The 72,089-nt window shown below is 40.3% G+C and overlaps 2 protein-coding genes across 2 annotated transcripts in view; both read right to left on the minus strand.

Annotated features, from left to right (window-relative positions):
* Positions 1–10,695: 10,695 nt before the first annotated feature.
* On the minus strand, positions 10,696–25,739 carry GORASP2 (golgi reassembly stacking protein 2). Its single transcript, XM_062498348.1, has 10 exons — positions 25,677–25,739; positions 17,496–17,576; positions 16,559–16,762; positions 16,079–16,165; positions 15,497–15,627; positions 15,063–15,195; positions 14,814–14,937; positions 14,367–14,453; positions 12,336–12,431; positions 10,696–11,648 (listed from the first exon to the last, which is right to left on the minus strand). Exons 1-10 carry the CDS (start codon positions 25,737–25,739, stop codon positions 11,329–11,331), a joined length of 1,326 nt encoding a protein of 441 aa, XP_062354332.1. The 3' UTR covers positions 10,696–11,328.
* A 21,514-nt stretch (positions 25,740–47,253) lies between these two features.
* GAD1 (glutamate decarboxylase 1) overlaps positions 47,254–72,089 on the minus strand; it is a 27,511-nt gene continuing 2,675 nt past the window's right edge. The window contains exons 3-16 of the mRNA XM_062498090.1: positions 67,607–67,765; positions 66,660–66,902; positions 63,788–63,878; positions 59,221–59,333; positions 57,714–57,829; positions 57,532–57,611; positions 57,273–57,327; positions 56,077–56,193; positions 55,854–55,918; positions 52,557–52,635; positions 50,913–51,062; positions 49,755–49,862; positions 49,001–49,090; positions 47,254–47,427 (exon numbers count right to left, since the gene is read on the minus strand). Coding sequence (XP_062354074.1) covers positions 47,254–47,427; positions 49,001–49,090; positions 49,755–49,862; positions 50,913–51,062; positions 52,557–52,635; positions 55,854–55,918; positions 56,077–56,193; positions 57,273–57,327; positions 57,532–57,611; positions 57,714–57,829; positions 59,221–59,333; positions 63,788–63,878; positions 66,660–66,902; positions 67,607–67,765 — 1,640 coding nt within the window. The remainder of the gene's footprint in view (positions 47,428–49,000; positions 49,091–49,754; positions 49,863–50,912; positions 51,063–52,556; positions 52,636–55,853; positions 55,919–56,076; positions 56,194–57,272; positions 57,328–57,531; positions 57,612–57,713; positions 57,830–59,220; positions 59,334–63,787; positions 63,879–66,659; positions 66,903–67,606; positions 67,766–72,089) is intronic.

Raw genomic sequence — 72,089 nt, forward strand, 5'->3', positions numbered from 1 at the left:
TTTTTCTCCTTATCTCAGAGACCACTGAGAGGAGTTCAGCTGAATTACATTGCAATAGCTTTTTCTATTTGGGGACATGCTTTGATGGGCTCTGTTAACATGAGGCAGCAATGTGAAGGCCTCTTTTTTTCTTTTTTTTTTTCCTCTCAGGTTTTGCAGAAAATTACTTAGGTTGCAAAGAATTTTGTTAGTTTTGTGCTAAGGAGCAACACAGATGAGTACAGAGATTATGGGAGAAAAGCCAGTATGAGCCATTCCTATTTGAAACTGAGGAAAAGCAACCAGGAGTCAGCTGGGCAAGGCTCCAGATGGATGGTGTGACTGAAATAACACTTCAGCTGTACTCATTTAGATAACGAGATGTGTGTCCAGAACACTTTCAGATTCAGCCACTATGCACTGGGAGATAGAAGGTAAATTGCTATAATGCCTAGTGGCAAAGTTTTATGTTGTGGTTCATATTTAGATAATACAGAAAGCAAACCCAGGTCAAAGGGGAGAAGCAGTGCTGCCTGAACCATCACAGCTTTACTAGCAGCACTTTGGTGCTTGTAAATCAGCCTCTGTCTAAAATCAGGGAGGTGCATCAAAGCTCAGCCTTCCCCTGGAGACGTGCATCAGACATAGTGTCAGCAGCCCAGGAAAGGAGGCACCCGAGTTCCCAGTGCCCACTGGCAAAGCAAGGTGCTCTCTTCAGACTGCTGAACATCTGCTTTACTTGTCTGCACCCCACACTGGCAGGACACAGAGCATGGGCATGGCAATATCAGAGCAGCAGATGCCTGTGGCTGAACAGTCAAGACTGCTTATCCCTCTGAGACATTGGACCAAGGCTTCTCTGTCTTCAGCTGGCTGGGGATTTAAATACTAATGACACTAATTTTCTTAGAAACTGGCATGGGATATTGGAATTCAGTAGCATTTGGCTGTATCTGGATAGTGATTCACTCAACAAATACTAAGAGAAACATATTTCTCTTACAGGTTATGGAAAACAGGAAATAATAGCTTGTAACAAATCGTGAAGGAAAACAGTGCTTTACAGAATCCATCTGACTTGAAGCAAGTCTTGAAATAAAAATCAAAGCTTCTGGAGTGAAGCTTTGCTTCTGCTTGGAGTTCACAGTAGTATTGAGACGTAGTGTCTAGGAGAAGGATCTATGAAAGAACTTAACTCCAACAGTGCTCAGTTTTGTCTTCTCAACTTTTGTGTTAAGTCCTAGTCCTTCTTGGGATACTTTGGACTTTTAGGTGCTCAAATACTAAAATGATGAATCTACTAAATGCATTGATGCCAGTAGTTGAAAGCATGACTGATAAAATATATGTATAATTGCTGGAAATATTATAATTCAGCTCTTCTCTGGACTTTATTTTTTTTACTGCCATTCTTGTAATTTGAAATGACACAGTCCAAACTCAGATGCCTTTTAAAGTATTAATTTAGCTTTGTTAAGAGTATAGAAACCTGTAGCTGGAACTCTCTCCTTGTGTACACACAGACCCAGCATAGGAAGCTGAGAAGCCATCTGAGACCTCTGGACTCTCACAGCACTGCAAATATCAAACATAAACCATTGATTAACCAACAATTTTCACTTGTAAGGGGTGAAGTGTCAGCATCTTTTCTATTTCTCAAGCAGACAGGTCCTTAAAACTGTTGATCTTGTAGGAGAGAGGAGTATTAGATGTGAAGAGGATTACAACAGGGGAAGCAAACACTTGCCCTTGTAAATTTGTATGAACTATATTTAGAATTTAAATCCAAGCATAATTAAACAGTGCTAATGAGACAGAGGGACTTATCTTCATTTGGTGTATAATTGGTATCAGTGATTTCCTCATTCATTTTTTCCTAGTTTTAAAGCCTTCTTGTTCCAGTGTGATTAGATGGTAAAAGCTACCCTGCAGAGAGAAAGTATGTGGCCTGGAGCTAAAATTCAGTTGGAAGCCTTTTAAGGGATGCTGCTTTCTTGATAGCATTGATAACTGACAGCAAAGACACCTTTGTAGCCAACAACGTGTAGCCAACAGTCAAGCAAGGCAATCTTTGTGCAGTGTACCCTTGAAAAAATGCACACAATTTTACAAAGACCATAATGGGGAAGAAAAGTTCACCCTTTCCAATGAGGGAAACAAAATACAGAGTTTTAATAGTTGTAGGTATATAATCCACCACTATTAATGATGTTTGAATTCCTTCTGAAGAATATGCTCCAACTCATCCAGGAATGTGAAGCTTGCATAGGAACTTTTGGTGACATTTTGTGGTGGGCGTACTTCAGCAGGTCTGGGTGGAAGATGGAAAGTCTTGCCCAACTTAAGTAGCTCTGAGCCCATAACCAGAACAGCAGCCTCTGTTACAGCTCTGTGCCAATAGCTGGCCAATAGCTGATTATATTTCTGAGCAAAGGACAACAGCTACCTGCAGCTGCAGGGGCTCAACATTTTTTGACCTAGTCAAAGCCAGTAGAGAAGTGGGTGCAATATGCAAAGTCAGGTTACCAAAGTTCCGTTTATGCTTTTCAGTTTTGTCTTTGGTTGGATTCAGGCTCCTTTTAATTATGCCTCAGATAGATACAATTTTTTGAGGGTTTAATCCACATCTCTTGTTTCAAACTGCAGCAAAATCAGCTGTTTCCTAGGGAGTAGCACAACAGTGACTATGCCTGTACGTTTCAGTGCTGCCATGTGTGCCAGGGTGCGTGTGCTTATTGGCTGACAGGGGTGCTCAGGAGCATGAGACTTTGCTGTGCATCACATCCTAGTGGGAGAACTTGCAGCCAGCAGGAATCTGTTCTCAGTGACTGCCTGTAAAGATTCTTCAAACCCTCCTCCCTCTAAAGTGACCACTGCTAACTAAATACCTGTCCACCCTCTGAGCCAAACCAGTTCAGAGAGGAGCACTACAGTGTCTGTGAGTGAGCTCTACTGGATAGGAAGAGGACAGAGTGAGATGAATCCCACAAAAACAACAAATGTTTTTCATCATAGTTCAGTAATTCAGCACAGGCTTTTCCTTTGGGTTGCTGAACTCAAGACTTTGTTTTGTCCTTTTCTGGAAGGGGATTTGAACACTTCACTGCTAAGACTGCTATGCAGATTAATCTGAGACATAGGAATTGTTACGAACATTTGGTCTCAATTTCCCTTTGCTCAGTTTCACTGGACTACTCCAACTATGTCACCCTCTTAAATACCCATCTCTCTTTTGGAGGCTGTCTCTTTTGGCTACTTAGGGCCCTGTTTGCTGTTCCATAAGATGAGGTTTGCAGCTGTACTTCCTGTTCATCATTGCCTAGCTAAGCTGTTCAGTCAGCTCTCTAGCTACTTACTGACAGTCAAAAATACTGGGTTTAACTTTCCAGGGGAACAGATAATTTTAGAAGTTGTTCTGCACCCCAAAAATACCTTCATCTACTTATATATTTCACAGAATGTCTGCTCTTGCTGCTTTTTCACAGTAACAGTCCAAGTGTTCAAGCTCTTAACACTGCCTTGTGGTTGAACAGCATTGAGAAAACACCATTGGTAACCAGAACTGAGAGCAGCAGCAAGTACAGCTGCTCCACTTGTAAGCAGTCCAGAGCCACAGCCACTTGTCCACTGAGTCCTGCTGAAAAGATGCCCTTTTTCAAAAGCAGGATTTCTTTCTGACTGAGCTGTGAAACAGAGGTCCTGACTGTCTACAGCTATGAAAAATCCCATTACTCTCAAAGTGTGAGAGACTGGAGTCTTAAAAAAATTGAAAGGTCTTATCACTGCTTTCTGCTGCCTTAAACATAATTTTCCAATACATTCCTTTTGGACCATCTTAGCTTAACTGCTGGGGAGTCCCACTGTCAGGATTAAACAGATGTTTTATTTCCTGCTAAAGGTGGGTGAAATAATCATCACCAGCTCTGCCTCATTGGCCACCATGTGGTCTAGAAAGGCACCATATGCCCAGCACTCAGACTGCTGCAGACAGGAGGCTGGGGGCATTATTTATTATTTGCCTAATCAATACCGTTTTTTCTTTCAGAAAGCACATTTGTAGTCTTTATAAGGGGAGATACGTACAGGATTCATCAAGCAACCTCCTCTAGTGAAGTGCATCTTCTGTTCAAACAGCCAATATTCTGCTTGCACAGCATATGGGCCTAGAAGCAAAGACCGGGCACTTGGAGCTGCACCCAGTGTCACAATCCACAATCAGTTGTAGAGATTGTTCAAGTTCAGCCCCAATAACCATTTTCTTTTAATGCTTTTGAAAAGCTCTCCTTGAAGGGAGTGTGGTGCTTCTCCTCCAGCATGCATACGGTGTGGGCAGAACAAGCTGCTTCCAGAGACTGCCCTGGCTCTGGAAAACTGCTGCTGTGCCTTCACAGTGAGAGCATGTGGTGTCTCAGGTGGCAGGCACGGGGCAGTGTCTCTCTCCCACCGACTGACTTCTGATCCTCTCTCAGATATGGGCCAGCCCGTGTCTTCCACAGAAGCTGCAGGGCTCTGAGGTGAGCACAGGCTGGGGCTGGATGGGTGATGACCAGAGTGTGCAGAACTCGCCAGGCACTGGATGTGGGTGGTGACTTCTGCTCGAGGTCCAAGGAGAAGCAGTTGAAAATGCATGGGTACTCCTTGTATGAGGATGGTAAATGAGGAATCCTCTGCAAGAGGTGACTGTAGGACCCCTCTGCTCCGTGGAGCAGCCAAGCAGAGTGCCAAATTGAGTGATTAATGAGAAGACAGCCATCTGGCTTCTATCCTTTAACAGCTCTTTTTCAACATCTCTCTTCTTATACACCACAAGAAATTTTCCTTCGTTTTTGGCAACCCATTGTAGCCTTTCTGAATCATACTACAAGGTCCAATCTACAAATGACAGGCAGAGTAAGGTGAAGAGAGAAAAAGGGGAGGAAGATGATAAAGTGGACAAGAATCTGGGAGGACTTCAGACCTTATCTTGAGGTATTACCTCGGTAGTGCTGGTTATGGCAGCAACCACCAAGGCAGCAAGTCCTTTAGAGCAGGAGCTGGTAATGTACTTACTGAGGGAGGGTGTTGAGTTGTCAGAGGCAGAAGTTTGTAGACTGACAAGTAGGATTGTGAAGACAGGAGTAAAGGCTGACACAAGTACTTCTGCAAATTGATGAGGGACTAGGGAGCAGCCTGTACTGAATCCAGCAGTGCATATCTGCAGGTAAAGGATGCACGAGTATGTTCATGTGTGAGTGACATATGCCAGATTCCAAGGAGTGTTTGAAAAATATTTGGTTCAGTTCCTCACAGTTGTTTATAGTTTACCCTGAATTTCTCCAAGTCTTTCTATTCCTTTATGATGCATACTTTTAGGCTAAAAATATTCTGAAGCACAATGCAATCCGTAAGTACATTATTTTTGTTACTTTTAGTAGTTAGGAGTGAGAACAGTCAGGAACTGGGTTAGGAACAGTAAGTTCCTTTTCATATTAAACAGTTACTGCCCAGACTACAAGTGTGGTTTTGGGTTGTGGGGCTTTTTTGTCCTCTCTCTGAAAAGGTGTTACTAGTAAGATTGGTAAGAAACCTCTTTCAAATAAAAATGCAGCTTTGAAACAAAGGTAATTGTTTCACAAATTCAGTCATTTCTAACATTGCATGTTGTTTGGCAATACATAATCTTCCAGTTGCTTTCTTTTTTTTTTAAAGTTATAGTTGCTCTCTTAAAGGATTTGCCCAAGTACTGTTTATATCTACAAAAACATCTCCTATTGTCAAACTTCTGAGCCTTAGTAAAGCACTGTCACTGTCTGAGACTGCAGGCAGTGGTTTTTCTGTTGCCTGTTTTATGTGAACACATATTTATTTATCTGAGGGCATAAGCAGTATTGTGAAATAACTTTTCATATCTTTTCTTACAGTTCTAGCTGTCAGCATCATATTTGATAATACTTGACTGATGACTCAGTTAATACTGAGCTGCTGTTTGCAAAAATTGCAGCTTTTGTTTACAAGTTTTGATGTTTCCTAAAGAAGTTGCACTATTCCTCTGAGCCAGCTTCAGTTCCCTGATTCTTTCTTTCATGTGTGTAAGCACTGCTTATGGTATGTGCACAGCTCCAAGCCCATGCAGTGGGTAGGTAGTTAGAAATGCCTGGGTGGGAGGTTAAAAATCTTCAGTTTGATTTTAAGGTCTATTTTGAAAACTCACTAAACAGAATTTTAGGGGAAATCAGCTTGAAAGATAAGGGTGAGATGGCAGCAAAATGGTCACTGCGAAGTCTTAAGCTATTGAAGTGTCTGTCTGCTCTCTCTATAAGTACCAAGAACTGGAAGCTATTTCTATTATGCAGTGAGAATGCAGCAGGCTTTGCTGAAGATTGGCTATTTGTCTCCATCTCTCATTTAGGAGCAAGATCACTGAAATGAACTGTTTGTTCTTGAAAGCTGCCAGCAGAGGATGTTGGCAGATGAACTCTGAGAGCTGGGGAAAGATGTGTTCAGGAAGCAGGACCTGGGCAATGTCCTATAATGTCCTTCCTGCACATCAGAAGGTCCAGATGAGTCAACCCTCAGTGAATCCATTACCTCCAGTGCCCCTCATCAAACACAAAGCTCTGTGTTGCTTTTGCTAATACTATAATCATCCACTGCAGGCTTTTCTTACACAACTAGCAAGCCTGTGTTGACTATGGGTTTTGCCTCTTGAGTTCACTGATGTTTTCTATGTTTTTAGCTTCTGTTGGGGTTTCATAGCTCACCTAACCTGCAAGGGCCATGTACAAAAGCATGTGAATGTGCAACCACTTGCTGGCAGAGCAAATAGCTCTCAGACAAGAAGATTGTTACTAAAACGTTGTTTTGTTGGCAGAATAGGCTTTCCCAGTTGCCCAAGGTGAGCCTGACCTTTGTGATTGTTGAAGCTCTCTCGTGGGTGAACTGAGCAATGTTGGAATGCAGCTTTTAAGAAGGATTAACTGTGAACCTAACAAAGGAAACAGTTCAGAGAGAGTAAAAATTTTACACTGCACAACTAAGGATGAAACATAACTTTTGATCCCATAGGACAAGGTCACAGTCATCTTGTCAGTGCAGAGTAATGTTTGCAACCTCCTCCTAGGACAGAATTCTTCCTTTTCCAGATGCAAGAAGGGCAGTGGAGAGGCAGGCATGTGGCCAGTGGACAAGAGACTGCACTCTACTGCTGTGAGTGAAGTAACAAAAGCCTACACCACCTCGCCCCTTCCACCCAGAGCAGGTCCCCATGTGCCATGTTCTGGCCTTAGAAATCTTAAGTCTTGATGTAGTTTCACATGCACAAACCCAGAACTTTGCTACTAAACTGAAATCATGTGCACAGGCTGTTCCTAAGAAATACCAGTCATCTACCCAAGTAAAATTCTGAGTTGCTAACTGCGTGCCGGCCTAAGGATGAACATGAATTGAGGTTTCAGGAAAAGGAGGTGTTGTTCCTGGCTCAGCTCAACAGCTTCTAGCCACCTCCTGCAAATCTTAGCTATTCCATAAAATGGCAGATTACTATCCTTTAACTCTTTTGCCAGGGCTGCAGGGCAGAAGTGCTGGAGATTCACATGAGCTAAATGAAGCTTTCTGGTTGACTGAGGCTGTGGATTTGGTTTTGGTTTATTTTGAGATAGTTCTTGCACTTAAGGTGTTTAACTTTAAAAATGTGCTATGGTAAGTGTTGGCTCTCACTGCAGCTAAAAAAGCCCACAGTTTCTCCACAGATATTACAGGAAAATCAGTTTAAAGATTTTAGTTTTCTGACCTACACAGGTTTTTACTAGGAGGCACAGCACAGTGCAAAACACTGTGCTGGACTGCATAAATATATATTAAGCTTTGGTACTACCATGAAGAATGTACAGAGGAGGATAACAAGAACGTTATGAACTACAGACACTTAAAAATGAAGAAACATTTCTGCAGTCTGATTCTTACCTAACATTATAGGATTCAAATCTAAAATGAAACAGATTCTAGGTGTGTAAGTCTAGGTGAATAACCAAAAAAATCTGAGCTTGGTGCCAGCTAGGCCTCCATGTTACAGTGATTATGAACATTTGTTTGACTAGTACAGGCAAAGCCTGTGTATAATCAAGGAAGACACAGTGCCACAATTAAACATCCCTGATCCTTATCTTGCCCCCTTTGACTTAATTCCATAAGCAGCACTTAGATCACAGAGAGGATGGAGCTATTATCCAGCCCTCTCCTTCAGCATTACAGTACCTCAAACAAGTCCCTGCCTGTAAGGATTTGCGTTCTTCAAAACTTTCACCCAGACCCAGGATTAGCTTGACTTAAGTGAGCAAACTGCCAGCAAAACTCTGAAACTTAGAAATAGCTTAAGCTCAGCCCGTTTCTGCCTTCAGATCAGTTGGTTTTACAGTTCCCAAGGGCCATCATTCTGCATCCAGCTGGCATCCATTTAACCACAGTTGCTGCTGGTGGGAAGGCAGGAACCAACCACTCTTGTTGCTGAGTCGTAGCCTGTAAATTCAGCCAAAAGAAACTAGTGCACGCCATCTCGTGGCCCTGCGCAGCTATTTCCCGGGAACGACTGGAGCTCCAATTGCGACAAGGTTTGATGTGGACAGGATTTAAAAGATGGCTTTCAGAGGCTCAGACACAGCCCTGTCATCTGACTCCCCAGCTAAGAACCGCTCACCATGAGCGCTTTGTCCACACTCCTGCCCTGACCTTGCAGCCTGAGCAGCTGTTTCCTGGAGCAGCAGCAGAGCATCAACCTGCAAAAGGCACTTCAGCACATGCTCACATGGCTGTTGAGGCAACACTGTCCTCACAACAAGTGCAGGCTGCCAGTGAACACAGCCCCCAGACCAGCCTTTGGTGGAGTAGGAAATGGCCATATTCATTTTAGAGTAGGTTATACACATGAAAATCATTTTCAATTATATGCAAGGTAGGGGATGGTCACGGTACATCTATCTTCATCTACTGTGTCAATGCTTTAAATAAAGCTAATGTGCCTGTTCATAACTGTTCATTAACAGCTGAATATATGAACTCATGAAAACAAGGTTATAGCAGCTGTCAGTCCTTCGGTGTTTCTTAAGTCCCTGTTCCTCCTTACTTTCTCTTTTTTAGTGGGAAAATCAAGTCATTAAGAGACCCTTGCCAGAAGTGATTAAGGTACAATTTCATTGTATCAAGTTGAGGGAATTAAAAAAGAGGGACAGAGTACAATTGTATGACTTCTAGGCATGTGTTTTCATTTTAAGTAGTTAGTGTTCAACTTTGCAATGTTTTATCTTTTTAGCTGGGAGACTATAGCTTAAATCTGCACCAGTGAATCATCTCTAAATCTGAAGTTGCATTATCTTCAGAAGAATTGCTGATGGTTCCACTGCTCTCATAGCTGTCAAAAGCCTGGATATATAGTCAGCAACAAGGGACTTAAAATAGCTAACAGAAATGCAAAACTTCAGAATAAGCATCTTCTTTTGTCTGCTACTAGTGCACAAGTGCACAAGACCTATGAAAGTTTGCAGTTTGCTGTTGGAAAGCATAGAATCATGCCAGAGAACACTACGATACTGCAAGAACAAAAACATCTACCCAAGGACCCTAGTTCAAAATGTCTGATTACAATCAGCAATTGCTCTAAATTTGGTTTGTGACAAACATATTTTTACTCTTCTTGCGTTGGAAGTGTTTAACAAAGTTGGAAGAAAGGCCCTTAGACCTGTAAGGCTCAATGAAGCTTGACACCAACATACTGTCTCTGTTAGAGGAAAGAAAAGAGGGAACATCCTTCTTCTCATGTCAAGGTTTAATTCTGAGGTATAAGACACTGGATTTACAAAGGTAAATAAAAATACATTCTGAAAAACAGCAAGTGCCCTACTTAGCAAGGCAGAGGGATTTCACACTCCAAGCAGCTGAGCAAAGAAACTGCTCACAGTATGAAAACGTATTTGGGGTCTGTCTGACATGGGCTTTTGGCATAACAGATGATGAGAAATGTCCAGGTGTGGGGCAGAGGAAAGACAAATACTAAGGTGATAAAGGTAAGACAGGACAACAGGTATTAGATAAGGCTTCCACTTGAATGAATTATTTGAGATGCTATTATGATCAGAAGTCAGATACTGTAGTTTTGCTCAGGCAAACTACATTGCCAAAATTAATTACACCGCTGTTGAGACAGACAGCTCGAGCCTCCTGATGATATGGGTAAGTTTGCATATGCTTGTAGAAATCACTTATAGATGAAATCCCAGTAATATAGAAGGACTGGAGTGGTGCAGAGGAGTTTTCTGCATCAACTCTACCTGATAACAAAAGCAAATTCTATCACCTGAAGTACAGTGCACATAACAATTTCTACAAGTGCATAATCTACAGTTGATCTGCAATTTTTGTCCTAAATATGAATTTAAAAATCCCAGTATGAATCATATGCAGGCAGATTTAATGACTCATTGCTGCAATGGATTTAACCACAAGTGCTGATCCTGCCTGCCATTAAGATGTCTGGCATTCCCTCTTGGACCCGCTCCTCTGGAAGGGGGCACTTTCACAGATCTGTGCTAGAGAGAGCTAAGCTAAAATGTTAAATGAGACTTAAAGAATTTTTTTAAAAAGTGCTATTTTGTCACACAAAGAATAAAATTCCAGGAATTTATTGCTATATGTATGCTTAATCCATTAATTCACCTTACAGTAGTCATGAAGTGCCAAATTGTGTGCTACATTTAACATTCCATGTATTCCCTTCCAAATGCTGTTTTACAGTGGGCATATGAAACAACGCAGCAGTGGTCACAAAACATGGCTTGAGCATCTCTCCAGAGCTTAAAGACAAAGATTTGTGTACAGGCTGAATAACAACATGTCAGTTAACAGGCCACTCAGCAATTTTAACAGAAATATCTTTAGGTGGAAGTTTTGCAGCGTTAAAATTCACAACTCAGACTAAACATTCTCATCCCCACTGTAGAAACAAGATACTTGCAAAGAACAAGAACTATGGTAGGTAAATGTCACACGCAAGACCCGCTTCATTTCTATCAGAAGCAAAAATTGCTAATTATAAGCAAGGACAGGCCTAGCAGGGTAAGGCTGTGAGCCTGTATTAAAAACATACCTCAGAGTTTGGCAGTGGAACTCTATTTACCACCTGGGCTTTTTTTGGTAACATACAAGTTCTTCCTCCCCCCCACACTTTATAAATCCCCTTTTATTTTTATTATACCTCCATATTATTTACAGGACTTCTAAAGATTAAGTACAAACTAGTATGAAATTAATGACAGCTTGCTTTTCAAATATGTATCCCATGGCTAAATAAATACCAAGCCAATCCAGGAGAGTGATCTGGAGTTACGATTCAGAACCTTGTGTATCTGTGGTTCCAGCTGTTTTCTCATTAGCTGCGGAGGATTCATTTGATCTGTCAACAATAGTTGCCCTGGAAGTTGGAATTGCACTATCCAAGGTGAGTGCAGAGGTCTCCTCTACATTTTCAGTAGTGCCAGGGTTGATGGAAAAGCTTCCAGCTTGAGTAATAGAGGGAAGCAAATCTGTAGGCACTGTAGATGCCTCTGTGACCAAAGGAAGCATAGGAACACACTTGGGTGGCATTGACAGAGGTGATATTCCCATTAGATGCAGAGGTGGCAATGGGGGAAGGGGTTGCAAACCTAAAGAGACAAAGGGGGGAAAAAAAGGCAGTGAGCTGCTGCACACCACAGCCAGCTCAAATGGTGTTTGTGCAGCACTGACTCAGCAGGCTCATTTCAAGCCTGATACTTTTCAGATTTCAGAATTGAAGAATCGGAGTAAATTCAAGGTTGCTTGTGACTCCCCAGAGAACTAGGTATTTAATGCATTAACACTGGTGAATAGGTTTTTCTGGCCTTCACTGAAACTGCCAGAAACAAGAAGTTAAAAAACCCATATTCCATATAAGCGTCCAGTATTTTTTTGCTTACTCCATGTGCACCTTCAGCAGTTTTGCTGAATTCAAAACTGTAAATCCAATATTTGTTAATAATTCTGGCATTCAGTTCAGGGAGCTCCAATCTCCTCATCTAGCTTACAAGGAAACACTTCATATTTTCTTTTACCCATAAATAATATACTTTCACTTTTGGCACAATCTCTTCTGAGACAGAAATCAGATAATACAAAATGAAATATTTAAACACAGATACAGGTTTAGAATTATCTAAAGACATATTCCTTGTCTACCTGATCTGGGCACTAACATCCACTCCCACCTCAGGCAAACATTTAATGTACCCCCTTCAGGACTCCCCCAGATGGGTCTAATTTAGAGTGACAAGGATAACTCCAATTACAGAGTTTCTCATTGCAGAAGCACATACCAGGCTGTATGATTTCTGGAACAAGCTGTGGTGCAGGTAAATTAAGTTTGGACAGATCAGTCAGGTTTGGAAGCCCTGCTGGTAATGGCATCAGACCTAAGAGAAGAGTGGAACAGTTATAGCTGAAAAGTTAAAATTGTCTTTTTCTAATTGTTTCTTAGATCTTGTTGATAACTTAAAACACGCTTTATACCCTGATCATAATTTTTACATGGAAGAATGCAAATTCACCTGAATTTCAGCTTTTAAGGTGCATAGTGAGAACAGACACCTACTGCAGGAAGTCTGGACTAACAAATCCATAATCCCAAACCCTTCAGATTTTTCTGAGGAAAGCAGAATCTTATTTCAGAATTACAAAGTTTGCATTCCAAGTTCAGCTTTCATCAAAGGTAGTTGTTTCACCACAGCATTATACCAGAATTTCTCCATTCCCAATCTGAGTGGCAAACAATATGATTAAATATATATCAATATTAAACATATATGTATATATTTTATATATATACATTGTAGTCCCTGTACACAGTAGTCCCTGATCCCTAATATTGATCACTCTATTATTTGTCTTTTCTACTTAGTTCATGACTAGAGTAAATCACAAAAATTGTGTATCCAAAGGCAAGACAAAGGAACTTTCAAAGTCAGAAAGGACTGAAAGTAGAAGAGAAACATCCAGTGAATGCAACATATGGCTTTCCATCACTGTATTTGCTATGGAAAATCCTCCTGCTCCAAGGGCTCTATTCATACTTTGTGTTTAGCTCAGAAAAGGCTAATTCAGAAATAAACTGTTGATACTACAGTACGAAGATAGAGAGGAGAAAAGTCTTAAAGCAAGGCCACTGTGTAGAGATTTTGATTAAAAACCAGCCATCTTTACCTACCCATGAATTCATTTGCTATGAAGGCTGACATAAATTGGCTCAAAGAGCTTTCATGTCAGCTATATGCAAATTTGGCTGAATTTTTTTTAATTTCAAACAAGCTGAACTTCATACAAATTCACTCAAATTTTAAACCTCCAATATATCCAGTAAGAACAATTTCACTAGTACATCCATGCAAATTGCAAGAAATATTCCAATTTGCTTTTAAAAAAGCAATGATACTATTCAGAGAAAAGGTGAACAGAAAACTTGCACTTGCAGAGTTTAGGGAAGGGGTGGATTAGGTGGCTGGGGAAGAAAAGGACAATAATCTTTTTCTGCCTAGTGAAGACAGAAAACTACAAACAAGTTCAATCTGTGAGTTCTCTGCCCTTGTTTGCATGCACTGAGCTCTACTGCACATATTTTCTGTGTTGGAGGCTGTGCCTCCAAGCATTATGTAATGGAAAAAGCTTTATCTACTTGTCTCATAACAAGCAAAACATAAAATACGACTCCTTCGGTGTTTTGGAAGGCACAATTGATTCCTGTACCAGCACACCAATGCCACAGCAAAATCCTGTACAATCCTTATTTTACCCCTCATGAATACTTCTGGAATAGTAGTGTTTGAAATGTTCATTATTATTAGGAAACAACCACAGGAAACAAAGGAAACATTAGGAACAAAAACCATTAGGAAACAAAGACTCTTACTTGTATTGTTACCAGTTTAAATTAATATATAGTTCAGAAACACTAACAGCAACATAAATTCTATACTGCTAGCCTACTATTTATGCTGGGAATAGTGATCAAGCTCAGTATTTAAAAATGGGTTTCCAAAAATGTTGCAAATAACAAAGCAAAACCTTCCTGAGAAATCCTGAATACTGCATCTGCTGTGCAGGGAGCCCTAAAAGGTAAACTTGGTAACTCTTGTTGCCACGCCACTCCTCTGTGCTACAGACATGCTGTGAACATACTCCAAGAAAAATAATTTTTCACACTGTAGAAGTTGTATAGAGAGAGATCTTACATGAAATGCATAAATTGTATGAAGTTATACCTTCCCCAAAAGGCAGTGGAAAAGACAGCTCTCTTCTCTTGCTCCTGTAAGATTTTTGTTTGAGAAATGTTTTAAGAAATTTTGCTTACTCACCTGGTAATGTAGTTGCTGGGTTAACTGGTGGCACAGAGGTAAGGGATTGACTGACTTGTGGTGGTAACAATGGAACTGTTGGAACACCTGGTGGGGTAGACAGGGAAACAACATTGATTTTAGACATACAACACTTCATCTTCTTTCCCTAAGGAATATAAATAAATAATTGCTTACAGGAGAATTACTATTTGCCTTAACAATAAAATGCTGATAAGAAAAACAGTAGTCTAAGTAATACACATAGTATTTTTAATAGAAGTTGTTTGCAACTATTTTGTGAGCAAGTAAAGCAACAATCCAGTACATTAACCTTTTTTGTTGAGAAAAAATTACGAGAAAGTTTTATTATCTCTTCTGAGTTCTACTCAATTAATAAGAAACATCTCAGAGAACAAAAAAGTCAGAAAAGCCATGCATTTCAGGTCAGTTCCTCCCAATACCAACCTGTGCTGAGAACATTACTGACAGTAGTTGAAGGTGAGCTAATAGAAAGTCCTGAAAGACTCTGCTCAAGGCCTGCTGACCCAGGAGGGAGGGTGGCTGAGGGATTAACTGATGATAGCTGAACCTTATTGAAAGAGAAAAGAAAGATGCATCATTAGGGTTTGTTTTTACGTGAGCCAAGAGAAGCAGAAAAGCAATAAATATCATCATCCATTTTTACCAAGCTGAAGGAGAGGGACCACAGCTTACCTCTGTGAAACCATCTTTAAGGGGACTGAGAGATGCACTAGGCAACTGTCCTGGGAGAGAAATTTTCTTTCCCTCTTCAAATGGACGAGTAGGTATCCTATGCAAATATCCATAACCAATGCCACATCCTAGGCTTTTAAAATATGAAGATTTTTCAGTCAGGTGACTTTTACAACTACAGACTATAGCAAGCAATGCATGAAGAACACAAGACACCAAGAAGTTTCAAGGTAAATGCTGTACAACCTTCCCCTCCTGCCCCCACATTGCTTCCCTATGGACAAATAATCAATACAAAACAATTAATAGAGCAAAAACACTTCTGATATAACAACACTCTTTCCCTGTCTTTGTAGAAAACTTAAGCCCAGCAGTTTTCAGGCTGGTGTTGTAAGAAAGTTGCCCCATCCCCCTGTAACACATTGTCTCCTTACCTGCCTTCTCCACCCCAGGCAGAATTTGGAGTAATCACCACTTCCCGACAATTATCTGTGTCTGTGTTGTACACATAAAGTTTTAATGGCTTTGCTTCATGCGTTTCAATAAGGGAAAAGAGATCTTCAGACTGCAAAAAGATAAGAATGAGTAAGGGCTTTCTTGTCCTTACTTTATCATTTGGCATTAGATCAATCATCCTAGTCCTGACCTTCTGTATGGACTCTGGTAACAGCCACATGCTGCAGCTGTTGCAGTGCTGCTGTTTTATCACAAGGCCAACTTTAAAATGTGTTTTGCTACACAGCTCAGAAGATGTGGCACAAGCCAGATTTCAAACCTGCTATTCAAAATATTAATTTTAGAGTACAAAATTTGAATCTGACTTCATGAAGACATTTAAGACATTCCAGGACTGCCTTTAAGAAGAAGCAATGCCTCATCCATGCCAGAGCTCCTTCCTGTTTGCATTTGATTTCCATTCACACTGAACAGAGACAGAGACAGGGATGTTTCAACTGCCCTGGTACAATTGCGATTTTTGTTATTAAAAAATAAAGACCTCATTTTTATATACTTACCTCATTCATGACAGTATCTGCTCCAATGATATAGTCACTGTGAGGTCTAAGTCCAGCTAATGCAGCAGGAGAATTTGGCTCCACTTCCTAGTTTTAAGATGGAAAGTTACAAAACACTATGTAACTGTCAGCAGAACACACAGGTATGCACCTTCACACAAGCTCTGAGGCAAACTGGTCAAGTTTTCAACACAGTGATGAAACAGTGTTTCTATGGCAGTCCCTTTTCATATGGTTCTGGTGTTGTACCAAATACAATATCTCTGAGTATTGTACGAAGCCATTCATTTAAATATGAGACTTGACAATATACTCACAAATACACATGTATAGTTCTAAAGTCTTCCCAAACTCAAAATCCATCATAGCCAGTTTGATCACTGAGAACAGTTTGATCTCATGACTTGTTAGCTACATCCTGTGCAAGTTACTTTCCAACAGAAACAGCAGTAATGAGAATACTTCCAAGTCCATACGTACCAAGACGTGCCAGACGTTTTCATTGGCCCCATCAAAGCTGCAGAAGCGAATGCTCACTCCCAGCAGGCCCTGCCCACCCCACATGTTGCTGGGGGTTACTGATGTTTCTCTCAGTTCCAGTGTTTTGCTACTGTACACAAGCATTTTTACAGGTTTTTCAACATTTGCTTTCAGCAGGTCCTTGAGAGTGTCATTGTCTTTATTCTGTGAATGTTTAAACAACAGTTGGGTCAGTGTTTGACAGAACAAGCATTCCCTTCTACAGCAACACTTCTATTTCAAAGATGCTACACTGTGCATTACTAGGACAAATATTAACAGCTGCTTTGTAACAAGTTTCTAGTCCCTTCACAAGTCTAGAATACAATTCTGGAAAAACTCTGGGTCTTCACAGTAAAAGTCATACTTTCCAAAAATGAAAACGCTTCCATTGGTTCAGAGGCTTTCTCAAATGCAGGCATAGGGGTGCAGAGCTTCCCACAGCTGGGTTTTTCCACTGCTATCATGGTCTGTTGTTTGACAACAGCTCTGCTTGAAAGCTCTCCCATGCCTCCTGCCCAGCCAACAGCTCTGACAGCAGCTTTTCACTCAGCCTCTTTGGAATATGTGAAGTTTGTCAGTTCTCATGGAAGCAGACAGAACTAGGGGGGCCCCAGCATAAGCCATGAGGGGTGGATCAGCAGGCAATTCTGTCTTGGTGCAGATGTCTGCAGAGAGCATGTCTGTCTTATTCTCCAGCTACACTCAATAGAACTGTTCCTACAGAGTGTAGGAAATCAATTCTTGATGCAGTTTCCTTTCCTCATTTTAAAGGAAGAATAAATATTTTATATATATTTGAATAAAACAAATCCATTGGTTTACCTATAAATGTCATAAATGTCAGATTCTCAACACATTGTTTATATTAAAAGTTATAAAATAGCAACACACTTACCAATCTTGAACCATTAATGGACACAATAAAATCAAAGAATGGCTCCAATCCAGCTCTATGCCCCGGTGAGTTTTCTTGTACCTAACAAAGTTAAACAAGTATTTAGTAAAAGCATTCCAGTCCTGATTCATAGATTAGAATAATATTTCTACTTCTGCCAAGTGTAGTTCTAAAAGCTACTAACATTTGTAGGTTTAATTTTAAAATACTCAAATATAATCATATAATCTATAGAACCAAAAACATCCCTCCCTCAAAAAATAAAATACATTTCAAAAGAATTAATAGTTTATTAATTGAGGAATGACACAGCAGTAGCCATTCCCTTGGAAAAGCAGTGCTTAACAGTTGCATCAGATAAATTGTAAGTACTTGTTTCAAGAAAGGAGATTATCGTGAAAGTACAAGGTTAATGAATTCTGAAAAGGTTGGTTAAAAAGTACTATCTTTCCACAGTCATACCAACATTGGACCTTGCTTTTTATCTTATGCTTACTAAAGGAAGAGGAGAGTCACATCTGTAAGCACAGGTTGTTATCTCATGATTAAACATCACCAGGTGACATTGTTGAGACACAGAGGGCACCTGTACAACCAGAGATTTCACTAACAGACCTTCAAGTTGCAGGAAAAGACACATGCAACTTTGCAGCCATGGCAGCTCAAATAATTCATCCACTCCACTAAGACAAGTTTTGGATACACACTGCTCCCAGAAGCTATAAGTATGCTTTTAATTCCAAATGGAGTAATTGAGAGACATGTTGCCAATGTTATTTTTTTACTATTGCTAGCATTGCTGACAGTAAAAAGTAACTCCAGTATGGCTGTCAGATTTTTCTTACAGCTTTTTTAGCAAAGACACTCTTTTTCTGTGTGGAAGCTGATTCATTTTACTCACTGGCTTTTTCTTTCATGTACTACAATCACCTTCCAAAAAGATCTAAAAAAGTTACCCTTTACAGTCCCTTATATTACATGTTATTCTACCTGACAGAAGTAGTAAAAATGTATTTGATTGTTCAATACCAGTCTGATTCTGCAGAAACTGAGTTTTCTTAATATGACTTATCTAGAAAAACAATTCTAATATGGAATTTTAAAAGTGCTTGATTACTAATAAAACTGTTTTTAAATTTTATTTATCTCTGCCCAACATGTTCACAAAATCAGAGCCTGGGAAAAAAATCAGATTACTTGTGGGTAACAGATGCCCAAATCTTAGAATATTAGTCACATAATCTAAATCTGGAATTAGTAATTCCAGAGTCACCTCACACACACACTGATTGCTGTCCAAGATTTGTAAAGCAGTAAGAAAGTATGAAACCAACAGTACCCCAAAGTATTAAGAATCACTGAGGCAACAATAACATCCCCAAAGTCCACATTTATACCTTGTAATGAGAACTTGAAGTGTGTCTGTAAAAGTGCCTCTTTGAGATGCCTGGATGTTCCTTGGAAATCATTTTCTACAGCTGGGGTACAGGTATTCTCCCTCTCCAAGTATTAAGTGTATGGAACCACATCTCCCAGTCACCAAATATCCTGCAGTGCCTGTACCTAGACCCAAGCTAAAGTCTCCATGTTACTTACTCAACCTGTCCAAGATGCCTCCCACCAGGAACAACCAGAGATCAGACACCAAACTGTGCACCAGGTAATAAGGTAAAAGTACAAGCCAAGCTGCATGGGACAGACACCCTGGCTCCAGCTGCACAGAAACTCCCAGCACACTGTGGATTTGGCTTTGGCATTTGTAGACTGCTTCTAGAGCTCATTTAACTGTAGATGTTCAAACTTGCAATAATGTAGGGCTTCCTGAGAACGGCCTCCACAAACAGATATTTTAGCTTAGAAGAAAATCCACAGAGAGGCTAAAATTCACTATATGAATTATTCTTCCCAAATGTAGAAAGCATTTACTTAGCACGTTGAATACTTGAGACCTTCCTGCCAAAGAGAGGTTAAATAGTTTTATGAAAGGAGAATTAAAAAACTCTGCTTTCCTATAGACATGATCCATAATGGTATTCTCCAACTTGCAGTTTCTCTTGTAATCAAGTAATTTAAAATATCCTCTCCCTTCCTGTGTTTAAGCGGTAAATGTAAGATGAGTTTATGCTGTTTGTTGTTTTTCCCTCAGTTTAGAGAAGTGACATGAAAATACTCTAATAGCCTCTCTCTCTAAGTTATTCCACCACATATTGCACAGGTCATATAGGAACTTACGGTTTGTGTTTTTAATGAACCTGACATACAGGCTTTAAACCACAATTTACTTAGCAGATGGTTTCAGAACTTCCTGGGAAAACAGTTTTAAAGACATAATGTGTGTTAGTTAAACCTCAGCATTAAAAATCAGTGCATCTGGCATAACACATCAGATTTTTAGGACTGGATACATCTCATGGCCTTGAAATTATGAAAGGTCAGACTTCATCTCATTCAGAGATTTTCCTCCATTTCTAAATGAAATTCTTTGAAATAAAATACCAAACCATACCAAAATCACAACAACCCCCCTGCATCCTGACAATATCCCTCCCTAATGACCTCCAAGAGATTATATTCTGAGCACTGTGAATGAAGAGTGGCCAGTATTCAACAGAACTTTTTGAATTAAGATGGAGTACATACAATAGATGAGAACCACATATGTTCAGCATCCATCAAACTCAAGCTCACTGACCCCTGGGATGTATAAACAATTTACTGAGAATACTAAATCTGTGTTCTGCCCCAAACTGATGTAAAAACTACAAGGAAGCTGCAGCTAAAAGAAACCAAACCCTTACAGCTGAGTCAATCACACCTCAGAAGCAGGTATGTGCCTCCCTTCTGTTATCCTGCCATGCACAGGTTGTCACAAAGTTTCCTATTTCCCTGGCCTACCTTCACTGATAGAAAAGCATGTTTACACCTGGCAGTCCCAGAAATGCCATCCAGAAACTCTGAGTCCATTCCACATGAAAAGTCTCCTCCTTGAAGAAGAGCTATGCTCAGTCCTGCACAACAATTGCACTGTCCCCATACAGGTTTTGCCACACCATCTCAGTCACTACCAGTGCCAAATGCACAATACAGCTCTCTGCTCCAAGCTCTGTGGCCTTGATTCTGTTCCAGAAGCTACAGCAACAAAGGATAACCAGGGACCTTAGAAAATACAAGGACATAAATTGCTCCACCTCTCTTGAGGATGGAAATAATAAAGATTCCATGGATATGTACATCAACTCTGTGTCTCCTGAGCAATTTGGCTTTATGCAGCCTTGCTGGGTGCCCCAAGTATTTAGTAGCTTGCCTTTGTACTTGAATAATTGCTGAAAAATAACCAAGTAATATCATTTACAACAGATGCTACTGCAGGCAAGATACCATCCCCAGCAGCTTGGGAAGCCTGATTCTCTCAAAGCCAGCTGTTATTTCAGAAATACAAGTCACAGACCCATATGGGTAAATGCCACGACTTTCTAACAGTAGAGACACAGTGGCACAGGAAATGCAGAGAAGCTGTGGCAATGCAATGCCAGAGCTTTTTAAGAGCAAATGAAGAAAACCTCTACCAAATGCTGAATATCTGAGAGCAGAAAAGGGCCTCAGTGCTGCAGAGTTTCAGTTTCTCACCAAGATGACAGCAGGGCTGCTGAGTACATAGATTACACACTGATTTCACTTTTAATTCACTGTCAAGAATTAAACAGGAAAAATATTTCAAGGTCAATACACTAATTTTAATTTGCAGTACTAAAAAGACTTTCCAGGTAAACACACAAAGTTTTTCTTTGCTGAACACTGCTCCCAACACTATTCTATGCCCACACAGTATACGTTGCACATTACACATTTTAAGAAGTCTGCTCAGCAGCACAAATTGAGGCCCCAAGAGAGCAGTGTAACTGCAAATGAAATTAGGCACTGAAATGTGGATTTTTCAGAGGCAGATGAAGGCTCTGACCACTTCTGAAAGACAGCTACCTTATACTAGTTTTTAAACTTTCAGAAGCTTAGCCTCAAGCATTAAATACACAACTTCCAAGGCTTTTTTTTCCCACATAAGAAACTTTTCCCAGTATTCTACTTTATTAGCAAAGAAATACTGAAAGGTTTTTTTGTAGTTCTTCCACCCACTCTATAACTGGCAGTAAAATTTCATTACGTATCATACATAAGCAATTCCTGTTAGATCTGATAGATTCTCTTGGATTTCTGTCAGTTATTTTAGTACATTACGTTGTGTGACTGAATTGAATTTCCTGATGAAGCACAGTTTTCAAAAGAAAAAGCTTTGTAAGGTTTTGGTTAAAAAACCCAGATTCTATTTAAGCAGATAACCCTTTATTTTAGCACAAAGAATTTAACTCAAGCTTTTAAAATGTGACCCTCCCTTAAACGATAAGTCATCAATTCATGCAACACGTTTGTATCACTATTGCAACAAACCCAAGCACTCAAACAAGAGTGGGAAATTGAAACTTTGGGCACTGCTGCTCAGTATCTTTTAGGGAGAACACCATGTAACATGGTAGCATACAAATTCCTCACAGATAAGAATTCTCATGTAGAATCTTTCAACAATTTAGTTTGGAAAAGACCTCTGTGATCATTGAGCCCAACCACTAACCCAGCACTTCAAGTCCACCATTAAATCTAACCCAAAGGCCATATCTACACATGTTCTGAATGTTTTCAGGGATGGAAATTGAACCACTTCCCAGGGCAGCCTATTCCAACACTGGACCATCCTTTTGATGAAGAAAGTTTTCCTGAAGTCCAGTCTCTAAATCTCTCCTCGTGCAACCTGAGGCTCTTTCCTGTTGTTCTATCACTTGTTACTTAAGAGAAGAGGCTGACCCCAGTTTGCTACACCCTCCTCTCAGGGAGTTGTAGAGAGCCATGAGGTCTCCTCTGAGCTCTTCTTCTCCAGGCTAAACACCCCCAGCCCACTCAGCTGCTCCTCACAGGAGCTGTGCTCCAGAGCTTCTCTGGATCTGTTCCAGCACCTCAATGTCTGTCTTGTACTGAGGAGCCCAGAACTGGACACAGCACTCGAGAAGTGACCTCACCAGTGCCCAGTGCAGGACAATCACTGCCCTGGCCCTGTTGGCCACATTATTCCTGATACAGGCCAGGATGCCACTGGCCTTGGCCACCTGGGCACACTGGCTCATGTTCAGCTGCTCTCAACCAGCACCCCTAGACTTTTTCCACTGGGCCACTTTCCAGTCACTCTGCCCCCAGCCATGGGGATATTGTGACACCATCTACTAGCTGAGTAACTGTCAGGTCATTACATCAGCCTGGGCAAACTACAGCAGTTTCACACTGCTGAGCAAGAAAATTACTCAAAATTTTCCTTCATTCTGTTTTCAAGAGCAGAAACAAATACATTAGTGAGCCATATACAGAGTCAGCCAGTTGGTCTAATCAGCTACACACCTTATGTTAAAGGAAACTTGAGGAGAATTGCTTCAAACAAATGACTCATTACTAGGTCTACCTATGAAGAGACTTGGGCAACAGAACACTTGGCAACTTTTTCTTCCTCTTACCAAAAAAAAAAAAAAAAAAAAAAAAAAAAAAAAAAAAAAAAAAAAAAAAGAAACAAAGCTACGTTTCAATGTCTAGAGCACCAACAATATAACCCAGAGCAACTTCTCCTGTCAAGTATGAATACAATGAAATTCTTTTCCTTTGACAGCACTTCAGTCCTGGAGGGTTCCTAATTCCTGTTACAACTGCACTGCTGATAAAGCTCACAATGAAAGCAATATTGCACAGAGTATCAGCAGAAGTAGCCAAAAGAATTAAGTGATCTAAAAATCTGACATTAAAAATTCATGATGGTAGTGCTCACTTGCTGCATATACTTCTGTCCCTATTTGAAGTGAGCACAGACTTTTTACTAGTTTTGTGGGGAGGCAGCATGTACAGTCTAAAAGTCTCACTGTAAAAATCCTGTAACTTGCAACAGTCCCAGTCTGCTCACCTTTCTAGCAACTTGTGCTTGGCTCCTGCAGTCACACTGAACAATGTAAACTCTTTGTTTCATGGCCATTTAACACATATTTTTCATTTATCTGCCTTACCCTAACAAATTCTTCCAATAATTGATTTTTGTTTCTGACATTTCTATAATTTTCCCATATGTAATGAAATCTTTTAAACAATCACTTTACATTATTTACAGAAGATTGGTGTTATCAAAGAAATCTGATCTTACTCAAATTAGATCTGTAACACTGGAAGACTACTGCTGCATTCCCCTACCACTCTCATTTACCTCATTAAAGTACTGAGCTCAGAAAGAAAATGTACTTGAGAGTAAATTAGAACAAAACAGCATTTTCCTTGACCCCAAGTTCTACTGAAGGCCATTCCATGCAGACAGAGCACTTGTGCAGAGCTCCTCTGACAGTGTGAGCCCAACGCTATCTGTAACAAACTTACTACAGAATGGCAACTGCAAAATTAAACTTGGAAAAACAACAGTGGGAAATCCTAGTCACATTCATGCATGCCACGTGCATTTTAATAAAAAAACATCCCAACTTATAACTGTTATGCTGGAATCATTATGCAGTTTAAGATGCCTGTCCACAGACAAAGAGTAATCACTCATTATTGTGACATCTCAAGATATCTATCAGTAAGAAGACAGGGCAGTGAAAAATAGCAATATCAGTCTGTTTAAGACAGCAAGTAGGTCCCTTCCTGCATTTAATATGAATAAGGATGTCCTCTTGGAAATCAACGTCTTTAATGTGCACCTCTCAATTACACTTACAAAGACTGGCAATCAAACACTGACATTTTGGGCCACAGCAAAAATGTTACAACAAAAAAGTGCCTAAATGAAAACAGAAAGCACCAGATCTAAGCAAGATTACAAGAAAAAATGAGTAGATTCTACTTCATGAAAGAGATTAATCTCAATTTATTAGCATGCTTTAATGAAACAGTATGAACTCATAAATGTGATGTAACTGATATTCTAACTGCAAAGTACATACTGGTTTTACAAGTGTCCAAAGTAAAAAGTTAATGAAATTTACACTGTACTATGCTAAAGGAAAGAAAAAAAAGTCTGCCAGTTTTACCAACCTGCAGAATAGTATTTTGGGGGGGAAAAGGAGAAGACAAAATGGATTGACATAAATTAATAACATTGAACTCTTATATACCATTAATATTAAAGGAGAGAAAAAAAACCCACTGTGACTTTAGTCCATACATAAATTTTAACAGACTGTTTGGATTTGATCAGAACGTCAGTATTTGGTTCTCAAAAGCAGAGAACTTATCCAAAAGGCTCTGATTCCAACAAACACGCCAGCCCAGCACGGTACCCAGAGTGAGGGCACTCACACTGCAGCTACAGAGGAAAAGACAGGCACCGTGGTGAGGGCAGGCACTGACTCCAGCAAAGTCCCCGCGCCCCAGATTCCACAGCAGGACCTGGGAACCATTCTGCTCACTAAAAACAAAAGGAAGGGCTGTCAAAAGGCTTATTTACAAAACCTGAAGAATGCAGCCCAATAAGGCATTTTGTATTTCGCACACAAAACCAATGTGACTATGAAAAATTGGACTTTCACTGGAGTTGGTGTTCTGCGTGTCATGTGAGCACCTCGATCCGACACCCCTGAACTACTGCGGAGGGGCAGCAGCTACGGTCCCGTCCGGTCCGGTCCGGTCCGGTTCGGTTCGGTCCAGGGTGCAGCGAGCGGGACAAGCCGGACGCGTTATCCCGGGAGCACCCGAGCGCAGCCCAGACCCGCGGGCTGGGTGTGGACAGAGTGGAGGAGAGGTCGCCTCGCCCTCGGAGGCTGCCCAAACCCAGCATCGCCTCCCACGCGCCAGCCCGCCGCCCTGGTCATTCGGAGGCACAACCTGGCGGCACGACCCGGCCCGGGGAATTCTTTATTCTGGACCAATTCTTCCTCGAGACTTCCCAAACCCGGGAGCGGCAGCGCGGGCCCGGCGCACCGCAGCACTCCCGCGAAGGAGCCCGGGCGGCCCCGCTGCCCAAGCGCGGCCCCGGTGAGTGCGGCGGGGCCGCCCCGGGAGCCCCCGGGCCGCTCCAGCGCGGCCCCACGGCGGGACAGACCCCACGCCCGCGGGCTGCCGGCGGGCCGAGCGTCAGGGTCGCCCGGCCGGGCCGCGCCGCCGTGCCCTTACCCGCAGGACGTGGTAGCCCTCGGTGCCGCCGCCGGGGATGTCGATGCTCTGCGAGGCGCCCATGGCCGCAAACGCGCCGCGACGGGGACGTGGCACCGCGCGCTGCCCCCGCCCGGCGCCGGGCGGGGCCCTACGGCGGCCGCGAGGGGCCACGGCCGCGCGCTCCTGCCTGGAGCCTTGTCGCCCCCTGGCGGCCGAGGAAGGCGCCCCCCACGTGCAGGGCGGGGGCTCCCGGCGGTGCTAGACAGGAAGAGTTAATTAATTTATTAGCGTGTGTCAGCCGCATTAATGAGGTATAGTAAGTGTGTGCACAGAACATAAAGGCGACAGGTCATAACCTATGCTGCCTTCCCTACTCCACAGCTCTCTGGAGCTCCGAGCGCTGCTCCCTTGCGAGGCCGAGCCGTCGGGGCTGAGGGGCGGCGCCGGGAGCGCCAGAACCCGTCTGGGAGCGGGGGCTGAAGCGGGAGGAGCAACGCTACAGAGAAGCGAGAAATGCTGCCCAAGGGCCGAATTTTGGACTAACCCGTTCCAGGGCATGCACTGCAAACCTGAGCGCGATGCCGGGGCGCTGTCGCGGCAGGCAGCGGCACAGGCCTGCTGTGCGGGAGAGCCGCTGGACCGCCCCGCCCGGCGGTGAGACCCTGCGGAGCCGACGGTGCGGCTGGAGAAGGCGGGCGCTGGGTTATCAGGGAGCACTACGAATCTCAGGTGCAGGTCTTCCCTGCGAGAGTTCTTTGTTCCTGGAAGGCTTTTTCACAGTCTGCCCGTGCTGTTCTGCTTCCGATCCCGCAGACCGCCGGAGAGATGGCCTCTTTAAGGAATGCTGTCACCGGTCTTTCAGTGATGCAGAAGCACTATTTATTGGTGAACTGCAACACAGTGTTAAAATATTCTTAATGGAGCACGGAAAGTATAGTCGCATTAGTGTACTTCACTTCTTTTAGGCAAATTTCCCTCTGTATTATCATAGTGTTTCACTGCTTAGTATTAAAAGCCTCCGTGCACTGTGCTTGGGATTTTTACCCCAGTGCTGCCTGCAGAGATGACCAACCCCTTTCCACCCTTGACCACCTCACTGTGCTCAGCTGTTTCCACTGGAGCAGACAGGCTGTTTCTCCGGGCACTCTGGTCAGGCATGGCCAGTTCTGCACTCCACCTGCACACCAGTCCTGGCATGTTTACCTCCCTACATAGTGTCTCTCCTCATCAGTACAAGAAGAAATCAACTCTAGGATATCCAGAGGTTGCAGTGCAAAGTAAGAAGGCAAAATTAATAATACAGAAATAAACTGTACCTTTCAATAATTTCTGTGCTCTTAATATAGTACGAGACCTTTGTTACTGTGAGCTGAAAAAGCAAGTCAAAAAACTATACCATCTTAGGCAAATCTCATTCCATGCACATTCCGTTTAGATTCAGGAGGGAAATCCCAGGCATGTTCCTTTTTTTCTTGCTATCAGAGGTTCATATAGACAATAGTATAGCACAATGTGATCCAGAGACAGTAGCTGTGATTCACCACTCTTCATCCACAACTTCCTAAAAGATCCACAGCGAATGGCAAATTACCAGCCACTGTCATTCTTTTGCTCTCTTCTGGCAGAGTGGCTCCTGTACAATACCTCTTTTTATGCTTCTGGGTAGGTGCTGTCTATTCTATGTGTGTTGTATTCAATGTGTGTTGTTTGTAAGGTTTTGTGTGTCCATGAGGCAGATGCCACCTGGATGTTGTTCCTCCTGGCTGACTGGCTTTGTGATGCTTGTCTATCCTTTGTTGAAAACTAACCCATGGGTGAAAACCTTCACCTGGTGAGGGCTTCTATAGAGTTTGTTCAATCTCATTGCCTTGCCTTGGGACTGGAAGACTTTTGAATTACTCTGTTGAGAAAAAAAAACACAACTCAAGCCAGTCTACAATGGGTTGCTTCCCTCCCTAGTCAAAGTGACATACATTCTAGAGCATTTTTAGACCGCACAGTGAATTTCAGTGACAATTCTGTTTCCGTAGAAATTTTGAAAAATTAAGTGGCTTTGGTGCCAATAAACATTTCATTAATGGCCAGCATTTCCTATTCAGTTTATGTCGGGTCAGATATAATAATTGTGCTTCACTGAAGACACGAAAGCCTCACTTCAGCATGTTGCACACATGATCCTGATCCTTAAGAAGCTATCTCTCGGCAGAGACAGCAAAGTAGACACTGCACAATACCTATTAGAAGCCCCTTCCCATGTAATTAAAAACTGTAAATGAAAGATCTAAACTTTGACTTCTTTGGAAAAATAGAAAAGCCTTCATAGTTCTGCCCAGCAACACCAGGACCAAAAAGAGTAACAGTGTTTTGCTATTAAAAAGTTGCCACTTTGGTGCAGAAACATTTGAAAATCTGTGATGTGAATACTAGCCTTTCACACACTTCCATCTGGCCTCTAAACATGTAAACAGCCTTAAAACTGGGATTGGCCAAATTACACAGCGCTGATTTTATGAACCTAACTTCTAGTTACACAGTTCCCAGTAAGCAGCAAAGCCAAACCCACCACATACAAGTTTAAAGGTGAAAAACACCTCTGTCTTTGTTAGTAACACTTCTAAGGCTGAATTCTGCTCCTTTGGCCATTGAGAGGTGTGTGAGGGGCTGAGGAAGAGCACTCTGGCAATCTGCAGCAGGTATTGCATCCAACTGTTTGTGAAAGGAAATACAAATTGTATCTACTCTGACTGTAATTGCAAGAGTGAAGTGTTATCAAAGGAGGAATGTCCTTCACATTTCCTAAAGGTGCTAGTGGTGAAACAAGGCAACAAATTTTGCAGCTCCTTGAGTCTGCTCAGACATTACACCCTCTGAGACCCAGTCAATACCATTGTACCTATAGTCAGTTTGTCTTATTTTCACAGCAACAAAGAAAATCCATTTTCTTCTTCCTCAGGAAATCTGTAGAAGTTTCATGCCTGCATATGATGAACTCAAAAATAGGCAGCTATGTTTTGTTCTGACCATCCACTAAGAAAAAAAATTAACTCTATCCCAGCCAAACAAGGACAATCGCTCAAGTCAACTCTTCAGGGAAATCTGAACCTGATCCCTCACTGGAGACATAAACTACAAACATCACTGCAAGACCTGAAATTCTTTTCCTTAAGAACTTTTGCCTTACCGCAGAATCTCTCCTTTCCATCAAAGTGCTGTCACCCTTTCTGGGATAGTTTCACCTCAGAGCTGCCTGCAGTTGTCCATCAATTCCTATTGAGGGCTGAGCTGAAGCACACAGGTTTATTTGAAGAAACATTTTTGAATTTGATCCAGTGTTCTATGGCAAAAAACTAGTCTGTAAAAAAAAAAAAAAAATCAAACTAACTTTAGAACCCTCTTAGATAAAAAGACAAATCTAACCTAAGAAATAGGGAACAAGATTGCCTGAAAGTATCACTTAAGACTTAATGACAACAAAACCCCATTTGCAGAAATTAACTAACTAATATAACCTACCTGTTCTTTTACATTTGTAGCTCAGCAGCTGCATTTCAAAAGCAATTAAAGTTAATGAGCTGTGCTTTATGGTAGAATCATGAAAACTTAATTGGAATAATTAGTTGTGAGATAGCAAGTGCATCTTCCTGGCTAACAACATGTCATCATTTGATAAGAATAATAATGAATTTAATAAATAAATCAGGACCCTTCTAATATGTTAATAAAATAATGAAGTAGAAGGCACACATGTGCAAATGATGAATTATTAGTTTGGAGACTGCACACAGCACAATTGTCTGAGGAAGATGGATGGGGAAGTGGCCTTCTTGAAACTGTCAGCTACAGCTGCTGGCTAAAATCCAGTTTGCAATAGATGAAGCAGCCACACTGACCTTTGCAGAGGATGTGCTGCAAATGCTTCCAGTGGGGCAGCATCCTTCTGCAGAGCAGGATATGCAGTGGATGAAGAAAAGCAACTGTGCTTTCTTTTCCTCTCCTTTAACCCTTCCGTATTATTGGTGCTGGGCAAACAGGAATGAAACCCAGGCATGTGTGGCAGGAAGGGAGCTACAGTGAACAAATCAGTCTATTTGACCCAAATCACTTAGAGGCTAAGACAGGCAGAAAATTATGATTTATTGCAGAAACGGTCTTGAGCTCAAACATAGACATGCACACCACAACAAAAGCTTTTGAGGCATTATTAAGAATCAGTAAATAGAATAATTTTAATTAATGTGTGCATTTAAAATTAAATTAAGTGAATACTGCCAGAGTTATGGGAAGGCCTACAGTAATAAAAGGGATTGTCCCAGTAAGCAAACACTGAAGGAAGGTGGTTTTAGGTGGAAATAGAACAGCAGTGTTCAATGACTAAGAAGATGGTCATAATACAGCTTTTAGTTTTATCCTTTAATCAATGTATGACCTCATTCATCTCTGCTCTTAATGTATTGCCCAATATGAGGAATTGCAGTTCAGAATATCTGCTTGTTGACTTCAGTCCCAGCAGAGCAGGACAGAGCTTGGTAGGAGCAATAAAGAGTCTGATGTATGTCTAAGATCAACTCATATGTTAGCAGTGCCCAAGGAGATTCTTTCTCCTTCACTAGCACACAGGGAACAACCTACTGCTACTTGGAAGGCATTCACCTGGCTGTGCACCCACAGTACTTAGAGCTTCACATTAAAAGACCTAAAATATAGACCCTTCAGCTCTACAAAAAAACCCAAAAACGTAGCTCTAGCTCACACAAATAGCTGATAAAAGCCTGCTGACGCAGGGAAGCCATACACACCCATCCACTGGCTGCTGGAGTTCTCACAAACACTAACCATAGTTTTAGACAACAGAGACCAGGAGCAGTAGGTGCTTTGGAACTGAGACAATCTGCGAAGGAATAAGAAAGGTAGCAATGGTAAGCATTCTGCAAATGTCAGTTCTTGACCTGCTGCTGGAAACAGCTGTGAAAAGATCAGACCATGTGTGAATGTAAAGAGAAATTAACAGTGCAGCACTTGGAATGGAAGCCAAGCATTTATGAGTCTCTGACCAAACAAGCCCCTGAAACTCTGCTCTGCGGGTTGTGTTTAGATACTGTGGTCTGATGCTCTAAAAGTTAATTAAGTACAGAAGTAATGTGGGGCTTTTGTAAAGCTGGTTTCATGGTCTTTAGCTGCTATGCAGCTAAACAGAGAATGAAATGCAAGGGAGGAAGGCACTAGCTGAACAAATGGCTCATAGGCAGTTTGCCCTGTGAGAATGCTGCAGGGCTGGTTCTCCTCTGGTGCTCCACGAGGCACAAAAGACCACGCCAAACTCAAAGAGCCTAGTCTTGACCACTTGACTTTTTCTACCACTCTAAATATCTATCAATTTCCATGCATAATGGCTGACTTGCACTAATGCATAAGGGAGGGGAAGCAGTTTTCCTGAGACAGTTAAGAGTGACTTGTATCCAGCAAGGAAGGAGCTGGAGCTCATAAGCCTTCATTTGAAAACTAAGCTGGTGCAATTGCGACACGCAGCAATCTTCTTCAGTGGGAGAGAGGGGCCACAATGTCTCAGGATCTGCCTGAGCACGCTGCATCTCTGCAAGGGGAGTGTTCTGTGGCAGATAGCTGCCAGAATTGCTCTCTGCTTTTTCCCCAGAGCTCCCAGCATGGAAGCATGTGTTAGCACTGTAGTCAGTGTTGTCATGCTCTGGTTATTATCAGGAGCAGTTCCTCTGGCTGCTGTAATTTGCACCGAGAACTGCAGATGCCAACAACAGATCAGAGAATTGTAAAGGTAATCTATAGCTCTCTTTCCCAAGTCAGTTAAGACCAGAATCAAGGCTTTTGTTTCAGAAACCAGAAACTCAGCAAAACTAATTTGTGGAAGTTCTATTAATAGCACACAGGAAATTACCAAAAGGCTTCATTGCTTTAACTCGTAAAAGTGATTGACTTGGCTGTAATACAGTTAAACTCTGTCTTCCCAAAGCTGCTGAAGTCCCAGTAGCTCTGAGTTAGACACTGGTAAGTAGTTTTCACACAGATCTGAGTGGCACAGCTTTGACTATTAAAGATATTATAGCCATAGGTTTCTGACAGAATGGCTTATTATACAATTTTTACTATTAACTTTTGATTAAGCTCAAAAATATATATCTTCTGCTCCTATAAATCTTTGAAAATGTATGGCTGAATATTGGAATGGTCTTAGGAAAATCAATGTCCTCTCTTCCTTGCCTTCATAATTACTTTAAACTTGCAATCCTTACTCTATCTTCTTGTCCCATTTCATATAGACATCAGCCCCCAAATTCTGGCCTGAAGCATAGTGTTAAGAATTTTTACAGAGTGTATTATGAAGAGGAGACATAATAGAGGAGAATAACCTTTAAATAGATGTATTCACAGTAAAAGATGCACTGCTAAATGGTTAAGAGAGGGCACAAAGTTTATGACAAATGTCAGAATGTTTCAAAGATTCACTTCATTATTAACCAGGAAATAACTCAGTGTATGTGAAATCACTGCTAAAAAAGAAAAGAAGCCTCTTTAAACTATATTGAGCTGAAAACAGGGTTCATTATAGAAACACAGATAGAATCTTAATTATAGAAGCAATTGCATAGACTAAGGTTCTGGCCACCCAATTTAGGAACCACAATGCACGTATTTAAGGGGCTTAATGTGCCTGCTACTATTCAGCTGTAGATTGCAGCTGGCTTTGGGAGTGCTGCAGCTAGGGATGTTGTGAAGAAGGGGACATAATGAAGGATTAATTAAGTAATTTCCAACCAATTCATTACATGGTACTTATATGCATTGTCAGTCATTTTTGACCCAAGTAGTTAGCCTAAAATCTGGAGTTTTGGAAACTGCTTATATTAAGAGACTTTCTTGATAGCCAAGGATTTGCTGCTGCACTCCTTTTTATTTACCAAGGATGTGTTAAATCCTGTTTTCTTAAATACAACAAATCAAATGAGATGGGTTTTTTTTGCTCACAGAATCCATTCTGCAGTGTCTTGGGTGTTCAGTACTTTGTATGTGATGTGTACTATTTCAGCTTTAGTTCTATAAAACACTTCAAATTAATTTATCATGAATTAAGAAGTTGGCTCTACATTTTGCTTTATCTACAGTTTCTCTAGAGCCCTTTATCAAAAGTACAGACTGAAACATTAATAACAGATGTTGGTCCATGTAAAAAAACCCCAAAATAAAAAATTTACTTTGGAGTTTCCTAACTCAAATTTTACAGTTTAAGATAAAAGAGCAGTAAGACAGGAAAACAAATGTACACTTTGACAGCACTATCAAGCTGCCAGAGTGTGCTGAGGGATGTTTAGAACAGCTGCCAATGAAGACTCTTCTAGAAGAAATCAGTACAGGAGAAAAGCTGACACTAAAAACTGTCTTGTATTTAAAAATGCATCATATATGAAATCCTTTTGTGTCCTGTCCTGAACAGGGTTCCATTTATTGAAGCTGACACAAAGGTCCTTCTTGGAAAAAAGTCCAGACCTTTTCTATAGGCTTTACAGAGTTATTGCAAACACACTGAACATTAAAAAGAGAAATCACATCTGGCCTGACAGATTTGACCAGGCAGAAATGCCAAATACTATTCTTGAATATCAGGGATAGAAGAAATCCCTGGGATGGTTTCATCCACAGTATTTGATTTTATAGCTTTGGCCTTCATAGATTTGGTTGTCAGAGTACAGGAGCAGCTCTAAAAGCTGGAAGAAACAGAAACCACCTTGTACGAAGGCAGAAGTGCCAGAGAGTTGCCTCTCCCAGAAGCCCTGTCATTTTGTTCTGCATCCCTGAGTCCAGAACAGGGGCCCTCTGAAGCAGTCTACAAACACTGTTGTGCTACACATGTGCTATTACTGGGCTACTACTCTTTTGGCTAACCTGTGACTGTGAATAGGGTGAAAGAGGAAGAAATACAAAGGTCCTAGAAAGCCCTTCTTTACAGAAAGAAGGAATAAAACAAATATAATCACAGGGCATTTGAGATAAACAAATACTGCACTCATACTCTGACACAAGGATGATCTGACCCCTGGGCTATACACATTCACAAAGCTCCTCTTTCCTGCCCACAGAGCTCCAGCTCTCTGACAGCCCTCCTAAGTGCATTCATTAGTCACAGAAGGACACATTCCTCCATCTTCTGGACAGCTACAAACTAAGCACCATTAGCCTCTTTCCAGCCATGCTCGAAACAATACATTGCTAGTTCAGAGAAAGCTCAATCTGCTTTAGCCTCAGGAAAAGACCCTTTTAGACTTTGTTTTATTTTTGAATTGTTTTCGTCCTGACATGTAATATGAAAGGTTCCACAATTATGCATTTCTTTAGTTATTTTTAATCCTCCCTTCAGAAAAAAAAAACAACAAAACCAACATTCAACTCCCTGTCCCTTACCTTTTCTTGCCCTGAGAGGTCTTTTGTGATTAATTTTCTTCTGCCTCAATAGCTGATAACTTCTTTTCCTGCAAGTCTTAGGGAGAAGGATTCTATCTTCTACAATGAGAAATTTTATTTTTTGAGCTTCTGCTGGTATTTATCACATCCCTGAGAAAGCAGGCAGCCTCTCCTTGTGAACACCATTTACTTTTAGATTAGGTTTGGGAGCTTGAATACAATAAAACAAACTGGTAATGTAATATATGCCATGGGAGTGGCAATCCTCAAATAATGGCCTTAAAATCCTAGGAGGAATACTACCAGGTAGAATTATTCTGTAGGTGGAGTTTGTTAAAGCCAGATGACTGTTCTCATAATGAGCTCTGGCTGGAGGGAGCAAATAAAATGTATTTGGAAGAGAGAAAAATCCTAGGATATAATCAGATCCTATAACCCTAGCCAGAAAGTAGTGTCAACCCAATGCAGCACCCTACCTTCATTCAAAAAAAAATCAAAAATGGAATTTCTGCTTTCTCACATGTACTAATGAGATTGGCTAGAAGCTGGAGCTTAGGTTAATCCTTCCTTTGCCAGCTATATGTGTACTTCTGGCACCGCTTCCAAAGAGGAAATACTAAAGGACTTCCTGGGTGAATTAGCAAAATCAGTGAGTTATAGAACAAGAAAAAGTGCCAGAGGTCATTTTCACAGCTACCTAGATATGTTAAACTTAGTTAAAGCACAGTTTATGACAAGAATCACTACCCTTGGACAAGCATCTGTTTGCCATGGTTTCCATTTCACTGCAGGCAAATGGAGCTCTCCCTGTTTTCTGCAGTGTCCCAAAGGCAGCAGCTGAGGATGTCACCCATGTGTTGAGCTTAAAAATCAAAGGAGCAGTTTGTCATCTGAAATCACTGCACTGAAAGCCAAATGACACAGAATAACAATGCCTTTCCATACTGCTGACAAGAATGATTCAATGGCCCTTTCCAATGCCACCTGATCAGATTCATTTCTCAGCAAGCATAAAGTTTGGGAAACAAGAGCTGGTGGGCCCAGATGGATGTGCTGGAATATCTTTTATTTATTTTGAGATGGGGTTTGCAGGTGTCAGTGCAATTGACAGGACTGGTGATGGAGTACCACTTGGAAAGACCCAGCCAGTTCCTGGAGCTACCCTTTTATTCCTGCTGGCACTGACTCCTTTTCTAGCTGTTCTGGTTAGATCACTACTAGAGCCAAGGGGTTTGAGTCCTGCAACACCTCCTTGAATATATGGACCAGCTTTTATGCTATAACATACTGTGAAGAGTGTGGTGTTATTCACTAAAATGACTGAACCTTAACCACGAGGGCTTCTTTCCTTCTTATGGGATAGTGTTAGAGTGCAACCTTAGAGAGAAGTGATGACCTTCAAAGACATTTCTGGAAGATGCTTTATTTGTTTTCAGGGACAGACATCACCTACTAAGTGCATTTCTTTGAGCATCTTTTCTTGATATGGTGTCAGATTCAATGAACTGTGGGATGTTACATGGGGCTTTTAACTTCCAGCACAAACTTGGATGTTGTCCTAGGTCCAGATACTCCTGGAAAAGGGATTTGGGCCAAGAATCTGCTAAGCAAAACAACATCAAGGGTTAAATGGCTGAAGAAAATTGAGAACAGATGATCATTTGAAATTTTTTCCTACTTAAGTCAGCATGAAGGGGAAAAATTGCGGTCACCATAAAGAGACTAACAAACAGAAGTGCAGAGGAAATTGCTGCAGCCAAGAAACAAGCAGAGGAAAGGCAGTTTACCCACTGGTTTTGATGGAAGCCACAGAACTGCTTAGAAAAGGAACATAAGAGTGCCGCAAGAGCCAGAAATTTCAGGCTAAGGCCCATATCCAGCAGGAGCTGGAAGAGGCACAGGCTCACAGCCTACAGGCAATTCTCAGATCCAGGTCTTGAGGTGAGACCTGTCCTCACCTACACATCTGTGTGTTCAGTTTTCTCCCCGGCCTTCTCTCCAACTGCTTCTTCCTACTGCTTCTCTTCAATGACTACTGAAAGCCCAGTGGGAAACAGCAAATCTGCTGACTGGGGGCTACTGACACAAGCTTAAAGTTGCATTTTTTTCATATTAAAATATCAAAAGCAGTGGGTCTGTTTCCAGTGTGTCTCCAGTTTGTAAAAGCCCTTTTTTGTCTTTTAAAATATACAATGTAAGATTTGTAGGGGGTTTCTAGCTCATCTCAGTTTAACCTTGTTATATCTCCTTGGACCCTCCCTGACAAAACTGGCTAATTCCTTTTGCTCAATCTTTAAAATGTCCCTCATACAGAGACTAAGCTAGGAAAATGTGAACAGAAAAGAAGCAATTTTAAAATCTGTTCAGCGCAAAATGCAGTCAGAATTCAAAACTACACAGACTTCTTAGAACAGTGAGTCTTATTTGTTACAGTTGTTTCTTTTTTTTTAAATTTAAGTATGCAACTCCTGACCTAACTGTCAAAACAAGAAACAGACATTAGAGAGCCTTTGAATTATTTACTGTAATATGGGTAACATTTTAATCCCACTCAGTTAAAAAGCAAACAAAATAAAAACGCAGGCTAGTTTTTAGTTGCCTTAAAAAGCTATGATTGCAAATTGTTTAGAGCAAAGTGTTAGCAAAGCTGTTGAAACAGATCAAAGCACAACTTTAAGAATGCTGACACAATTTTAGAGGACTGTCTCAGTCAATACCAGTCATCCATGAAGAAGTCCAAGCACATCAGGCACAGAGGACCCCATCTCCTACCTCTTCAGTATTTTCTCTGTTCTTAGGGAAATCCCTGACTCTGCATGAGTTTTCTAGTGGTTAACCCTTATCAAAAATATTAAGATGATTGTGGGGAATGGTTTTATTTTTCCACTGTAAATACACAATACAATTCTTTATCACCTGTGAGATATTTCCAGTATGTCTAGCATTATATTTGATGAGGCCAAATAAATACAAAAGATTAATAGATCTAAATATTGACATTTGATTCTTCTGATATCTGGAAAGGAGATGAAAATATTTAGTCTCCTCTTACACTGGATCTCTGCTTGTTGGTTAAGGTTGGGGGATGTTTGTTTGTTTATTTGTATGTTTTGGGAGGGTTTAGTTTGTTGGGGGTTTTTTTTGTTTGTTTGGTTTTTTCTTTTCTTTTTTCTTTTTTTTTGTTTTTGGTTTTTGGGGGTTTTCTTAAGGTCTCTAGATTTTAAGGTAGTTTAGATTTTATTACTTTACTAGTCAGGTCTCCCTCCTAACTGCAAGTGGAATAATCTACTCTCACTTCCAGGTATGTGCTTAGGCTTCACCATCACATTTGGAAGGAAAATAGGAGACACCAGATATCAGATTCATCCTCACTCTTCATCCTTAGAAATATTCAAAAGAAATGTGGACACGATCCTGAATAGGGGTCTCGGACAATATAGCCTGAATATTCACAGAGGAATTACAGTGCCCACCATTCTTATACCATTACATGCAGCTGTGCAGCTGTACCACAGCAGCACACTTTGGCAGGTTAAAGTTGTTGATGTTCAGCCATGAAATACGACCCTGAAATTGTAGCTGGAAATCAGGGTGCAAACTGACATAAGGAATGCAGAGCATCTCTTGTGATCACCCTGACCTTATTTTTCCTTAAACTGATTTTTTCTTCTGCTGTAGTCACATCCCTTTTAGAACCAGGGCAGTACACCTGGTTCTAGTTCCTTCAGTTTCACTTCAATTTTCCTTTGTGCAACTGCACTAAAATTCAATAGCATTACAGCGTGAAGTCACTCTTTTCTTCTTCTTTTTTTTTTTTCTTATTTAAGGTTCTAAACTACCTCTTTATTTATGCTGTTAGGTCTTGATCTGTTAGAGAGCCATCAACAGATTACAACATAACTGCATAAATTAGGAATGTAATTTATCAATGGTTTCCTGTTTTGTTGTTGTTGTTTTTTAAATAGAAACCAACTAAATCCCAGGAATTACAGTCAACTACAAAACAATTGCAACCATTACTGAACCAGCTAAAAGCAGTTCAACAGCTGCATCTTATAAAGTGTTACCAAGTCCAGAGACCTACAAATAATACAGTCTCTTAAAACTAGCTACAATTACAATGTGGGTTATAGTGTGTGGAAAAATACAAAAGAAATTATGAAGATCTTCAATTTATAAGGTAGTTTAAAAGGTATTTGTAGGATATATTGTATAACAAAAGAATGTAAAATCAAAATACTCTGGCTAAAATATTTCTAACATTTGATATATTTTTTTATTTGCATGCTTTAAACCTATTCTTTTATATTGTTTTCTTCATTTCTTATATAATAACTGATCAAGACATTTGGTCTGATTTAGAGAAATACATCCAGCTCTCCATGAGAAGATTCTGCATAACTTACTATACAAAAGCTTTTCAAACAGTAATTGATTTATTAAAAAAATATTCAAAGTCTGAATGTGACTTGGTTTTAGTGGACAAGAACCTACCAAACCACATCTCTCATTCACAACTAGAGATAAAAGCCTGATTTTACAGTGTAATAGGGAAATGGGCCTCAATTTTTCTAAACCCTTGGTATTCTTTGTTGTAACTGCTGAACAGCTGCTCCAATTGCTGAATCTGCAGTTCAGAGAGCACATCAGACTCAAATCACATAGAGACAGAATATTCTGTTAGCTCAAATTACTTTCTTCTACAAGTCTGTTTCTATGTAGTTTATTTTTCATTGTTTAACTTTGCCCTTTGCCATTTCAAATTATTTTAGTAATGAAACTTGTGTTATTTAGCCTAGAAAACCAACACGCAACTTGATAGACATCAATACAATTAGAAAATAAACCTGACTTAACACAGAAAAAAATAAGTTTAAAAAGTGGTTAGAAGAAAGCTTTACCTCTCTACACAATTCCTCTTAGTACTCTTTGCTGAGTAGATGATAAAAAAGGTTTCTAGTACCTATGGATGTAATGAAAAAATATTCCTGCCAGAAAAACCTTATGCATCTAAAATTATTTAAAGTAAGCTGTTAGGACTGGTAGATATTAATCTACATTTCTATTTATTCCTACAAAATAACTTACTCTATGCTGGTGCCTATTTCAAACTATATACAATGAGCATTACTTAAGTGCTATGAAATTATTTCTTGGCTTCTTCTGATGTTTTTTACCACTTTGTAAATTATTCAGCCAGAAATGTGTTGTACATTTCCTTTCTGCCTCCTGGACAACTTTACTATTTTGGAATTAGCTCTGTGTGGCTGTTCTTTGGTGTACCAGTTCTCTTTTAATCTGTACTCAAGAAGACCTAGTGTTTTTTTTTTTTCTTGTGTTAGAACAACCTCACAATCTGGTCTTCCATTCAAAAATGGGCAGAAGAGACTGGTTTGGCAGCCTGGCACAAAAGCTTTCCTTGTACACTCTCTCTCCCCTATACACACATTTTAAAGGATCTATTGATCCATTCATTGGAAGGATGAGAAATATGGAATGTTGGGAAGACTGATAATATATAAAACATTATTTTAATCTAAAATTTTGTGGATGTCCTGTATTTGCAGAATAATTTGCTGTTATGAGCCTAGAGATGTAGAATTGTGTATGAATTGTGCCTTTTAAGAAATTACCTAGGTAGATAAATGAGCTACCACAGAGTAAAGTAGCTACTACATAAATTCTAAACTGAGGGCATGGTTCCAAATAAGGACTCTGTTGAAGCTGTTTTAACTAAATGTATTTGCTAAAACATGAGAGAAGGGGGCAGGCATTCCTGTTGTAAATTCAAGCCATATACATTTTTCTGAGAATCCAACCAAATCTCTATAGTATAATCCAGTGATTTAAATTCCTTCTTTTGACCACTTTGCCAGCTTAATGGAGACAGCTCTGGTCTGAGCTATGGAATAGAGGAGAGAGCCTTCAAACTCCCCTGAGGACCTCCATTCCACCTCTGGCCTGCTTCCAGTACAGCAGTAATTGTACAATTATAGCAGCATTATATATAGAAAATTAACATGAGTTCCTAAGTCGTTCAACAATAGCTAAGCATAATTATTTACACTGTAGTCACAGAATTTCTGAGAGGAAAAAAAACCTAGGCTTTTAGGGAAGGAAAATTGTAGCAATTACTGGCCCAGTAGCTCTTTTTAAAGTAATGTTGATGCATTTGAAAGGAAGAATTGTATTTAACTTCTTTAACCTGCAACATGAGCTCTAATGCTGGAATCAGTCTGCACGCACTCACTTCAGGAAGCAGAGGGAGCTGTCTGATGGCAATTACAGCTCTTACTGCCAGGGAGCCAGGTCACAGTTAGCAATCTGGGACAGGCCTCATATGCTTGGGAAAACAAAAGAAGACACATCACATTATACTGTAAGATAAAGCTGGTATTTAATTTATACCTACAGAATAATTACATTTGCCATCGCTGAGCAAGAACTAACGCTACTCACCGATACGGGTATTTACAACAGGGAAACTAAACTTGATTCTTTTGTAGTGGGAAAATCCCCCACAATTCTTCTTGAAAAATTGTAGACTGATAGAAGAGACATGAAGATCAAAACAGTATGAAGAAACATAGTACCCCTGAAACATAACTGAGTCAGGTACATGTAATAGACTTTTAAAGGGCAATGAAGATAAATGAACACAGTGAATTATTGTAGCAACACACCTACTGGCAGATTAAAACAATTAGTTCATTAAGAGTCATGGTTATAATGAGTTAGTAAAAGTAATTATTTTTTTCACAAATAGGAAATCCTGCTGTAATCAAAACAGTGGTTCTTAAACCCAGCATATGGAGATCTCATCCTGCTGCCCAGTGAATCTGTACTCCTTGAGATAATCAAGAGCTGTGCCAGTGTGTTTAGTGATGGCCAGTGCTGTGCATGTGGCAGGAGAGTGAATCACCTGAAGGAGACAGTCAATGAGGGCCTTGTCTTCAGAGAGTGCTCATGGCCAGAAAATGCAACAAGGAACCAGAAAAAGCCTCAAACTAATGGAAATAAAGCATTTATCTAGTGGTAAGACTGGATGTATACCTATGAGAACAAATGTCAGTCCTACCCTGCAGGCAACCTTCCCAAAAGTAAAGGAAGAAGTTTAATTGAGATTAATGGCCTTTTTTTGCTGAGGCCCATGTGAAGTCCTAGTAATGCAATGTGTATGTAATTTATAACACATGAAACATCAGAAGATATAAATAGCATATGACACTAAATGAGAAATGTTTTATGCCTTCCTGACATTGTTTTTTAGATCCTTTCACCTGTTGGATTTAAAGTAGCATTCAAGTTTCTATGTTTTGGAAGGCCAACATGCTTGCTTTATGCACCAGCATAACTGAAACTCTTAATGATGTCACACCACTTTGAACCAGTTTACACTGTGGTCACAGATGATAGACTTCTATAATCTAAGATAAAGTAATTATACTTACATGATTTTGCTTGTAGTGATATTTTTTCTAGGTTTTATTGAATGTTAAACTTAGTTTTTCTCTCCATTTCCTATCATCTGCATTGATCTTACATATTTGTGCTCACCCAGTTGTGACACAGCACCTTTCCACAAAAAAACAAGGGCTAAACTTTTTATACAGTAATTCCTGCATCAAACCAGCTGTTCTTAGATGAACCAGACTGGTATCCTGTTAAAAGGTATGCAATTTGAGAATTTCATATGATAGGAGTTTAATCATTTATATAAATATCCAACACACACTTTCAAGGGTAAGGGAAAATAACTTACTATTTCCTTCATTATATACTTGTTTAATATTAAATTTCAACTGTCCTGAAAAGTCCTACCCTAAACAGTCATCATCGTGCAAAACTTAATTTTTTTCTGATACACACTGAGTATGTAAGGCATGTACATGTTCTTCTCATCTATATCAAGACATATAAATACACTCGCAAACACATCTCAGATACTCATCCAATCTGAAATAATTACATTCAGATGCTGAACAGAGTACTTATCCACAGCAGAAATAACTCAAGGTCTGTAATACTTTATCTTCAGCTTTTCTGTTATCATCATTACTAAAATGTTCCATTTTTACTCAGTAGATAGATCTATTACAGCAGAGAACCAGAACTTTTCTCTGTCTTTACCAGGTCTACTTAAAATCATCTTCTTGCATCTTACCTTTTCTTCTAACCAAAATTTTAATTTTTCTTTGTCCAAAAGTCTGATTCTTTCAAATGCTCTAATGAAACACAAATCCTTCTGTGTTTTGAGCCACCCTTCCTTTTATCCTTTGCTTTCAGACAGTGCTTGCATCTTCTCATTTCCTCCTCACTTAGTTGCTGTTCTTGAGTGAACAGTACTCCCAATTCATGTATCATCACCATCAGCATAACTGTCAGAACTTGCAAATTGTGAAACACTACAGAAGAAATTCAGGCAGGTGTAATTCTGTTGACCAAAGAGAACTGTACTAATTACAAACAGCTTTGTTGTGGTCCTAACATTTTACTGAACAGTCTGTGTGTAAGCTGAACATTCCTTAATACTCACACCATACAATAATCTTCCATAACTTTTAGTGCTCTACATTATGGCATTTGTATGCTACACTAATTGACTTAATAACTTTATTTGCATGTATTTTTCTCATTACAAGTTTGCTTCATAAAATATTTAACTTGGAAATAAAACTGTTCTTAAGAAAACTCATCCTACTTAAAGGATGCTCATCCTATCCTAAAGCAATCAAAATGAAATTTCCTATATACTGTTAAAATCAATGACACTTCTATGGATAATACATAGAGCAGCGATTAATCAGAATTTATCCATACCATTAAAAAGGAATTTTATACTTTTCTGAATTCAAAATGTACAATTTTTCAATCTATTTGGTATAAAAAAAATCCTAAAATTATTTTATGCTCTACAAGAAAATAGTGGGTTGCCCCAAAATATGGTCTAGAATCCAAGACTTTAAAGCACATTTTTCATATTATACACAGTACTAATGTCTCAATAATCCTGTCCAAGCTTACCAAGGTTCTGTGCTTGTGGGTCTTCCTCAGTTTCTGTTGGTACAAGCTCACATTCAATCCACAATTAAAATTAAATAGTTGCCTTAGCATTTTCCTTACTATTTTTAAGGGAAGGGATAATGTTGCATGGCTTTTGTCTCATATTCATAAGGAGACAAAAGATCTCTCAAAAATTATATGAGACAAATTAGTAATTTTCAAGATAAACTTTTATTGAAAAATTAAAACTGCATTGCATAACTTCTTTATAACTTCAACATTTCTTAAACCACAAAACAGAGATTCTATTTAAAAAATCTCTTCATATTTGTCACCATTCAAAAAACAGATTATGAGCTAACTCCATGATGATTTTGAAATTCTGGATAATTCCCAAGGCCCCTGCTTCTGGCTGTCTGCCATGAGTATCTTAAAATCACCTTTAATAACACAATCAGATTTTTTCTCATTCAAAATTACCAGCTGCTCTAGATTTTTATCCACTGGTTAGTCTTTTCCAAATAAATTATATCAGTTAATAAGCACTGTACCTGCTCAGCTATGATCTTGCCTATTGTTTAATTGATCTGAATTCACCCATGCAAAGTTACAGTGATTGTCCGTGTTATTTTAAAGGCAAAACTGCTACCTCAGAGTATATTTTAGACCTCAGAAAAACAAAGTTTCACCTGGAATTAAAATGCTTTACATTAGTCAATACTTCTGCATATTTATATATCCAAATCTCTCACAATCAATAGTATATGGATTAAAAAGAAGGAAAATTCTAGGTCAGCATTAGTCTGAGAAGCTGTGGCATATTACTCAGATGGAAACGACCTAAGAAGAAAAGAGATGAGTTTTCTCACTAATGACTGCAACTTCTCTGTTAAAATCAGTTAACCAAGTCAGAAATCAGTATGAGCATGGTGGCTGTTGAACATAGCATATGCAATTCGAAAACAACCTAGATTATGATGTTAGAACCAAAAGCTTTGCAAAAATCTATTTGTGGTCATCTTTGTCAAGACACAACACTGCAGAAAAGCAAGGTAAATGCAGAGGGTAGGGAGTTAAATTTAAGCCCTCTGTCTTTAGAGACAAACCTATGCATTAACTGTCTCGCTTCCAAAACAAGCAGGAGGAGCTGCATTATTCCCACCTAGCTGCAAACCATCAATGGCAATAGGAAGAACCTCTGATGCTTTTGACCTTCAAAACACAAGATACTCCATTAAATGAAGAAGCAGAAATTTTAGTGAGCAAAACATTATATATGCACTGAAGAACTCAAGAACTGTTTCTGACTGTATGAATGCCAGTCACCTGTATTGTGGTCTTTCCTACAGCTTCATGATCAGCATAAAGACAATTCCCTTCACCTAGTTTATATGCTACAAGGAGAATTAACATCTCAGATATATTAAACTATCATTAGAATATTGGCATGGTGATCTGGATACAGGGTTCATGAGGTTAAAATATTAAGGTCGTAGGATTGAGGGTAAGTTAGAGCTTTAGTAGTACTGTTATTGACAAGGGAGGTGGAGGAAATCAGAAAATCATACCTAAGAACTGGTGGAAATCATAAAAACCACGGTGTTTCTGTGGAAGACATAAAATCTTCTAGTGAAGCTGAGTCACCAGTTATACATCTTAGGATTAATTATATTAGTTAATATTGTTTCTTATAAACAAGAAGGACTGAAAGAATTTTTTCAATCTTTCATAGCTGCCCTTTGAATAAAGCAAAAATGAGACCAGATTTCAGACAGAGGTCTGAAATGAAAATGTGACATGTACTTCTTCAATACAAACTTCTTTCTGTACTCTAAGAACAGCTCTCCATGAGAGGTCCTCTAGTTCTGATGAACAGCTGGTATCTATAAAGAAATACATTTAATATAATGGAAGTTAGCTCTGAGGTCAATATTCATGCCAACTACATCTGTACTGCAGGTACAGACTTAGGTCATACAGCATGGATGTTTACATCAGGAAATGGCAAGTATTGAATACACAGTAAGACAATAGGCATATAATTGAGGAAGATTGAGGTTTAAGATCAAGGAAGTTAGAAACCAACTACACTGTCTTGCAAGAAATCTAATGAAAGAAGTACTGTATCAATAGGATTACTAGAGGGTTTAATGATATGAAGTAACAATGCAGATCTATTTTGAAAGTCATATTCATGAATCTAAAGGTCAGTGACAAATTTACAGTAATTTTTTGATTCAACTTGTTTTGAAGAAGATGTTTTACAGAAGGTTATGAAAGAGAAAAAGCAAGAGTCCTGAGCAAAGCTGGAAAGGATTCTGTAGGATCCTGTGCTGTAGGATTCAGAATTCACTGTAACAGCTGCTTTCTTCTACCTGTGCTAACACAGCCACAAATATAAGATACCATCCTCAAAAGACAGCCAGTGGGACATGCAGGATGGAAACCTCTCTTGCCTGTAGGTGTCCTTCCACAGGATTGACAGGAGCCAGAGAGACTGCAAAAACTTTATAGCATGACTATATTTCACAGAAAGTTTCTAAAATAACTCAATTTTATTACTGAGGTGGAGGGGAGGAAGAAAAAGCAATTAATTACTCACTTGCAAAGAATCATGTATGAAAACACTTGAAAGTAGCATATTCCATTTATCACCATGACATTAACTCAGTGAACAGAGGATTATTGAATCTCCATTTTGTTCCACTACTCTGTTTCCAGTATGGACTTTTCCACTCAGTAATATTGACTATCTAAGGATTAAAATTGATCAAGCTGCAGATGAATCTGGTGTCTATACTTTGAAAAGCTTAACCAGTTGAAATTATTGGGACAAGCTAGCTGTATTAAAAGATATTACTTTTGGTTTTATTTATTTTATAAGCTCCAAACAGATAGTGAATTCCATTTCACTAAAAGAATTGGTTATGTGCTGGTTAAAACTCCAACAGAATTTGGTTAAAAAGGTCACAGAGGTCAATCCTGAAATAAAACTTCAAAACAGGGGCCTTGGTTAGCAATCAATATTCACTAGAAAAGCATTCAGAACACTGAACAGACAGTCTGACATTACAATAAGTAAAACTGAAATTTCTAATAATTCTAATAGGTTAAAGGGATCCCATAGTTGGTAGTCTATACACAATGTCAGAATTCCTTATCTTCAGTAAAATTATCTGTGAGTTTTTACTTTAAGGGCACTAGGATTTACATGAAAGTGTCAACTAATATTTTTGTATTTTTCTTTGGCTCACAAAGACACTAAAATACCATAAACATTATTTAGAACTTCAATTATATATAAATAGGTTACATTACAAATGGAAGAAAATACAAGACAACTCTTCAGCATGGTAAATCTCTGCATATAAATAAGCAAATATTTCAGATACCTACAATCAAACAGTTATCTTGCTGTAAAACTATTACATTTAAATCCTTTTACACAAAGTCATTGAACAATAATGTACACAATCTACACAAATTAACCTCTAAAAATACATCAATAATATACCTGTTACAATGACTGTGCTACTGTCATCCCCTGATTTGACACTAAAGGGCAAGTACAACTATTTTACTCAAAGGTGCTCTTAGAGATTGCTGTTTTGTATGTGAGAAAAGCACCAACAATAAGATCTAATACTGTTATACATTTTCTTTAGCTCCTAAGAATCTACATTTTAGAAATCTATTTCTGTCTGGCAGAAAAACTTGTAGCACATTATCCACATCAAAGTTGTTGAAGGAAAACTTAATTTTCTTAAAGTGGAAAACATGCTGTGGCTTAGATCTAAGTTTATAACCACTTTATATATATATATGTATGTATATATATAATTATATATATTTATTTATACTGTACATATATACTGTGCAGAGTTCTTAATTTGCTATTTTAATACTCATTTTCTGCTGTCTACAATAAACAAGACTAATTTAAGAGTCAATAGTACTTCAACTTCAAGATAATACATTTTCCCTCAATAATATGATCTACCAATACTTATATATTTCAGTAGCCTATAGTTGTTTTGCTTAAAGATGTCTTAGGAGGCTGGAACTTACAGAAAGAGAATTTCCTTAGAATGTGTTCTGCAGAACTGGATTTAAAAAGTAGCCAGTGCTGGAAAACAGTGAATTAGAGAAATAAATAATTCAACCACTACAGGTCCTGCCCCAATCTCTCAATTTCCTCAATGAGGAAGTCAATGTCAGACTTAGTTGCTGCTGGGTTTGAGATGACCATTCGGAAAAAGTTGACTTTATCACCCTGAGGCTGATATCCAACCATGGTGGTACCTGATTCCATCATCAGTGCCTTGATTTTTGGTGCCACCTTTATCATTAAAAAAGAAAAAGAAGAAAAGAAAGAGAGAGACAGAAACAAGGAGAGAAGAAAAAAATTACTCCTTTCTTGTATGTTGCAGCATTTCTTAATTCAGAAAAAAATAATTTGTTTTATTTAAAAACATGTCTGTAACAAGAAAAAGCTTGAAAAACTAAATATGTAAGATTGGCTATTTAAAGGAAAATTGACAACAATAATATCCATCCTTTTGATTTACAAATTAATAGGATCCCAGAGTATTCTGGGATTGTAGTAATGTAGTAATTTTATATATTAATGTAGTAATTTTATATATTAAATGTATATCTCATTTCTTTGTGCTGAAGATTTTGTCACGATGAAACTCCACTCCAGACCTTATTGAGGGTAATGGATGTTTTCCATGAGAATTGTATGTATTTTCAAAGCATTTTGTATGTGGGGACAACAATGGAAATTTTTCAACAAGATCTATGTCATAAAGAATATTTTTTGTTAGCATAAGCCTTGGAGACCTTCCAGTAGTTTTGCAGTACTGTGCATTTACCACAATCTCACTTCCTTGGTTTCATTTACAAGGAATTATGTTCTGACAGTCTTAATATTTGGTATTGACTAAGCCCAGTTTTTCCACCCAGACCTTCATTCTCCTGCTCTGCTCTCTGCCAGACAAGGTCAGATGTCTGGCTCTTTCACTGTTTTGTAGAATGCTTTATGGTGTCCTCTAACATTTAACAGGGTCAAATCAAATATTCCATCCCTCTTGCTGTTTCCTACATCTATCTTCCTCTATTCTCTCTATTTTTTGTCAGTTTCTTTATCTAATATGGGACTGGCTTGACCCAGGAATTTCACCCAGGAATTTCTATTCTCTTCTGTTTTCTTTCCCCTTTGTGATGCAGTAATTAAATCCTCTACAAAATCGCCCAAGTTTGCTCATTCTTCTCCCTTGTCTCACTCACACACATACACACACACACACACACACACACAAAAGAGCAATTATTTTTGACACCTGTGAAATCATTCTTTTGTCTCCTGAATATATTCCATTCCACTTCTGTCTAAAACACTACTACAAATTTAGTGTATTTTGCTTCCCTCAGGTCCTGAGTAACACGACATCTTTTCTGGTGGTGCTTCTATAATGCCTTCACTTCTCTCTACCATTTCAAATAAATGTCTCCCAAAGTCCTCCAAAAGGTATTCATTTTCACTGAGATGCATTAATGCATTGGCAGCTAAAATCAAAATAAATACCTGAGAAGGAACCTACAGGTTTTCATGTCCTTTACTTCTCCAAGCACTTTCAATTACCCTTCTGTTTCTCTTGTTGATAAGCTGTCCTATCCAAAGAAGACTGTGTTGTCTGTAGGCCTAGCCACGTTTTGAAGGCTTGTAATACTTGTGAGCACAGGATAACTGAATATGTTCTGAATCTGGTTCTACAGGGAAAACATGACTTCAGCATCAATATAAATAGAAGACAAAAGTGAACAAATATGAAGGTCATAATAAGCAATGGAGAACTGACATCTCAGAATCTGGAATTATCTTTTTACATTTAACCAAAAATACTTACCCTGTGTAACTTTTCTCTTCTCTCATCAGAGTCTGGCATGCCCCTGAGACTTGGAGGAATATACCAAAAACATACATTTGTATGCTCTGGCTGCAAAAAGAACCAAACATACACATCAATTAAAAAAATTACAAAAATGGATCCCACACCAAAGGCTAGTCAGTAGCATATTTTATCACAGACATGAAAGATAAAATAAACTTTCCTAGTCTTGCATGTTAAACAGAAAGAAATGGATTGCAGTACTGCTGCTTGCCTCTGCTGCCCTAGATTCCCTATACATCATCTCATTTGCAATATTTAGGTTGCTAATGAAGTGCAAATACTTTTCCCCTTTGTGCAGTTTTATGAGTAACTGTTTTTCAGGATCACAGCAAGGGCAACACAATTTTCCTTTTCCTTAGTAAAGGGAGAAATGAAGTTTATACTATGACCCAAAGGTTTATATAGTGGTACTAGCAACAGAATATACAGCAAAACTAGCAGATTCTCAGTTTTGTACATAATAATCTCAGTATGAGTAGGTTGTACTAAGGTAACCTTCATGCCCTAAACTGAGAAGGCCTCTGCAGAAGAGGAGGAGATAAACCTGACATTTATGGTACAAAACCACATATATTTGACAAAAAAACTGCCCAGATGCCAATGTCATGTAGTTCTTTAGAAAATAAGTGCAGCTTTGCCTAGCTGTTTTGAAGAACTGTGAGAAGCATGAAGACAAATTTGGCTTATACATATGTGAAACCAAACTTACCTCCCCTTCAAAAACCATCTCAAATTCTTCTCTGTTTTTGATTTTAGTGTAGAGATATTCTGCCAGCTCCAGGCATTTATTGATCTGATTTTCAAATCCTACTGTACCCTGTTTTAATAAGAAAGTAGGTATTAATTAGATGGTCTTTTTTTTTCTGCTCTGATGCAATCAGCTTTTCAGATAGGTTTCACTCTTAAATATTTTCAGGCAGAAAATACTTAGCAGTATTATTTCTTGTAACTTAAAAGTATCATTAATCAATGGTGAAAAATTGGCTAAAAGTGGCCCAGTTGTAAGTCACTATTTGGTTTATCTCATTTTAAGAGAATTTATTATGGAAACAACAAGGACTTTCACTATATTTAGTAGACTATTTTAGGTCTTTAGTATTTCTTCTGGTTTCCAAAAATATTATGGATATTATGTCCTGGCTTCACAGCTGCTGCTGCTGAAAGACCAGAAACTTGGAATGCGAACTCCATTTTTATTTTAAAAATTAGACTCCAGGCAGGTTATCCAACTGAATTTCAATTTTGCCAGCAGAAGAGCAGAAATAACAGTAATGAGTTGACTGCAGATAAAGCAATGAAAACTGAATGTGTTTTCTTGACTACATGAACCCTCATCTTGTGAACACGTAAGCCTGGACATAAGCCCATTCTTAAATTCAGCCATCCAGGCATACCACAGTAGTACCAGGTCATCAGCTGTGGAATCACCACTTGGGCAGTGCTTCCTCAGAAAAGGCCTTTGTTTTCCAAGTCACTTATAAAATCTATGCATTGAAGTGTCATGTTCAAAGGACTCTTGTAAGTCATGAAGGCTACTGTGCTGTTACTACAAGTAATCTGTCATAAAATATGTATGCAAGTGTAGAGCATCACAATAAGAGATCATTTTGGAGCCATGCTTTCAACGGTTTTTCTGCAGGAAAAACCTTTTTTCCTCTTGCTAAACCTTTCTTCTAATTGCCATCTGACTTCAGTGAAAGCTAGCATTGTTCTACAATTCACATAGTTCCTTTCTGAGTTAATAGCTGGACCCTTGTGTTTAGAGACTGTAATGACACAAACATTTATGTTAAAGTATTCCATTACATGACACTTAGAAATTAAATAAATACATTTCTGGTTTTTGAGCTAAACTTTGGTTATTTACCTTTGCTTTCCACATCAACCAGAATTTGAAAATGTCCACATGTCGACCACACTGTATTGCTTTATCTCCAGTGTCATAGGAGACATCATACTGTTTGTCTGGCTGGAAGAGATAGCCTGCACACATTTGATTGCAGCCTTGAAGGATACCCTACAATGGAAAACACGTACACTTATATGACTTACCTGGCATTTGTGCATGAGAGAATGTACACATTAATAATGTATAAAAATGTATTTCAAACATGTACAGGACAATTGTTCTTTGATGGAACATATTATAACATACTGACCTTATTTTGTAAACCTGAGCCACCAAATTAATTTCATGACCTAAGGTGGTTCTCTTCGAAGTCTCTGAGTAGACATATGTTTTTTACACACACAAACACCATCCCCCCCATCTCTCAGTGAAACAGATTGCTACACAAAATGAAGTGAAAAAACTTAATTGGAGGTTTGAACTTTGTATGTTGTTCAGCTTTATGACACTTAAAGTTAGTGATAAGCACAAATGACATAAAACTGACATTTTTTGCATATAAATAAATATGGTTCACAGACCAATAGAAATCTATGGACTACTGGTAAAAATGTCTGGCAGAAACACCAAGCAGCAAATTCCTGTATGTTACACAGAAGTCTTACATGTGACATTCCTTAAATAGTTTGCTTTTCCTTTAGAGTTTATCAGTGGTTTTTGCAAGAAACTTGAAGACACCAGTGCGTCTCCTAAGTACAAAAACATCTATCAGAGTTTTCATAAAGAGAACAAAAACTCTTGCCAAAATCCTACAATAGCTGGCACAACAAGCATGCATGCCACTAAAAAAAGGCTCATGCTTCCCTTCAATAGTTGTGTTTTACAAAGGAAAATAAATGCTGCAGTCCACAGTTTAGAGATGGATTGGCTGGAAGAACAATGGCAGACCTAGGGCTGCAACTCTTCCAACCCAGTTTTATCCACAAGGATTACTTCAACTAAGAGACCCAGTTTTATCCACAAGGATTACTTCAACTAAGAGCTTGTAGTAGCAATTGACACACAAGAGATCAGAAAACAACACCATTACTCTTATCCACAACTGCTAGGATATTCTTTTTCATCATTTAATAGAAATGTGTATTGCTTAAAAGAAACAAGACACTGGTTTTGCTTTAACTGATGATAAAAAAGAATCTAGATGTCAGCCCTACAAGTACAGTCATAATAAAAGAAGCATGTTTTCTTTTTGACAGAACCAAGAAACCTCTAAACCCCCGTGTAAGGTAAAAACTTGCTTCTTACTCAAGCAGTTTAGACTGTGACCAAGTACTAAGACTGAGGCTCTATGTTCAATATGTCATAGAAACAACAGGGCAGGTGCTCAGATGAAGTACATTAGCATGGCTCTATTGTTGCCATTAGAATATGCAAAGATCCAACAGGTGAGGGTCTGACCCATGTTGTCTACAACTGTAATAAAAAGCAGCCAAAAACCCCAGGACAGATAAAACAACTTCCAAAACACAATGTAAATCCACATAATTATTCCTTCCAAAAAAAGATTTCGAATTAAACAGATTTTGCAGTATCCTCTTAAAAAGTAGGGCTTGATATTTACTTTTTTTTTCTTATTGTTTAATTATTAGATATAAGGCAGACCTTCTCCCGGACAAGAATGGCAGAACATTGTAACAGCACACCCATCATCTTGTGTGGATTCCAGGTGACTGAGTTGGCTCTGAAAAAAAATTACACATTCAGATAGGTCTGGAAAACAGAAACTAAATCTGAAGCAGTCACCTTTATTTTCTGCTTTCAGCTGGAAGTATATGGAGTTTTGACCATGATGATATCACTGTGGACATTATTACTGTCTTAAGTGCATTCTTTCCCAGCTATTCTGTCCAGGAAAGGAATTTTTTTTGTGTTAACATTGCAATTTCAGACTTGTGATTAGTTTATATTATTACTAACACCAGCTAATTAGTATCAGACTGATTAGCTGATCCAGTAACATCATCCCCAGAAGAGTTCTCTTCTAGAAATAGCACTAATAAAAATAACAAAACTGCTTTGACATGTTCTACCGATTCCAGGTACTAAGGGGGAAAGCAGGGGTGCCAGAGAATTAAGGGACTAATATGAATTGTGGGAGAATACACACACTAAACAGCTTTACTAAACAGCTGCTGGAAAAATAGAAAGGAAATAAAAATATGTTCTGCATGCTTACCTGCTTTCCCAGTTAGAGTCACAGCCCTTGCTTGTCAAGCCCATGGACTGTAAAAAGGCCCTAAAAATTTACATCATATCCTACCATTCTGTAAGTAAAGCTTAAAATTTCTTACATGTAAGCACAAGTGAATGCACAAGATCACCTAATTTACAAGTCAAACAGATGTTCTGTACTTTAACATACTATCCTAGACAGTTTAATGGTGACACTGAAATAAATGTGCCAACATTGCACATCCATTGGCCTTTTCACCCTAAGTAATTAATTACCAAGCATCCCCTTGATTCACTGCATGTTCCAGAGAAGTAAAGTGCATAATTGTATTTCACAGACTATGCACATATTTTCACAATGTGGTTGAAAGAAAATGAAAAGGTTCTACCTCTTCTTCTACACTCTGCTCTCAGAGGACACAGACACAACCACAGTTTCTCTGTTTTGAGCAACACAGCGATGTCTTCCCCCCAGTCTGAGCACCACTGATCTCTAGGTACAATCCCAACCCCTATATATATGTGCTAGGTTAGACTGTAGCACCCATCAGCTGAAAGAACAGCTCAGCCTGTGCTGTACCTGGGGTGCTCTCTCTCCATCTAACATCAGCTTATGCAGTGCAAACCAGCAGATAAATACCTCAGATTTAGGAGGCAATTATCTTTTAGAAGATCTTCACTAATAGTTCAGACGGAGCACTCAGGAAAAAGGAATATAACAGATTATTTCCTTCTTGAAACACCATGCCTTCAGTTTAGCACATTCATTTAACTTTCAGGGCAAGACAATTCTAAGTCATTTCTCACAAGGAGCATTAGGTTTATTTTGACATGAAGCCATCAGTCTCTCCTCAGTGCAGCCCCAACCAGAGGCTGTCCTACCACGGGCAATCCCAGCTCTGTGCCATGGCAGCATCCCAGTGCTCCATGCCAGTGTGTCTGAGCAGGCCAAGTACCACCTGAGTGAGGGCAGCAGAGCCCAGCTGGGGCCCGTGACAGGCAATTACACCGTGCACGTGGGCCCCATCCCATGGCTGAAGATCTGTATAGCTAACCAGCAAAGAAATCATTTCATGCTTCATGGCCTGCTGCTTTCTGTATTTGCTAAAAATTATAGCCTTAATTAGCACCTCAGGGCTGACCTCAGGTCAAAAGCACTCTGCTACTTCAGAGCTCTCCACACCACATGCTGCTGTCCTTGCAACAGAAGAGTCCACATGGTTTTGCTGCCAGTCCTTCCATACACTATCCTTGATGTTGTACTTATTCTTCGCTTACTGTATGAGATGCCCAAACCTAGGATAGTTTGTTTTCCCTATGGAAGAGCATTGCTCACTGTACTCATTTTACAATTTCACATGGTGCCCATATTCAGAATGGCCAACACAAGGAAGCAATTTGGTGCTAATTGAAAAGTACATGGATAGAGCTTGCTTCAAATATTTTTTGCTTTCCTGAAGGTTAGTATCTACAATGATGGAAAAGGTCTAAAGTTTCTGACTCTTCATTGCTTTCCTGATTTTTTTCAGATGGGCACCATTTTATGGTAGAGCGCTTTCAGAGGAAATCTAGAGACCCATATACCCATGGGATTGTAAATATAGCATCTTCTACAGACTTGTCCTCAATGGATACAGGAATAACTGTGCCAAAGACTACACCTGGAATGACTCCTGAGTAGAAATTGTAAGGACCAGTGGGAGGGGTCACACTCTCACTCTGCAGTCACTACCAACACAAATGCCTTGCCTCCTTTAATTTGATTCAATCAAAGGCTGGCTTCTGGTCTCAGTGGGCATTTTGGTAAGCTGTGTTATGTACCTGGGGGCCCACACGTGCTCTTTTCTGCAGACATCGCTCTGACCTCTACAAGAGCTTGCTGCTTGTTTCATGTAATCCCCACATGGCACCAACACACAGGCCCCTGTGCCCTGAGACAGGTGAGCATCTGTGACCCTTTCTGGCCTCTCTGTAAAATACCTCAGTCCTCTCCCTGGTACAGCAGAAGTGTAGCAGCTCTGTCTGTCATAGTCCTTTCAAGCTTTTGAGGTACTGAAACTTGCCCCTGAAAATTGCTGCTAATTCAGTCTCTTCCTCCTTTCTTTGTTGTATACACCTATCTATTTTGTGCGTGTGTGTGTGTATAAATAGGGGCAATATAAGACTAAGAATACAGAGCAGAATGGCGAGGAGCAGAATGGAATTAATCCATTTACAGAACACTCATGAACATACACTCTTTATTTTCCAGAAAAACTGCAACACCTTTCAGAAGAGAACCTCTACAAATTCCCACTGTGGATTTTCATGCACAAACACCTTCCCTGAATCCCTCATTTATCACTGCTATTCTCAAAGCCCTACATTTCAGAGATTGTTTAACTGTCACACTTCATTTTTTTCTTCAAATACTTCTCCATCCATTCTCAGACTTATGATCCCTTCAAAGCTATGCATAGAACAATTTCCCTTCCTTTTTGCCAAATAATATCCTTGTATTCCTTCAGATGTGCTGAAAACTTACCTCTCAGTGGTACATCACAGATGTCTTCTGTAGTAATGTTTCAATCTCCCTAGTCTGAAACGTTCCCTTTTGTCTCACTATTGCTTAATTTAGTGTTTAAACTCCTTAATGTAACAAAGTCATATTTTCATGAGTAGTTGAAGTGTCATGTACGTTATGAAAGTACTTTAAGAACAGTATTACAAATAAGCCCTGTGCAGTACCTTTCTATTCCATTCAGTTTATGACGGTGCCTTCGGGACATTAAGAGCCCACCTCCCCAGGCAGCCTGGAAGTGAAATGGAAAAGAGAAGACTCATTTTTTTAAAAAAATACTCAACAGATTTTAGTTTACTCAAGATCTAGTAATAAATATTTTAATTCAAGAAAGGAAGTGTAAACTAAGATGCTCTTTTGCTTGAATAGCAGCACTTTTTTGTTACTTACATCTACATGGAGCCAGAGGTTGTATTTTTCACATATATCTGCAATCTCCTGTATTGGGTCAAAAGCTCCATATACTGTTGTGCCTGCAGTTGCATTTACAAAAAGAGGAACGTAACCCTACAATAAAAATTAAAATAGCAAATATAAATTGAAAACACTTTCAGAAAAAAAGGGGGGAAAAAAAAAATAATTCCATCCAGAAATATTATCTCATTTTGTAACCTAAAAATGTTTTTCTTCCCATGTGAAAGGCACAACATAAGCAACGGTAGAAACTAAATAATCATATACATGGGAGAACAAACTGGTTTTTTATTTTCTTATAATTTCACAAAGTAAACTAGTTAGAAGATAAAGAACATTATTTTGTCTAATCTCCTGCAATGATGAGATAGAAACAATGTAGTGGAAGATGAGCAATATTCAAGTAAATTTGGGACATTTACAGCAGTATAAACAAAAATTAATTAAATGTGATTTATAAGTTGCGATTTGAAGACTTGAAATTGTCCCTTTAGTCTTTATCTACTAATAAACAGAACAAAGCAAGCTAAAAAAAGAAGCAATAAATTAAAAACTATCAGATCAAAGAGAGACAATTTTGAATTAGATTAAATAAATGTGAACTGTTATTTCATAGAGTGTTCAAATGTAAAGAAGTTAAGAAATAATTTTAAAATAATCTTGATTTCGCTTTGGTTATTTTATAAAAAATTAATGGGATTTTCCACTGCATTGATTCAAGAAATAGCAATTAATGCCTAAAATTTAACCTTACTTTCTATATTTAGCAAATATATGTGCTACCTTCATGAACTCTATGGGATTTTTAAGGGCTCTCTACAATCTTTTATGGGTTTGGCTAAACTTAAAAGTTTAGATAAAAGTAGCTTAGATTTTATGTTTCCATGCTTGTCTCCATGTATTTCCAAACTGGAAATTATTTTTAAAAATCATGAACTACAGTTGTGGTTCAAGAATTAAAAGTCTTTTGGTTTTAAACAGAAAATGCAAACTTTACCAAGACATACAGATAATACTGTAAACAATACATGAATGTATAATGAAGCATATAAAATATTGTTATTATATGTATATAATTATAATGTTCTCTTTAATATCAACACTCAAGCTTCAAAGAAAGAAGCAATTTTACTAAGCCAAGCAGTTAGGCAATAATTTTAAAAAACACAAACCTTTTCTTTTGCTTCCAGAATTTTTGCCTCCAAATCAGCTGGTATTATTTTGCCTCTGTAATTATCACAGAAACACAAAGACAAAGAAGATTAAAGGATATATATGGAAATAACAGCTCCAGTTGAAATAATTTAATAGGATTTTCTCAACAGTTCATTAGCAACTTGACACACTGTACTGAATCAGTCCTTAAACACAATAAAACAAATTTAACAGATGAACGCATTTAATCTATCAAAACTTCTGTATTCATCCTACCTTTCATTGCATTTTATTAAAATAACATTGTCTGTTCCAAATCCAAGTGCAGCTCCAGCTTTCTTTATTGAGTAGTGACTCTGCAGCAAACATATGAACATGAAATGGAGCAGTTGTTTAATGACAAAGCACTTTCACAACATATGTCAGTAAATTAAGAATTAACAGTGCATTAGACTCACATGCTCTGAGGTAAAGAGAACCAGTTTAGGGACTGCAGCCATGCCTTTGGTTTTAACTTCAGGGAAATACTTGTAGCGTGCAGCCATTATGCTGTACATGTTGGAGATCGCTCCTCCTGAGAATGAGTGAATAAATAAGTGAATAATGAAATAGTGATAAAGAAAAAAAGTATATTATACCACAGACATACAAGTCTCATTTGCATAATGCAGTGAATGTGGCAGTGAACTATGAAAAATATTTCTCTGAAATGCACAGACATCTGTCTAAATAGCATAGGACAGACTCTCCAGAAAGGCAGAGTGATAATCAGAATTTCCTAAATGCCATCTCTTTCAGTTGCTACCATTTTGTAACACATTCCTAAAACGTTCAGCTTTCACTGTGCTGTTTTTGCATAACTTCTTGTTAGCAAGAACAGCAGGAACTTACTAACCTATCTGAGATTGTAGAAATGTCACATACTGGATGGATTTATCCCATCTTAATGAAGTAGATACTTAAAGGTGGATTTCTACAGCTGAGCTACTTCTAAATTCCCTCACAGTCATTATGGGAAAGAGGCACTTCTCAGGCTATGATTCAGCTAATCTATTTTCACACATACTTTTGAAGAATTTGAATAGAGGGAAATCATCTCTTTCTCTTGGTTTGATGCTAAGAAGAGCCCTGAACAATTAGCTTAGTTCTTTGGTGCAGACCTCAAGCTTTAACAAGACCAATCTCACCCCTAAGCCTAGGACGACTTCTTCCTCTAAAACTTTTTCACTGATGAGAACACAGAAAGATCTGTGTTTTTCTAGCAGATAGGCATGGAGATCAAGCAAGTGTGCACTTTCTGTGGCCTGTTCCACAAGGAGGTGGTTTTGTCCCTTATGCTCTGTAACAGAATGGTGTTCCCTCAAGCCAAACCCAGGAAAGTTCTACTGGGCACGCACACTGTCCACATGTTGGCCCAGGACCTTCACATGGTTCATCATCAGTCGTTTCTGTCACTGCTCACTGCCTTTATGTTCCTTGCAGGGGAAGACACTTTGTCTTGGTCTTTATACTAGAATCATACCTGTGAATCAAATCAGATTATATTCCAAATAAAGCGCCCCAAAAAGTGACAGGCAACCACAACCTTTTCCTGACTGTGAGCCCAAAGCCTCACTGAACACCAGAGAAACCAGTACATGATTTTTGAGAACCTATAGTCAACAGGAGCTATAGTTGCTCAGCACCTCCAAAAGTGAAGCTCATAAAAGGGGTGTTTAAATGCCTAACTGTGCACCAGAGCCCATAGTCCAGTTTTAAATGCTGACTGGCCATAGTACATAGCCATATGCAGAGATAATTTTTCACCCCAACTTCTCTGTGGTATGTTTAAACAAAGCATTCCTACCTCTAAATATCTGACTCACTGCTTTGGTTGCAGGTAGTGTGAATATTCAGACACAGCCTATGTTTATATTAACTTTTGAAGTTTTAGTCAAACCAGCAAAACAGAGAAGAAAAACTCACCAGGTGAGAATATTCCATCACCATCTTTATTTGACCATCCAATAATCTCCCTCATCTTTCGAAGTGTTATTTGTTCCATGAGGACAAAAACAGGGGCAATTTCATAGGTAAACCTGGATGGATGAAGCAAAACAAACAAATACAATATAGATACAGATTCTAAAAACACACAATAAATTCCCAGACTGTGATTCTTTGTTAAAACACTCAAGGTTTCTAAAAGTTTTCCTGTAACTTGAGGTTCTGATTCTGAACCTTCACCCAAGCAAAAATCCTCAGGAAGACAATATTGGAAATACTTATGAATAAAAACTGCAGTATTAGTTATTTTTCAGGTTTCTATATAGTGAATGTAAGACCTAATGTTCAACATCATAGTGCTGCTGACTTCTGTACAAGGTTGCTCTGTAAAACAACTGTTTCCCAAAGTGCCAATTCCACACTTGTGGAATAACACACTGCTAAATCCTTATGAAAATAGCGAACTTCACTGGGCTAAACAAAATCATAATTAGAAGTATTGAGCTAGGGTTTCAAAGTCTAAATATAATTAATTATGTGGATTTATTCTGTTGATGATTTCCAAGGACAACTTACTTCTACAGTAAAACGTGATCAATAACTGTCAACAGTAATTACAAATGACGATTTTCTAATTAGCAATTACCAAAACCAAGTCAACAGTCAACTATTGTATCCACTTAATGAGGGCAAAATACATGACATATCCTGGCATGCCCTGATGTCAGAGTGAGATACAGGGATGGAAATTGACAGCCACACAACTATTTTTGGTGATCAAGGTACATGGATAAATCCCTACTGCTGTAAACAAATTCTGCTTGCTGTGCATGGGGACAAAAAATAAGTAAGGGGGAAAAGGAAGCAGAGAGAAATGGAAAAAATCAAACTCTGATTTCTGAAGGAATCTATAAGAGTATGATACTCCGACATTTCAGATTTGACTCATATCTTCCACTTGAATAATTTCGTCATAACATATGTGTTGTGTCTCTAATATTAAAATGATATTTTGAGAATAGGTACAGCAAAATTGAATGAGATGTTATTAAGGAGGGAACAAGCATCTGAAAATGCTTGTCTTTTATTTACAGCTACACTGGTTGCTTACACTGTTAATATCTTCTTCAATTTTTATGTGTCCTTAGTCCATCAGAGAAACACCGACATTATTTTTAAAGCATTCCCTTAAAAGTAAAACTGTGTAATTTGTTTTATTATGGTGATTGCTATTTTCAGAAGCCAAAATGTTACTTATTTTGTTTTTAGTATCATTTGAACTGGCAGATAGAGTTTAATATTGATCTGAAGTTTGCTGCCACTATTTACAAATGGACAAAATTAATAAACCAGTGTCTGCTAACAGTGGCTTGGGGTTGTTTTGTTTTGAAACACTGCAGGTCTAGAATGTATTACAATCTTTATTTAGGCAGAATGATCAACTGATGTCCACAGGAACTCAGCAGTGTATAGATCACTGTAGCTCAATACAAGGTACTCTTAAGTCAACGTGATTATTTTCTCCCCACCAATTTAACCACATTTTGAGTTTTGTCCTGAGACTTTCCACACTGAATTTTGAATATATTTAAACACAAAGAAAATAGTACTTATTTATTCTGTTCTACAGTTATTTTCTGAGTCGCCAAAAACCGACAAGAAATAAATGATGGTAGGTGTTTATAAATTACAAGGCAAATTAAGCTATATTAGATGATGGCTATGAATTTACAAATCACATCTTGCTAAAGTTCACTCCGCCTTACTTGTTTTAAACTTAAATTATTTTGAAAAATTCAATAAAAGCCAAAAAAATTATGTTTGGCTTAAAAGGAACCATCTAACTTTAGAATCAATCTCCTAAAAATATATTATTAGATTTTTCCTACACTTACATCCTTTAGAGGTATTTCTGTAAATTAACTGTAACAGGCATGAGTATCAGCTCTTTACTAACAGAATATACTACGGTTTTTTGATAGAAGCCAGTGCTGGCTTAATTCTGCTCTCACCTAAAGGATAATCTCTTTATCAGACTAAATCATTCTAGCTACCATTCTCTTGTGGGCCAGTATGTAAAAAGCAGTCTAAGAATAAACACAGAGCATTTTACATCCATTTTCTATTCATAAGCATATCTGCATAATACTGAAAACACCAATATATTCCCTTGTCTCAGAACAGCAGGCATAAACAGAACTTCCAGATAATATTTATTTTTAACCTCAGTTGGCTGTTGCATGGTGAGAGAATGCCCTGTGCTACAGATCTCTAGAACAGGATGAATAATGAAATCCTGAAATTTTCATGCTGAAGGCTTTGTGAATAGTGATTGAGCTATGAATAGCACATTGATACATTATTTCCAAGTCAATGTGGGAAGCTTATTATGCTTCATTTTAAATATTATCTTCACAGTGACATTTAAGTAATATTTCCTAATGATAATTTAAAATTTTAAGAGAGTACAGTTGTTTTGATTACTCAAAACTCATCTGCAAAAGAAAACATATACATTCAATTGTTCATAAATATTTTAAGTATTGTTTATCTGTAGAAAAGAAAAAAATGGCAAATGGAAAACATTCCTTACCATAGTTCAGTGTTACTGTTGCTTGTATGTAATGTGTTCATGTAGCTGTAATAGGTTAGAACAGTTTCTAGGTAAAGGTCAAAACCTGTTCTTGTGTGCTGGAACACTGCTCGAAACAAGTAGTATGTTCCCCAGAGCTCACAAAGGTGATTTGGTTATTTTTAAAACCTCCTTTGAATCATATTTTACAGACATCTTGCTTTAACCTTACTTGCAATTATTGTGTTACTTCAAAGCACACCATGTTGACTTTGGTTTCCTGAAAAAAAATAGCACACTAAGCCTCACACTAACAAATAGCTACTAAATTTTCATGTTTACAGAGAAGTATTTTCAAGATATGTTCTTGTTTAAAGCACAAATGGATGAGAAACTAGCTATTTAACAACTTAATTTCAGAAAAAAAGGGAAAATATCAGTTAAAAAGCGTTACTCTTTAAGAAGTGACTAAATGAGCATAATGTTATTAATAATGATTTCAGTATTTCTTTATCCTGTCACAGTCTGCCACAGAGCTGAATTCTTTTGTGTCCTATCAGATTTGTGTAATTATGAAAGGATAACTAAACTGGGATAACTAAGTTAGTCAAACAGGCTTGGAAGAAGTGACACTGAAATATTTGTCACAGAAAAACAACCTTTAAGCAAAGTTTTGGTTTTTTTAGAAATGTGATCAGAACTGCTTTCACTTTTAATTTAGCTTCTAAAAAGGCACTTCAGAACACTTTGAAACACTTTGCAATACTTGTTTGACAATTAAAATATATATTGCTGGGTTTTCTTCCCAATCAACTTTTAAATCTGAATGTCTCCTACCAATTTTGAGCAAACAGAGAACTAATTGAGATGATTATTACAAAGAGAAGGCTGGTTTTGGCTGGAGCACCTTAGGGTTTTATTTTATTTTCTTTTATTGTTAATGTCACAAAACAGGCACAGTTCCTAATCTACATAAAGCTGCTAGTCATCAGCTATATTAATGAACCTTATACTCACAGGCCAGTGAAAACATTGTTCATTTATCAATCTGAAGATACATTTTGTATGTTATGACAATTATCAACAAACTCCCCAAAACAGAAGTTGATTTACAGTTAAAACACATTCAGTACAGGACTAAAAGAGAGCAGTCTTACCTGCTGAATATTTGGTATTTCTTATTGGTTTGGGGTTGTTAGGGGTTTTCTTTGTTTATTTTTGTGAGTGTTTTCATTTAATGTTGTTGTTTCAGGGGTTTTTCTAATTAATTGCAGTCTTGCAAAAATTCATCATAATACCTTACACTGAAATTCAGCTTTCATTAACTTTGAGGTCAAGAAAAATTAGGAAAAGTTTCTTATTTGATGCATTCAGATGTCAAATTTTATTTTTTTTATATACTTCCATTTATTCATTTACACATGACTCTATTAATCTTAGACTAATTCCTTCATTAGCACAAAATTATTTTTCAGTGTTACGTTTTTAATCATTTTGAAGCTGCCCAGAAGCCACTTCTTTACTAGCACATGAACAGAAGGAATTGCCTCAAGCCTGCTATCTCTGAAGTCAACAGTCAACAAGAAAATAACTTTTTCCATATCTTGTGTTCTAGTGTTAACATGTGGATAGCTGCAGACTTGCTCAGTCTAGAGACAAAGCTTAAAAAAATAACAACAAAAAAAGAAAAATATAGAGAAGATTGGTCCAAAAGAAGAAAAGTAACCTCATGTTATTATATTAGAATAATCATGTGTTACTTACCATGTACACTCAGATATTTGCATTTCTATTTATAAGAAACTATTTTCATTGTATTACTGACACATTAAGAAAAACATGAGACATTTTTCTGGAAGATGTAACATTAATCATTTTAAAATGAAAATTATTTGTATCTGTGGCAATACCCATCTACCATGACACGTGGCACCCCGTGTAAGCACCAGACACTGGTGACAAGACACTGCTTACATGTTTGTGTTAGCAGTAGATGTCAGCCACTCCCCAGCCAAGCCAATAATGTCCAGTCCTGTGGACAGCTGATTGAAAAAGCGAGGGTGACCTGAAAAGAGAATTGAGAGCAACTTAGAACAAACTCCACCGACATCTCTCAGGTTTCAAATTTAAGCCAACCACTTTTTCTGACTCAAATCACAGGTTTGTACTCAGAACACTTGAAGCAAAGTTTTCAAAGCAAGTCCTGCTTATGGGGAGACCAATAGCAAACATTTGCGAATGTCTTATACAAACTCGAAAAAATACTTTGGGAGCATCTGTATGGAATAATTTGTGTTTAAAAGAGAACCTCAGAATCAGCTGGAGCTGGTAAACACCTCAGGGGCCTGCTCAAGGGCTTGGACTAACCCATTTCCAAAGTTCTCTTCCGACTTCTGTCGTGCTGTGGGCTCTGGCCATGAGGACGCGGTGGGGGACACACCTTGGCAGTGACAGCCTCCAGGTACTGCGGCTGTTTGCATTGGAATGAGGAAGAGAGGAAGGCTCAGGCGCTCGAACTGAGGCTGCAGGAGTGAGAGGGGTGCGGAGGAGCCGGTCTCTTCCCGAGCTACAGGGACCCGGGGCAGGCGTTTCGAGGGGTCTCAGCGGGAGCGTCCCAGCGCTGCTGCGGGGGGGACGGTCCCCCAAGAGCTCCTCGACTCGGGCCCTTCCCCCACATGGTTTATAAGCTAGAATTCACCTCCTTAAACAGAGCTTGCTACTGAACCGAAATAAATCATGTATTTGAGCCGAAGTTGCTTTTAAGACTTTTATAAGCGATAATCCCGGCTGTTGAGCGTCTACTTTTCCAGCAGGAAGAGAGGAAATTCCTAACAACTGCTAACGGGCGTTGAGGGCAGGTGGGGGGTGTCACGATCGAGACCTCTCTGCCAGCTGGGGAAGGACATTCAGCACTTGGGGACAGCCCGGCCCTAGAAGGAAAGTCAGCTCTCGACGCCTGGAGGGACCCTGTCACGTCGGATTCGGTTCAACACTAGGAACATCAGCATCTTTTGACATGAAGAAATAAATGCGATTCTGCCCCGAGCGACGTCAGCAGAAATCTTTTGGGAGGCGTGAGCCTGCCGGCGCTGCCAAATGTCGACACTTCCCGAAGAGGATGCTCCGCACCCGGGCTGCTCCCGCCCGGGGAACGCACTGCTCGGGGCTAGAGACAGAAATACCACCGTGGCTTGGCTGTTTGCTTAAAAATCAGCACTTCTCTCCCTTTCCAGGACACAATGACTGAGAAGTTATCTTAAGTGACATTTCGCTGACCTCCCATAGCTGTTAATGAGCCTGCGATCTCCTAAGGCTGGGCTACAGATTCAGACCCGGTGACTTTGAAGGGAGCTTCGCCTTGAGAGAGAATGTGAGCCCCAGGAGCCCACAGCAGAATGCGTGTCCTGGGCAGCCAGGCGATCCGAGCAGCACTTTAAAGCTGCGCCAGACACCTCTTTGAACAAAGCTTGTGTCCGGTCGGATACCTGCATGTCAGGCTCCGGGGACAGGTCCTGCTGGTCCCACAGAAGCTCCAAAGGAGGTCGGGGTGAGGGGAGGAGGTTGCTCGACATGCAGCACGGTGAACAGCGGAATGATGGTGCAAGCACACAGAGAGAACTCTGACTTAACGTCCGGCCACCTGTCCAACAACCCACGCGTTTGGGAGTGAAACACGCTCCTTTTTGATTAAAAGTACAAATATGAAAGTATGCTCCTGAGTCCCCTGACTCAATCAAACCACCATGTAAACAGGAAAGAGGAAAGCTACCCGCCACATCTGTTGTCAAGATTTTGCTCCCTGAATGCACTGCGTTGGGTCTTCACGGCTGAAAAACTAACCACAGCAGAAAGCTGTGGCCCATCCTGAAGGAGCCATGGTTCGCAGCTGCCCGGCCAGAGACCGCCGTCAAACAGCTTCCCTGCCCGAACTCCCGCTCAGCTTCCCTGCCCGAGCTCCCGCTCAGCTTCCCTGTCCGAGCTCCCGCTCAGCTTCCCTGCCCGAGCTCCCGCTCAGCTTCCCTGCCCGAGCTCCCGCCGCTCCAGCTCCGCGGGGAGATCGTCCCCGCCGCGGTCGGGCCGAGCCGAGCCGAGCCGAGCCAAAGAGGGCAGCCGGCCGGGCAGAGCTCAGCAGCCCTGAAACGCTGGAGCAAGGCTGGGGAGGGGAAGCTCGGCGCGCTCCGTTACTGCTCCAGCTCCTGACCCGCTTGGGTGCGTACGGCAGTCAGGGTTAGTTGCCAGCCGAGATTTCTGTGGACACAATGTAAAACATTTCAGGCCGAACAGCCTGAAAGAGCATTGACTTTGCTCTAGAACTGGCTACAGCTCGCCCAGTAAAAGGAGTGATTACAAACTGGGATTTCTGTCTGATTCAAAGGGACCTGGACGGGCAGAGCTCCTGGGTAATGGGCTGAAATCCACAGGGTTCCTTTATTGATGATTCCTAGGATTTCAGTCTCTTTTTCATTAAACGTTTGGTGAACATAAAAAAGAAAAATTGCAAATTCTGTGTCATTTATGCCCTCATTTACCTAATGATATTGCTCCCCGGAGATACAGACGGCTCGCATTTCATCAAGTGAAAGAGATTATGCCTTAAAAACTTGTTTCCGTGCTCCAAAAAGAGCACTGAGCCCTACCCGGCGGGGACGGATGGTCTCATCAGTAAATGAAGTTTCTGAGCAGAAACATTTCCAGCGGCCGCAGCCAGCCCCGGAGCCGAGCCTGCAGGGAGGCACAGTGACGGGCGTAGAGAGGGTGTGGGCTTACTTCGATCACGCTCTCTTCACTGTGAGCCTGAGAAAAGCCCCGGGAGGGACTCACCACACAGTAATGTGCAATAACCTACCTGTCCTTACTCCGTATTTTAGTGTGTCCCGACAATCCACCAGAATCTGCTCCAGGGACTCAGGGTTGTCCGAAAGCTCCAGGTTGAAGCCCTCCATGCCCTCCAGGAGCTGGTGCGGGTGGTGGAAGTCCAGCACTTTGGTGGATCTGTCAAAAGTCTTCCTCACATAGTTGAGGAGGATGTCCACAACTTCCAGCAGGAACTGCATGGTCTGCTCCTCACCGTTCTTGGAGGGCAACAAATCTGTGGGGCAAACCAGCTGTCAGCGCTTGCTTTGGGAGAGAGAAGCAGACATGAACCAGCCTCGGGTGCCCGCAGCGCCCCAAGGACCTGGAAGCCGCGTCCCCAGCGCTGCCAGGCCGCAGCCAGGCAGACTCCTGGTCCCTCTCGCCCCGTGGGGAAGGGCGAGCCTAGGTCGCCCACGGCAACAGCAGAGGTACCTCTGAGGTGCCCCGGCCCTGCAACGCTAAGGCTGTGTGGTGCCAGGCACTCGCCTCCTGTGGTCCAAAAGTATCCCAAAGTACCCTAAAAGCACCCAAAAGTACCCCAAAGCACCTGTCCTTACCTTGCAACGTTCCCACCTCCATCCCGCAAAGGGACTGCTTTCCCTTTCCCAATTTTCTTGCAATGGCCCCGTACCAGCAATCACAGGCTGCTTCATTACTATTTTACTAAGGAGGATAAAACATAGAATTACTCTCCTCCCGGGTGCTGGATCTGGAGAAACCCCTGGAACCGCTGAGCTGAGGATGATCAGCCCAAAGTAGTAAAACTGCATTCCAGGTAGCTTTCAGTGCAGCTCCCAAAAAACACAGAGAAGGAGCTTCCTTCAAAAACATCCAAGGAAAAGCATGGTCTCAGCGTGGCTGTGCTTCCAGGGGAGATGAGGGCAAGACTACTAAGGGACATGCCTGAGCTGGAGCAAGGAGAAACTGTAAAGTGTTTACCTCTGGCATACAGATTGGAAAAGTCTGTCTCGGTGCGCCGGAACCTGGATTCTTTCTCACTGTTCTCGCATGCCAGCATGCTCTTGGAGGACTGCCTTTCCTTCAGAGAGCTGACGATCCGGCCCTTGTCTTCCAGGCTGTTGGTCCTTTGCAGGAACCCTATATTATTATTGCAAGGTGCACAGGTCAGAGTTTTCTCACTTCCCAACATGTTTAGAAATATCTAAAGCAGCTCTCTAGACAACAGTTTAAAGCGGTGTTGGCTCTAGATCTGACTAATGAGGTCAGGAATAAGGGTATTTATGGGGATTATTTGCCTCCAGGAGGGACAGTTCAAAATGTCATCAACTGCAAAAACGCAGCCATGCAAAAAAAAAAATTTCGTCATTTAGTGCAGTGGTAAATTCTTATTAAGTCGATCAGACAGATTCCACTTCAGTAATCAGCCACTGGAAGAGAGTTCAGGATGAGTCAATGCTATTTCAGCCTGCAGGCGAAGTTTATGGACCTAGCAGACAGGGGCAATGATGTATGATTAAAATCAGGGCCATTTGCAGTTCTCGTGGTGCTCTCACGCACAAAAGGCATGAGAACAAGCAGCCATTCTGGAGCAGCCGTCCTGAGAGTGCTAGAGCTCTGAGGATACCAGCAGCACTCATGTAACCCCACCTTCCTATTATCAGTAAGTACTGACGCGGATTTTCCACCTGAAAAGATGCTTTGATGCTAACAGTAATCATCCCCGGAGGTTTTAAGAGCTCCGCTCTCACTGGAAACGCATCTTTGGCGCCCAGAACCCGAAACTACTGTCGCTGTTATACACCACGGCATAATAAACCCACTCACCCCAAGAATTACGGGGGCGGGAGCCACGCAGAGTCCGAGGCGGGTAATGAGATCCGTCTACTCTAACAAGGCAGAGAGAACAATTGATTTTCTGGATTTGACCTATTAAATCTATGAGGCTCACAAAAACACACACAGTGTCGAACTTTCCGTCATTAAGGAAAGCATCGGATTTTGACCTTCCAGGTTGCAGCGAGCGCGCCTGTATGTTTGGAAGAGGCGCTACGGCGGAGCCGGTCTCCTTTATTCTTTTTTTCATTTTAAAACTAGCAACAATCGAAACCGAGGCTCGTAGCGGCTGGGGACATCCTCCAGAGATGAGGGCTTAGCAGGGAGCAGAAGTAACGTCCTGAGCTCGCTCACCCACGTCCCCCGACGCCGCTTCTCTTCAGCGCCCTCCGCTTTCCGGCCATGTGTCCCTGCTCTCCGGAGCTGTGACGGCGGACCCGGACTGTGGGCACCTCCCATAGGGCGCCCACCGGGCCCATACGGGACCCCTGCATCTTGGGCAGGCATAGGGGCTGAACCTCGGGGAGAAAAGGGAGCGACAGGGAGCTGCTGGGCCAATTGCTCCCGGAGCGGTACCTGTGCCTCGGCCCCTGCTGCCAGCCGGGCAGTCACGGAGGAGCTGAAAACATCGAAAACAGAGCACTCGGCTGGCAGGCCCTCCTGCATCAGTCGGCCACCCATACGAGCCTCCAGGAGGGTCGCTCACAGGTAAGTTTATCGGAGCCATATCTTCAGTGAACACCTGACGTTTTGCCTTTTAATTCTGGTCTTCTAGGAATTAGTCTTTTTCTGTGATGCTTTTAGGAACGAGAAAAAGACTATTTAAGAGAAACTTTCTTCCTGCATAAATTAAGAGTAGCTGTCCATATATATATATATATAGTTATGTTGTTATTGCTTCTAATGGCTCTTGCAGCGATCATTACCTCCTGCAGCAGCTAGCGCTATTTGCCTGCTCTTTAGGAGGAGCAGCTGCTATCGAAGCAGGAGCAGTCTGAACTGAATTATGGATCCTCTTTTACCACGTCCTGGGGCTTCATGCTTTCTTTTTTTAACCCACCCGTCTATTTTTTTTTTTTTTACGCTCTCAGAAGCGATACTCAAGCGGGAGGAGTTCCATGAGAAGAGACGTCTGCAGGAACAGCGGTGCTCCGCTTGCCTCGAAAGCCGTGCTCCTCGCACAACTCCCACTCCTCTCGGCGTGCGTTCCCCGGAGGTTGGGAAAGGAAGGAGCACCTCTTCAGTAGCAGAGGAAGGCTGCAGTTGCCTCCAGCTCAACTCTCATCGTGTCCAGCCGGGCCGTGGCTTCACTGAAGGGTCTGTCCTAACCAGAGGCTGCGGGCAGGGAGCTCAGTCCTCGCGGCTGCTGTTCCCCGCGGAGGCTCCCCGGAGCCGCAGGGTCCCGAAGCCGGCGGCGGGATCAGCTGGGGCTGCGCTCGGGGCACGCCAGCCCGCGACTCGTGGGGCCGCGCTGGGGAGGCTCGAGGGCGGGGATTGGAGGACGAAGAAAGCCTGAAGGCAGGATGGCGCTGTCGGCCGGCATCAGCCCAGCCGGCTGTAGGGAACGTGCCGTCCGCTCAAGCCCCTCGGCCACGGCAGCGTCTCGTGGACCGGGAGACTTGGGATAAGGGGGAGCCCGGGGGGCAGGGACAGACCCCGCTCTGGAGCCGCCGGACCGTGTCATTTTACCGAGCTCACACGAGGATGGTGTGGGACGCTCCCCAGCGCCGTCCCGGTCTGCAGAGGAGCGTAACAGCCGGCCCTCGAGGGCTCCTTTCGCTCCCGGGAAAAGCGCATGACTGTAGCCGACCTTTCATCTGTATCCTGCTTGAAAAGCTGGGGCTGTGTAGGAGAATTCCAGCAAGTAGCGGAGTATGAAATACTGTCCGCGCTGCTTCTCCTGGAGCAGCGGAGAGCGCAGCCTTTCTCAGCAGTAGGTCCGTCCCGCAGGTGCATTTTCATCGATTCACTTTAAGAGACCGAGTTTTCAAAAGCCCAGTGACACCAGACTGGCGAGGCACTACCTCGGTGCGCAACGTGACCACAAATTCGGAGTGATTTCACATCAGGCCTCGCACAAGGCAGGTGTGTGAGCCCCTCTCGGTCTGGACACATCTTCCGAGGCGGGGACGGACCTGCCGGGTCCCGGGGGGCACCGCAGCCGTCGGGAGGTGCACGTCGGCGGCAGGAGATGCTGGTCCCCCGTCGCGGTCGGGTGTTTAGCACCAGCTACTTCAATTATGCTTGGTAGCTTAAATCCTACGGACGCCGGAGACGAGCCCAGGTTCCAACACGCATGGCTGCTTTGAAAGCCCCACTCTCCCGCGTTGCTCACTGGGTTTGGAACCATCAGCTGGCCGATGCCAAAAAGAAGACGCACCGGAGCAATTTTACTACGTTGAGCACTTCCTCTGATGCTAAACAAATGTTAACAGGATCAGTCCCAGCAATTATAATTGCCAGGGTGGGAGAGTAGCATACAAATCCAGATAAGGGGGAAATCTGCCCATATTTTGCCTGCCGTGACAGTTCACTATACCGCTTTCAAAATAGGGTTTCAGGGGGTTTTTTTGGTGTTGTGTTTTTTGTTTTCTTTTGTCTTTTTTTTTTTTTTTAAGTGCAGAGAGGAAGGGTGGGGGGGGAAGAAGTCGGGGGTTGGGAGGGGTGAGGGTGGTGGCAGCGGCTGTGCTCTTTTCAGGCTGTGGCTTTCATCCAGAAAAGAAAAAAAAGATAATCCTTAAATAGCTCACTTATTTAAGAAGAAATTACATACGTCTTGGATACGTAACTATTAAAAATGTCAAACACATAATATACAACCTAGATTAAAAAAACAACTCATTTTTCAAGACCTGCCTTTTTTCCCGAGGTCAACCCTTATTTAAAGTTTGCATTCAAAAATAATCGATTTCATTGTGATACACACAGAAGGAACAATTCCAAGGCGCCTTTGTGATTATACAGTATTTAGGGTCCGGAATGATATCTTGTGAAAGGTAGGGACAAAGAGATATCATCTGCAATAATCAAACGTCAACTCATTTAGCATGTTTAATTAGGATTCTTAGCAACCTTAATACTTCACTCTGTTTACCACAGGCAACCTTCCCTGTATGTCTTTAGAAGGTGTTCGATACAAATGGGAGGGCTCGTACAAACAAAAACAGCGGTAATGATCAAATCTGAGTATTCCAAAACGGTGTCACTCACTATTCAGAGTATATTTTTCATGTAAAACAGGAAAGAGCCTGTAGAAAAAAACTGAGCACCAAACCACAACCAAAAAACACAGCTTGTCTTGAACTCCTTTCACAAAGCCTCCTCTACGCTCTCTTATGCCCTTCTCAAATCCAAAATGGTGGGATATTTCATTTTCAAGTGTGTTTGATCTCACTGAGAGAAACTGCGCTGTCCCTCTCTAACCCCCGTAGTCTAGCAACACGGAGCAAGCCCAAATGCGCATTACTTTATCAGTTCTGCTTGCCGGGCTAAATTAAAATGATGGTGAAAATGCCCGTCGCTCCAGCCACTGAGGGGACTGGTAGGGAAATGGTCCATTAAACCCAGATCAGGAGCTATTTATAGAACTAAGCGACTACTCGTTAATGTCGCCAGCGGCTACCAGTGA

Source organism: Cinclus cinclus, chromosome 9 (assembly GCF_963662255.1).
Source record: "Cinclus cinclus chromosome 9, bCinCin1.1, whole genome shotgun sequence".
Classification (NCBI taxonomy): domain Eukaryota; kingdom Metazoa; phylum Chordata; class Aves; order Passeriformes; family Cinclidae; genus Cinclus; species Cinclus cinclus.

Bases quoted from the DNA above. Each gene is read 5' to 3' on its own strand.
- GORASP2 (XM_062498348.1), bottom strand. From the start codon at position 25,739: ATGGGCGCCTCGCAGAGCATCGACATCCCCGGCGGCGGCACCGAGGGC. The intron at 14,454-14,813 runs GTTGGTATTGGG...CTACCCCACCAG, and splicing joins CAGTAATGTTCTCAGCACAG to GTGTTCCAACAGTTCCATTG. The intron at 12,432-14,366 runs GTGAGTAAGCAA...CTCTTCTCTTAG, and splicing joins CCCAGCAACTACATTACCAG to GTCTGATGCCATTACCAGCA.